This window comes from Pithys albifrons, chromosome 6 (genome assembly GCF_047495875.1).
Source record: "Pithys albifrons albifrons isolate INPA30051 chromosome 6, PitAlb_v1, whole genome shotgun sequence".
Lineage (NCBI taxonomy): Eukaryota > Metazoa > Chordata > Aves > Passeriformes > Thamnophilidae > Pithys > Pithys albifrons.
Window position 1 is genome coordinate 17,045,323 of NC_092463.1, and position 62,546 is coordinate 17,107,868.

General features: G+C 40.8%; 1 protein-coding gene across 6 annotated transcripts; it reads left to right on the forward strand.

Annotated features, from left to right (window-relative positions):
• The first annotated feature begins 16,099 nt into the window (after positions 1-16,099).
• Positions 16,100-48,853, forward strand: TC2N (tandem C2 domains, nuclear). 6 transcript variants are annotated; one of them, XM_071557659.1, is made up of 13 exons: positions 16,100-16,116; positions 21,229-21,295; positions 30,394-30,515; positions 31,130-31,363; positions 34,630-34,791; positions 37,806-37,897; positions 38,523-38,598; positions 39,704-39,804; positions 40,455-40,571; positions 41,413-41,604; positions 43,493-43,607; positions 44,079-44,278; positions 46,613-48,853. In XM_071557659.1, exons 3-13 carry the CDS (start codon positions 30,449-30,451, stop codon positions 46,721-46,723), a joined length of 1,467 nt encoding a protein of 488 aa, XP_071413760.1. In that variant the 5' UTR covers positions 16,100-16,116; positions 21,229-21,295; positions 30,394-30,448; the 3' UTR covers positions 46,724-48,853. The 6 variants fall into 6 exon arrangements, with proteins under 6 accessions (XP_071413760.1, XP_071413761.1, XP_071413758.1 ...); XM_071557660.1 differs by lacking the exon at positions 16,100-16,116 and adding an exon at positions 16,156-16,273 and having other exon boundaries at positions 21,229-21,306; XM_071557657.1 differs by lacking the exon at positions 16,100-16,116 and adding an exon at positions 16,156-16,273.
• Positions 48,854-62,546: the final 13,693 nt, after the last annotated feature.

Consider the following 62,546-nt stretch of genomic DNA (forward strand, 5'->3'; position numbering starts at 1 on the left):
CTGGTTTATGTGCTCTCCAGCATTGCTAGGGCAGGAAAGATAACAGTTGTTTTGTCTTTTTGAGGCCTGGAAGTGCTCAGTGCTACTTGGGAGAAGGAGTTTATGAAGATTATGATGTGAGCAGGCAGGAGCAGAGTAGCAGCATTATGTTAGGTCTTTGCTGGTGGAGTACTAAATGGGAGAATATAGACTTGGAAAGTTATCACAACACAGACTGCATGACACAATCATAAATTTGAGTCTTGTCCAGTAAGCTTTGTGAGTTAGTCTGGAGTTGCTTTTCCCTAGCTTTAGTAGAAACTCTGCTCTTTTTCCTTGTACTCAGCTTGAAGGAAGCCCTGATGCTCTTAGCAATGAAACACTGAGTTGAGCTGCTTCCATTTCTTAATGGTTTAAAGGTTTTCTCTGTGCTGCTACAACATCCCAGGATGCTGCAGCTCAGAGCTCTGTACAAAGGCTGTCCTTTATTGTAAAAAAAAAGGGCCAGAGTCTGACTCCAGGGTTTAGTGGGCCAAGCTGAGGGTAGGAAGCCAATTTGTTTTGTGAGTAGCCGACTTGGAGAAGATAAATGCAAAGGAAATGAGCAGAGAAATACCAGAAAAAAGAATTTGTTTCCTGAGTGTGTTATGGCTCATCAAATACCACAGTCTTGGAGGGAAAAGTAGAGATGACCAGGAAGGAGGAATGCTGGTTTATAACCATGGCACTAAAAGTGCTCATGTGTCCCAGACGATGGAAATGAAACATGGGAAACACGCAGGCTCTGGTGTACCAGAGAACAGACAAAGGACAGGCAGGGTCTTCCACTGAAGATGTCAAACTCCTAACATGCTGGAAGTTTTCCCAGTGTTTAAAAGCCCCTTTCTCCCCCATTTTGTGCCCCTATGTTGTGGCTTCTTCATGCCCAGTTGAGAAGTCATCTCTTCCTGCCGTCGCATCACCCCCTGGAGAGGAAGCACGCCCTGTTAGGTATCAGACAGTTTCTCACTTCTGGGCTGTTCTCCCATGGCCCCCACATACCAACCCGATTTAACCCTAATTTAGAAACATCAAAACCCAGAGGAATTCCATAACAAAACACTTTGTTAAAAGAGTAAAGCTTGAATGCTTGGTTTTAGCAGGGTCCAGCAAATACTCATAAAACAATATTACACTTTCTATATAAACATTCTGCGCCTTAAAAAAAAGTGAAAAGTCTGGAAACAAAGGAATTCAGCCACTTCTCAACCACCATAACATCTTTCATCACTCACTATCACTCCAGCCAACTTAAACTTTGCCAAAATGTATGCTAATCTCAAAATAATAAATTACCAGCAGTTTATACCATCTAAACTCTTCATTTCAGTCAGGGGTCTGTTTCCAATAGACCATCCCAGGCTTGTATGTTACAACAATTCTCACCAAATAAAAAAAGACTATACATGCCCGGGTTTTAGAGCATGAAAGTTAAAAGTGCACACTTGTAACTGCTACACATATTCATGTTCTCCTTTGAGGCCAGGACTCTGTAAAAGCAGACAGAATTCCAGGTCTGTTCAGAAAATGATTCTTCATTCTAACCCACTGCAGAGGATTTTCTAATACAAGGAATTTTACCATATGGTTAATAGACATATCTATTTAAATGTAGGTCCTCAGGAGAAAGACTGCCCCTCACTATATGTTTGTAAGCAGCTATTGCCAGTGCAATAACTGGGAAAAAGGTAAAGCAGAAATGGCAGTAACCTTTGATACAGATTATCATAATTGGGAAGGATAAACTATTCTGATAAATGAACCAAATGATTCATGCTAGTTGGGTTAGGTGCCAAAGGGAGAAGAATGGCAAGAGATTAATAATCCAGTGTTATAGTGCTGAGTGGGTCCTATCATCTGGTTTATTTGGCTTTGAGATATTTTTAGGGGATTGACTTTTTTCACACAGGCAACAAAATGTTATCTCACCTAAGAGTTTGCTGGATCCCACAGAATCACTTTTCAACTGATGATTCTCTGACTACAATAACTTTGTAGAAAATAACTAAGCTTCTTTGAGGACCTGGTTACCCACCATCCCTGAGTGTGGTGTCCAGGGCCATCCACACAGAGCTCTCTCCTTTTCAGCTGGGGGCCTGTACTCATATTTACCTTTTTTGACTTAGCTTTTAGAAGACTCAGCTTTTCTTGTCGCATAAACATGGTATCAGCATCAGCAGAACTTACATATTGAGCAAACAGAGCAATGTAATCAGTAGAGTTTGTGGTCATGCAAATTCTCCAGTCTGGCTTATTCACAGAATATGCTACTGAATATCTTCTGTAGTATGTAGTGCATTAGAACACAATGGAAATGTCATAGCACAAAGATGTTTAAAAAACAAAGGAGTAAAAATATGCCCTAATGTTACTCAAGTCTGACAGGCATTGTTGTTAAAATAAATCTCTATCCTGGATGGACAAACCGGTCAGCTGGTGTTAATTTGCATGACTGATGCTCTTCAGTGGAAAGATAACAGGTGTCCTTAGACTCTTCAATGCTGTGTGAAGCACTGCACACGTACCTCTGGGCAAGGAGAATTCACAGGAGCTGCAGAAGTGGTAGTGTGGCTCTGCATTTGGAAGTCAAAGAGCTGTAAGATCACATGGCACAAGCAAGTTCTGTTTCCTTATCTGACATGAGTGCAGACAAATTATTTACACCTATCATACTGTGTGCTTTAAGTCTTTGAACCAATTTTGAATAGCTCAACCCCAAAGCAGGTGCTATGCATGCAGCCTGAGGCTGATGGTCATAACTAGGAGATTTTTGGAGATTCCACAGAAACCCTACCCCAGAAAGGTGACATGTGCTGAAGGGTGAGTGCCACAGAGAGTGTAATGGTCCAGAGATTCTTGTGTGGGGATGTCTGTGATACTGCACCTGTCTCTTTCCTCACGTGTTTCAGTGCAGCGTGAACTGAAGTTTGTAAGTGAGCACATCGGATGTGGAAATCTCACCTACTCATGTTCTTAGCTCAAATCTCTGAGATCCCTCTAGTGGTTTGCATGGGCCAAACTGATCCTCCTGTGTAACTCAGCTAATACTGATGAAGCCTCGTGAGGGAGAATTTGGGTACAAGGCAGATACACTTTTACAGCAGCAAGTAAATAATGATGCAATCACCTCAATGTAGGAATTAGGGAATGTATCTGATTAACAAAGGGATCTTTAGGAAACACTTCAGCAACCAAGGACTCCTGAAATACTCACTCTCTTTCAATTCCCTTTCCTGTATCCCAGAAGTCACTCATTTTCCCTCTGGGGTTTGTCCTGGACAAAGGAGCTCCTTATGAGCTCCTTATGGTCATCCACTGCAAGCACATGCTGAATGAGCTCCACTTCTCTTGCACTGCTTAACGTTTTTCATTTTGCTTTTTGGATATCAGTTGTAGTCTACTTGTCTTTTCTAAGGTCTGACCAACCTCAGTTGCTTTGCTCACAGCCAAGGCAGATCCATTATTTCCCAGTCAGGTTCCTCTACACCCACCAAGTGTGCAACCTCTTTGTGTACTTCACTGGAGAGGCACCACTGCCATGTTGGTGGGCACCCCTACAACTAAGTATTGGATGTGAATGGCTGAAGGGATTGCCCGGCCTGCTGGCAGAGCCTGGCTTCATGAATAGGATTTAAAAAACCCACAACTCCTCAGTTTTGAAGATGAGAGATGTTCTTTTAGGTCCTAATTGACCACTTTTCTCCTGAAACTGCATCTGTATCATGTTGGCTTGATAATCTCAACACTTTTTAATAAGTCTGATAAGGACATGCTTATGCAATACATCCTTAGGCTTTACAGAACTTGGATGAGGTTTTCCAATTTGCAAACTGAGTATGTGACCCCAGTCAGAGAGAGTTCAATCATCACTATGCTGAAGTCAGTGATCACTAAACACCTCACATCACGTAGGTTTAGCCCAGCTTTATTTTAAGCCTCAAATCTCAGTGTCAGAGGTATAAGTATAAGCAGATATGTATTATTTTTGCATATTTCAGTAGAGCTGAAAGATTGTTTCCAGTAAATACATAGTAGTATGATTGCAGTATCTCTTTCTCTTTGGGTACTACCTTTGGTTACTTGGAAATTTCCTGAGATAACCTTTCACTCTTCAACACTCCCTCTGGTATTTCAAGACATTCACTGATGTATTTCCATGAATGATTTCTCACTCTTCTTCTTCAAAGGCCAACACAGGCACTTGACTCTGTATTTTGTTAAAACATGAAGGTATGCCCAAGCCTTTGCATAGTCACAGCTCATGCATCATTCACTGAAATTGTTCCTCTCTGTAACCTATCAGGGATTATGTTCACTTCCTTGAGAATCTGCAGCATGCTGAGTAATGCATGTGCATGTGTTTGTAAAGACTGAGACCTTCCCCTGGAGATGTGCAACTTGCTGCACATGTTCTGCAACCAACATGTAAAATCATAGCTACAAAGGTTAGTTTTGACAAAAATTCTCAAAACGTGGTGTTTCTTGGCTGCCTACATATAATGCAAACACAATTCAAAAATCCAAGACCAGATTTCTCCAGTATTCATGAGAAATGCCTATCTTTTAGAAAAGTTTGGTCAGTAAACTTGAATCTAGTTCATCATTTAAAAATGCTCCTTTGGATTCTAACATCTGATGCCACTCAAGTGGAGCAGGGAGCAGGAAAACCAACTGCTTCCAAAACAAGAGCAGTGGCTCAACAGAGATCTCTGGGCTCCTACAGTGATGAGAAACACTTGTTAACCCAGGCCTGCACCCCAGGTCAGTGAGGAAGGCACAAAGGTCTTAAAGACATGTCCTCAGATGAAGGAGAGGTAACATCACTGACTTCTGAATGATGTCAAGTGCAGATTTACATCATAGTGTATATCAAATTTCTCACTGTGTTTACACATCCATGGAAAATGTAAAATTACCAAAATTAAAAGGACTGAGCTGTTGCCTACCACACATATACTACATGAAGGAAGCTTTAGTGTATCCCTCTGCCATTTCCCAGGGTTGTGCTCACTTAGAATTACCCAGTCTGATCTGGTGTGAGTTGACAATGGCATAAGTGACAGCATTCGGTTCACAGCAGTGTAAAGTCACCATGGATGAGAAAACTAAAACTGAACCAGAAAAGCAATAAAAAAGAGCTTGCTGATTAATAAACCTTCAATGCTTTGGCTATGGTATCATTGCCATGGACAAAAATAATCATCCAGAAACACAAAATATTAAAAAGAAGATTATCTCCTTAGAAAGATAAGTGCCTATGTAGCCTATAAATAGCTCTGAAATTAAGACATTCCACACAACATCTGGAAAAGGAAGAATTCGTTCCTTGACCTCCAGCATCACTGTCCCCCACGGCAGGATTTAAGGGTTGATCCTTATCATGATACAGACACAATGGCTGTTTGATGGTCAAGCCAAGAAGGAGGCAGGCATGGCCAAGGGCAAGGGGAGGACACACCACGATAATGTAAAAGCACTAAGGAACGCTCTCAAGTGCAGGATCTCGGAGACAAATCTTTTGCTGTATGAAGCAGTTTAACTTTGCTTAGGAAATGCTAACAGTCACTTCAATAAAAATAGGGAGGCATTTATGTGTTTGAATGCAGCATCAGTTTTCAAAAACCATGATGCCTTGGTCAATCTATCACCTAATAAGATGCACTGAACACCAGAAACCCAGAAATAAAATTTTAGGTGTAGCCCATATATCATTGCCTTATACCAACAGTTTATCCTGCAGCCTGTAGAGGTGCAAGGAGGAGGATGCACTGCCCAGCTCAGTGGGTGCTCCACAGAACTTCTGTTTCTTCTTAAACACTCATTTCCCTAGCTCTTACTTGTAAGCTGTTGAGATTAATAAACTTGTTATATTCTGTAGTCCTCTTTTTATTTTTAAAAACAGGTTTTTTTACTGTAATTTAAAATGGATGTTTCAATGTCCCTCATCCTGCCCCTTTACCCTATAACCATTACTTCATTCATTGCAGAAAATGAGCTTTTAATTCTTGCACTGTTTTACAGCTTGTGAACAATTTGCATTAAATATGACAGTAGGGACTATTTTAAAGCTTTTTAAATAATAAATATGTTGCTCCCAAAAGTTATAATTGAATTCTAGCTTATTTTGATAGTTGCCTGGTTTAGTGGGATTCATATAGAATCATTGCAAATATTCATGCCAGAATTACGTAACATCTTTGCAAAGCAAGTTGGATGAGGAGCAGTGATACTGGTAACATCTACTGGTCATAAATGCTGGTAATGTACAGACAGTAGAAGAGAAAACTTCAAAGCAAAATACAATTAGTTCTCAAGAAGCTAATTTTCCTTCACAGTTTTTATGTTACACAATTGCCCATACTTGGAGTTATGTGTGTATTTTACCTTCATTTCCTGGTGGATTTATGTGTGATAAAGCTCAGATTAACATTTTGTGTAATACTGCTTTATCTGTACCAGGAGCTTGATGTATTTGAGGCAATTCTTTCCCCTGCAACTCCAGTGAAGGTTGGAGCAGATCACTGGTTCTGATGGTGGGGACGGCTTCCTTACCCAGTTCCCCCCAAGCAACAGCCATGTTTTATTCCACACATTTGGAGAGTATATTGGGAGGCTGCACAGGGTACATGCTGCAACATGCTGCTGTACTTTGAGGTTTCCAGAGGATCCCAGAGGATGAGCTCTTCTCCCAGCCTGACATGGTGCCGCTTTCCTCTCCCAGTTGTCCTGGGTCTTTGGAGCCTGTGAAGGCAAGGGTTTGTCCAGTGATCGTGAGTCTATGGTCAGAATTTGGCTTACATTTGGTAGAATAAACTTGTCTCCATAGAAGATAATTTAGATTGAACTGGTTTCCTCAGATATAAATCATTAACTAGTGGCTAGTTCTCACTCCCACCTGCACTACATATCTTGTGACTTTAGCAAAAGAAAGGCTTTTCCACCCACACCATACTCAATGACCCATGCTTAATGGGGTTTGAGTGTTTGTTGGTTGGGTTTGTGTTTTGCACATGGAATGTTCTTATTTCATCAAATTGCAAGGACAGCCAAGACTGGCTCTGGTTTGCTTTGTGGAAAGTGAATGAACTTAGGTCACACAGTTACACTCTCACATTCTTATCACTCAAATAACTCGCTGCAGAAGTGAGGTAGGTAATATGCCATTCCCTGGGCTTGTGATGATTTACAAGGCACTCAGAAAGCTGATATGAACTCAAAGGAACTGCTGCTGCTCATTTGCAGTATCACGAGGACACGTCATTTCCCTTCACTACACTTCACACACATTAATTCTGAATCACATGCTCAAGAAAAATTACACTGAAATGGGCACACGTGCAAACTGAAAGGGGAGGCTGAGTGCAGGAATACTGAGCTGCAAAATTTCAGGAGAAGAAAACTCTAGAACTGCTTAAAGAAAATGAGAAAATATGTCTGTGACCCATGATTAAAGACTTCTGGTTCTACAGTCCAGAGTGAGGTGTCCTGGTAGAAGAGGCCTGATCCATGAAGGTACTGAAGGGCTGGGCTTTCCACTCAATGTGGTAGAGAACAGACACTTCAAGAAAACAAAGTTGCTCTGACTTTGCTGTTGGCATAGAGCTCAAGCAGCCTAATCTGAGATTTCCAGACCTGAGCCACTTTATCCCTCTTTCTCTAGCTGCCTACAGTCTGCTTTTTAGGTTTACTATACATGCTGCCATGTTTAACTTAGATGGGGTTGCACATGGGACTGAATAGTGTGACCCCCTTCCCTTTTATTGCTCTTTTCACATTGCAAGACCAGTCTGCTCTGACATTATCCTCCCAGCCAAGGGACTCTGTTCATCAGAGCTCTGTGGGTAACGCAATGGTATCTCCGAAGCTGACTCACAAGAGTGGACAAACCTGAAATAGGCTGTTCTTTCTCTTCTGTCAGTGCTGTCCAGCCAGTTGGTAAAGGAAGGACACTGTGCTGCTGGAGAGATGGGGTTTGGCTGGGCTGTAAAACTGATACCCTGCAGGGATTTAACCTCCTGCTGCACTTCCTTAAGGGTAAGATATGAATCCTACTTCCTTGAGAAATCCCATGGGCTGTATTCTGTGTACCAGAACTCCTGACTTCTCCTCTCTCTCTGTTTTTTGTGGCACCAGTTCCTCCTCAGGCCCGTGGGTGCTGCTGAATGTTGTTAAACTCGATGTGAGCCTGCACACAGCCAAATCAGTGGTGGAAAAAATGAGCCCTACGTGTTTGTTCCAGGAAGCCAGACAGCAGTTTCCCATCTAATACAGGTGAACACTTTCTCACACCAATAACTCATTAGGACAACACATGTGACCTCATCTCTTTCACAACGATGTTTATAGTCTGTGCCACTGTTTGTAAGGACTGTCCAGAATGGCAGCTGATTGCTGATCTTTAAAGAGCACTTATGCATTCCTATTTTTTCTCTTTTTAGCCTGTTTTATTTCTCCTTTCTTGGACTCTTGCATAAGTCAGTCACTATACCATTCCAAAATCATCATGAAGGCCCCCTAAAACCCAGGACTGAAACACATTCTCCATCTGCCTGCTAATGAAAATCCCTGTGGATCCTTGGTATCACCACATCAGTTTAAGAGGGAGAACAGCCACAGCTTTGGCTGAGAAAGGTTAAGTTAGGTTTTCTAAGATCATGGACATCTAATTTAATAAATCCTTTCTTGCTTGAATGACTGCATTGTTGTTACAGTAAAATCAAAAGTGAGTAATTCAGATCTATAGAAAGCCCTGTGAGACTCAGCTATCAGCCAGAAGCAGCAAAGAGCTCAGCTGCTGCTGGCTGATAGGGAAGAGGTTTACTCCCCGAGAATTCACATAGTAAGAATTCACAAGACTCTGCAGGTGTATGAAAACAGCCAGGATGAAATAATATAAACATGAGACTTGTGAGAGATAGGTCCTAACCAATGGAAGTATCTAGCGTGGTGGTGTGTAACTCTTTTAGCCAATAAGCTATAGTTCTAACCCTGTATAAACCGTGTGCTATGTGTAATAAAATGTCTTCACTATGAATCTCATAGATTGTGTGAAGTACAGTTCCTCCATCATTTATTTTTAGTTTACTTTACTGCATCATCCATTTTCCACCACATTTTTCATTATGTCACTTGGATACAAATGCACATGGGTTTAATGTGAAGTTAATCTCCAAGCTGCAGTGAAATGATTAACCCTTCACTCTTGAATTCCTTGATACCATATGATCTCAGTTTTATGGAGCTAAGAGTTAAAGCAATGGTGACAACTGAAAATACTTGAGGCAAGTGAGTATTTCCTCACCATAGCACGCCAGCCTTAGTAATACATGTATAAATTTTTTTGGCTTGGAGACTACAGGTAAATAACAGAGCAAAGATACTGTATCCTGCAAATAAATATTTGTACCTACAGTTATTAGTGCTGACTCAGGATTCTTGAAAATAATCTCCCAAGAAAATAGTGTCAAGAATAAATAACCTGCAGTTTGCAGCTGTTAAACTTCATGGTAAAACACTGTTCTGTAACACCTGCACCCATCCACTTGGTTGGATGATTGAGTTGCACCAAGATGTAACCCAGTTCAGTCTGTTTGGCAGAGCAGTGTCTGAAGGGCCTTACGTTCTCTCCTCTCTAAATACTCTTGTGTATAACCAAAGACAAGTTAAATATGCATAACCCCCTGCTCTGGGGTGAGAGTGCATCCTTATTTCTACCCTAAAATCCCTAGTGATGCCGGAAAGCGTTGTGGCTACAGCACACTTATCTCCCAGTGATTCTGGGAGCAAGGGCAAGGAGCAGCCAGTGGTGCTGGCAGGCCTGCACAGTGAGGGCTGGGAGCATGGGAAGCAGGTTGGCTTTCCTTTATTTCATGTACCTTAGGAGTATAGTGGTGTGTTTTCCTGAGAACAGAGCAGAACAACCTGCAGCTGGGTTAAAGCATTAAAATTAGAGTGGGCTGGCAATATCTGTCATTTCTTAAATGGCTTTATGTATCTTGCCTTTCCTTGAGGGATGTGCCCAAAGCTCCAGCCTGGAGGTCAGCATGTGTTCTCTTTTTGAACCCAGCAATTTCTGATGGAAGAATAGCATTCCAGCTTCTGTGGGCGACCAGTCACCGGCCTCCATGGATCTTCTTCCCAGCTCCTTCACTTCCGTGGATCCAAAGTGCAGTGATTTCTGGAATGGCTTTTTGATGTCATCCCCTTTCAGCAAGGTAAGTTAAGTTTGCTTTACCTGAAAACAGAAGACAAAATACAGTTTTTTACAACTGAAAACAATAAATTATTTTCATGCTTTACAAGCTGGAGCTGTTTCTTGACTCGGTCCCTTTCAGGAAGGACCTTTTGTGTGCTCCCTTTGCTGTGCTGGGTGACACCTGGCTGGCCCCTGCTTCCCAGGGAGAGGCACATCTGCTTGTCCTCGAGCAGGGCTGTGTCTGCTTTTGGGACACAGCCCAGCTCTGAGGCCCTGAGCAGGCTCCAGGGAGATGATGGTGTAAAAACACAGGGCAGGGCAGCAGCACTGGCCCGGAGCTTCCAAAAAAGACAGCGGATGAAAAGGGGCCAGGCAGGTGTTTGGACATGTCCTGTCCATGAGTCAGCTGCCTGCTCTGCCCTTTGCTTAGGCTGGCAGGTGCCCAGGTCCTGAGGAGACTGGGAAGACATGGAGAACTGCCTCTCATCTCCTCTTCCACATTGAAAGAGGCACTTCTGGGCAGCAGCACAGGCAAGTGTTTGGGAAGACACCCCAGAGGAACCCCAGGAGGTGGGACCATCCCATCCTCGTGGGAGAGCCCATCCCGGGGAGACTGGGCTTCACACACAGCCAGGACAGCACCTCCAGCAGCGAAAGGGCTGCACCTACGAGCTTTTCCCCGGCAGGGGTAAGAGAGGGGAGATGCACTGCAGGAGCATCAACCCGCAGGTCCTCACACCCCAGCCCAGCCCCAGCTCCATAAGGGTCTGATGCCTGGGGATGCCCAGCTCCCAGGATGGGGGTGTGCAGGAAGGGCCCAGCTTCCCGCTCAGCCCTCGGCTTCCCCAGCTCCCGAGGCTCCCTGCCAATTCCCACCTCGCTCTCTTCACTCAGCGGGGGCGTAGTGAAAACACAGATGTGTGTTGAAGCCATTGCCTGCATTGGGACCTCTCCTTCCAGCCCGTTTCTAATTGCAGCACTTAAACCCCACAGATTTTCACTGCTACCTGCTCACAGTTAGCATTCCTTGATGTGCTTTTGAATCAGATGAACTGAAATAATTCTGTGAGATCTATTATCTCTCTGGCTTGTAAATTACAATAATTTCTTACTAGGTTACACTAATATTTCGTAATTCATTCTTAATATTATTCTTCAATAAAGCTCTGTGCAAACAATCTATCCCACAGGAGGAACTTCTGCCAGTTCCCAGATGTCAAACACATTTGCTTCAAATACAGAAGTTCGTGACCTTTTATGTTTGTTAATGTGACGCCATGGAAATTATTTATAATAAATAAGTATATTTCAGAGTCAGGTGCTCCATGGGCCTTTTTCAGTGATACAACAACCTTTCCTGAAACAGGTCTTTCCTGTTTTGTTATGGGCTTTTTTCCCCCAACAATGAAGGTTTGGGAACTTGAAACCTTGGTATTGAACCGAGTCCAACTATTTCACAGAAAGGAAGACAGAAACTCTTCAGATAACTCATTTTTCAAATTTTCATGATATCAGTGACAGATAAGCTTCTACCTTTCTCTTTTACCCTTTATCATGAAAATGCAATTTTCAAACTCCAGACTGTATGGATCCAGACAAACACTAAATATATTGCCTTACAGGACTGAAATAAAGATGAAAGTATGGGAATTTTTTGGATCCAAATGACACATCTGATATGCCACATCTGATTTTTGCAGGTAGCAAGATCATTTTAAAGCTGGGGTAGCACCACGTACCCACAATCTTGCAGGTAAAAGAGTTCTAGAAAATTGCAGAAGGTGTCAATATGTTAACATTTAATCTTATCTTTTTTCAGCAGGTGTGACAATGTCTTCCCAAACTTGTGCCAGATTAAGAGCATTGGGCTCTTAATGAAGCCAGGCAAGAAAAGGATGCAATTGAAAAACATTGGACAGCATGCCTTGGCTCTGTTTCATCCTTTTCTCTACAGTACATAAAGGTTTATAATTCCTCCTGAATTTACTGGATTCATCATCTTGGATTCCTAGACACTAGCAGCAGCAAGAAATGCCTCCTGAGGACAAAATGGCACTGTTTGCTCCTGCTTGAGAATGGACCCACAGTCACTCCTGCAGGCTGAACCTGATGGCCTGCCCAGAACAGCACCCTTGTGTCTCAGTCATTACCCACCCTGGAACCTCTCCTTGCCTTCACCCAGTCTGGGGCTGGCAGCCATTTACAACACTGAAGACCACTACGTAGCTCAGAAGCAACTGTTGCAGGTCACACAGATGTGTGGCTGGCTGTGGAGAGACAGGACCAAAGTGCTGTGGTGCTTGAAGGATGAGCACGCCTTGGATTTATTATCAGACTGTGTTCATACTGTGTGTGTACAAAGAAAATCTGCGTATGGCAAGACATAACAAGCCAGCAAATCTGTTTTCAAATTCACAGTCCATCAAATCTGAATGAGATAAAGAGAGAGTCTAATTTGATCAGCAAAGTATTTCCATGCAATTGCTCCTCTAGGCATTGCAGGAACATTTTCAAACAGTGCCGGACATTGTGCAACAAAACTGTCCTTCTGCAGCTTCGTGGGAGGAGACAACTGGCTTCAGTCTCAGATGGTGAACAGAATTACAACAGATTATGTCAAGAAAACATGATATTAAACATTCATTTGATAAAAGGAGAAAATAAAAAATAACAGTCATGAACTGCATTATAGCAGCTTTCTATAATGAAGTGTGTGAACCCCACCCAGCATCTGTGGCAGAGGAGGGAAGGTGTCTGCTAAACCCAAAAGCTCTGATGGGAATGGAAAAAACCCAGGCTCCAGTAGGACAGGGAGGATGAGGAAACAGTTTCACATTTCTCCTAGCAAAACCTCAGGGGGATAAAGATTTCTGCTGCAAAAACTTTCATAGTAGTAAAATCCTCTGGCTGCAGAAGTTGTTTGTGATGAAGGTGTATTAACCTCTTAAAGACTTCAGCTGAAAAGTACCCTGCTGTTTAACTGAAATCTAAGTTGAAAAATCCTTTTTTTTTCTCAAAAAGCCTCTGACTCAGAAAACTTCATTTAGTGGCTACATATGGAGTTTGGCCATGAGACATCATAGTTTGTGTGCTGGACTTGTCCTGATAACACCCTGGCTTTTAGGTCCTGATAGCTGACCATCACTTGTTGCAACATATACTGGATTTTAACTCTGATCATAAGTACATAACTCGATGTTAGTCTCTGAAACTAAAATATTTCATAAGCAGTTGTGTTAGATGCTTCCTTGCCCTGAAAGTTTCTCAGCAGAGCTGGGAAAGCTTTGCAATTATCGACTGACTAATTTCATATAATCCTTCATAAACTAGGCAAGAACTACTAAGCAATGATGTTTTCTATTTTTGTGCTTGAAAGATTTCAGTGTGCTCTGTGCAAACACTGCTTCAACCTCTGAACCTCTTGATTTTTAACATGGAAGATGGCATGATTCAGTAAGTGTGTACAAGTGGTGGGATCAGGTTTCTGATACAAAGGATTGTAAGGGAGAATTCAGGCTGGATTTATGCAAAGCTGTAGCCTCCATCAGCATTCCTGCTGAAAATTTTGCTCACTGGAGAATTTGCCCAAAGTGAAGAAAAAGGGTCTTAATCAATTTGAAAGTGTTTACAGATGTAAATAATTACTCAAGAACATTTGTGTCAGTACTTATACATGGGGGATTTACTGCTTCAGGTCTAGTTCCTAAAGGTTTGAGGCCCAGAGATGATAATATGCACTCCTGCTTTTAGCTTCTTTCTACAGTCTTCTGGCTACTCCTCTTTCACCAAGAAAGCACTAGCAAGTTTTGATCCAATAGCATAAACAGCTTCAGCAACAAGTGAAAAGTCTGCTGTGCAGAGGTTCAAAACAGATGAGACAGGCCTCACTGGGGAATATGAGAGGTGAACCATAGCCCAGACTCATAAATTCTCCTCTACTGGCCCTGCATGGGTCTGCTCAAGTATCTCAGCCCTGCATTTCTGGAGCTGAGACCATTGTGGTTTGGCAGAGCCAGCCAAAACCAGCTCAATTTATTAGCTTGGTCTTACTACCAGGTGTGCCCTGGGTGGAGGCAGCATGAGGAGCAAGAGCAGCTGCAGAGCACCAGGAACTGGTGAGAATGATTGCAATGAGAGTTTGGGATGGGCACAAAGAAGAGTGGGGCTGAGAGCAGGCATGGGAACATCAGGTTTCTCAAGAAAGATTTAGTTACAGAAAGATTAGCAAGTGCTGGAGCAGAGCATGAGGCACTCCCAGTGCTGCCAGGAGGCAGGAAGTTCATATTGGCAGCTGGCAGAGAGGTTAGTCTCCCATCCCAGCTAAAAAAATCACAACCTGGTAATGCTCTCCCCCTCTCTCCAAGATGGGGTTGTCAACATCCCTTACCATGCACAGCTGCATTTTTTGCCTATTGAAATAAACTTCTCAATTTTCAAGCACTGAAAGCAGACTGAAAGGTGTGTCCCAAACCATCACAAAAGAGCCACAGGAATGTGAGAAAGGGACCCCTTCAAATTACAGAGCAGAGACTTGCCTCGATTAAGAAGGAAGCTAAACTGTTTTTTCCTTTAACGGCCTTGACAAAAATACTGTTTTTAACGTCCTGTCCTTCATCAGAGAGGCAGCCTCTGATGAGGTTGCATTCCCAAAGTCTGGCTGCTACCACACTGCTGAGTCCAACAGCTGGAGAGCTGCTCAGGCAAGGCAGGACTGGAAGTTGCTGAGAGCCTGAAAAACCCTTGAGCATGAAAATGCTGACGTCATTTGATAGCAGCACTGCATACAGGGACCTTATCAGTAGTTAAACAACACACTTTTATGAACACTGAAAATAAAGCTGTTTGACCATGTAAATTAATTCAGTGACATGCCTTGAAATGTGTGCCCAATGTGCAATTCAGGAGTACGCAGATAATTCTAGAAGCATAGCAGCTTACTGGTATTTCTTTAAAACAGTGGCCACACATAATCTTAGGAGCTCCATTAACAGGAATCAGAGCTGCTCAGCTACATGATACCCAGTAGTTGCAACTGGCTCTGTGCAGATATGAACAGAGATGCTTTGTTAGCTCAAATATTGTGAGTTTGTGCTTTTGGCAGAGGGTCTCCCCTTGCAATGGCTCTGGAGCTTGAAGTAGCTGTGTTATACTACATGATGACAGGCATGAAATTCTTAGTTAGCAGCAGGTCTGTGGTGCTATTAAATTAAAAATGAAAAATACTGTAATAGAAAAACTAGTCTTGGTGGATGGGGAAATCCACCAAAGACCACAAATCAAGAGCTATTAGAGCAACAGTGCAAAACTTCACTGACGGGAAACGTTCACCTTCTCAGAGTGTTAACAGCATTTCTTTGGGGAAATACACTCTTTTTCCTACTAATGCAGCCCAACCTTTACTTGTCTTTGCTTCCTGGGGTATTGTAGCACTTCTAGTTATCAAAAACTAGGATTGAGGGGAGACCACCTTGAGCCTCAAAGAACCTTTCCTGCCTGAAAAGAAATGTCCAAACCAGAATTCCCTGCTGAAATTTCTGAACCAATCCACTGTGTGTGATCCCTAAATCACCCTACAGATTGTGCGCTCTTGTGGCAGGGGCTTTCTCATGTGTCCAGGTAAAGCCTAACTTGACAGGGATCTATATTCCAACTAGACAAGCCATTTTCTAAGAACATTGTAAACCATGACAAATTTGTTTTTCCTCTCTAAAACAGATGCCTGGCTGTGCTCCTAGCAAAGCGAGGGGAAGATCTGGCACCGACTTCGCAGGTGTCACGGTCCAGCGAGCGATAAAGAAGAGTTCCTGGCAGGCATTCGGAGGCAAGTCTGCCCCAGCGAGCAGCTCTGGCGAGGCGGGACAGTCCCAGGCCGGCGGGGAAACTCCCCCTCCCGATAGGGATCGGTGAGTAAGCGCTGTGGGAGCGCACCTGGCGGGCCGAGCGCGGCGGGGCGGGCAGTGCCGGCAGCGACGGGCAGGCGACAGCAGAGCCCGGGGCACGGCAGCGGGACCGCCGCGGCTCCGCCAGCGGCACAGGGGCGGCAGGGAGCCCTCCCAGCAGGTACTGGGCTGGGGGAGCTGGAATGGGAGCGGGAACAGCACCGGGCGGCGGAGCAGGGACCGGCAGCGGCCGCAGGAGCTGCCCCGGCGGGAGCGACCGCGTGTGGCGCGGGTGTCTGTCATTCCTCTATCAAGTGACAGACTTCGAGAAATGAAAGCAGGTAGAAAAATAGTGACTGTTTTGAAGGACTGTGGAATTAACTCTTCATATAAATTAGGTCCGAGATTAAACTTCGCTCTTAGAACAGTTTCAAACCGGCATTGCTGTTTGAAATTGTACTTGTAAAATCCAAATACTCTGTGTGAAATAACAGCTATGTATTGCCAGGCGCCAGCAATAGCTGATTAGGTCACCACCTCTAAGAACACTCGAGGTAGAGAGTGGTTTAGCCAAAACTCAGAAAAAAGCTGTGGATATAGCTAGACAGACCTCCCTTTTGTATGGAATGAAGTGTCAGAAAATACATGATATTTACTGAAGTTAAAACATGCTGTAGCCAAGAGCACTGCTAAAGCAGCAGTTGTGAGTATAAGCAGTTTCAAACAGTCCTGTTCACAGTGTACTTTTTGCATGCATACCGTAAAGCTGGATTCCTGAGTGTTTCAGATCACCCTGGTTATTTAAACAGCAGTCTGAAATAAGTATCATCTTCAATTAAGCTGGTCTTGTAACTTTCCTTCATTGTGGAAACATGCCCAGAGTCTCATGTGGTGCATTTCTCCAGATAAGAATGGAAAGATTGATATTGTGACCATTCCTGCCATGTACACTTCAGTCAGTGCCACTGTAACTGTGCAGAAAGAGAAGACCACGAGGGACTTCTGCTGAACCACAGCTGTCAAGTGCCTGGGCATCTTAATGATCCTTTTAAGCACCTGTGCCTCGGAGCTAGATCCTTGCAGTCCTAACCCTCAGCCTCTGATTTGTGCAGGCTCAGGTTTTTCCCGGTGGTGTTTGCTGAATGCATTGAGGTGTGCTGCTTGATGTGCCTTTAGCTTTTACAGGGATGGTTACTTAGGTGACCAAGCTGTCCAGGCATGCAGAAGCAAAGTGTTCCTTTACAAGTTGTTCTTGGAGAGCCCCAGTGTCTTTAGATTACACATAAATGATTAGGACCACTTATAAAATATGCAAGGGAATACATTGCCAGGACTTTTTCCCCCCCTTTTTACTCACTCTGTGTTTTGTCTATAGCTTTTAGACCAATGTGAAGAGTCATGTTCTGAATTTGCCTCTCATTTCTAAGGAGAGTGCTAGAACCATAAACCTGTGTGCTGTTCTGGGCTGGTGGTCTCTGGCTCCTTACTTATGAAACTGGTTTTGCCTTACTTTCAGTACAGAAATATTCATTAGGCGAGCTGTGATCTTACAACTCAGTGGCTAGGGAATGAATCCAGCAGTGGGAAAGTTTGATTTCTAGTCTTTTTCCCAACTATACGTTAAATATTAAAATATATATTTGCAGAATACATGTGGTTAAGCAATATTTAATTTCAAAAAAAGTATATTTATTACTGAAGTGTCCCTTGATTCTTGCAAATATTTATAAAACTGACACCTACTAAAAATGCTGCACCCAGAAGGTATGCTGGACTCCACAGACATCCCATCAGTTCCACAGTCCTTCCCTACATTTATTTAGGTGATGGATCCCCAGGTGATTAATTCCTCTTTCTTCCTATGCATGGAAAGAATGAATGTGAGCAGGATTGTTCAGTCAGACGTGTGTGTGTAGGCTCTTCATTTACAGGGTTGGAAAAAAAGCTTTGGCACTGGTTTCTTTTTCTTTGTCATAATCGTTAGGCTTAGCTGTTTTACTTGCTTATTCTGTCACTTATTTAGCATCAGCTGGTTTGCTTTTCACTCAGCCTCTGTTCTTTGTACTCGGAGGTGGTTTATTCTCAGTGGTATGTTACTCTAAAGCACTCCCCAGGGTTGTGGACTGGCTATGAAAAGGGCAGTCCCACTCTGGCCTCCCTCTTTTCCCTACTGCATTCTAACCTCACCTTGTGCAGTCAGCCACAGGGAGAGTTGGAAAAGTGCTTTTTTTATAAAGAAAAAAAGTTGTTTATTCTGGTCATTTAATTTTGCATCTAATCAGTGAGCTGGGCCAATTCACTGTGCAGCTGCATGGTTATTGGATCCTACAGGAATGGCTGTTGGCAAGGGAGAGCTGAACTGCCCCACTGGTAGCAGCCAGCCCTTTAAGCAAGCTCAGGACTGGCAGATGCAGCCCCCACGTGTGGTGGGCAGAGCCAGAGGACCTGATTTTACCAAAGACAACCTCAGTTAGGAAGCCAGACTTAGGCTAGCTCAGGTCTCCTGTATGCCTGTGAATACTGCCTGCTGTGGTTCATACCAGAAGTACCCTTTGACTTTGGTGGAATAATTATTGAACTTGTTTGCTTGATTGAGATGTTATTTACTTCATTTAGTGAATTTAATGTGAAGTGTATCCTGACCTATTGTTCCTCTCTTCAGATTCCTGTTTAATTTTATAAAAGAATGGTTTTGTTTACTCTGAATTGCTCTCTCCCAAGATACCTTAAATCTGGTAAATACTCTCTCTCTAATCTAAGTCGGGCAACACCCAATCTCTGTCACCAGAGAATTTAAGATGTCATCTCTTTAAAGTTAAAGGCAAAGCAAACTCTGACTTTAAGCAGGACAGGCTCTGTTTGGGTTAAGTCATGTTGTCATTCCAGTTAGTAATGCTGTTCAGGCTCTATCAGAAAGAGTGCTTATGCCAAGAAAAATTAGGTTGATAGCATTTTGCAGCCGGGATGAATCTTCCAACCTAAACTGTGGAGCCTCATGTGGGAAGAGGTTCAAAACCTGGGTTTGGTTGAGCTCATCTGTGTTGCATCATATCCCTTACTGATCTTAATACATCAAACCACGCAGAATTAGTGAGGATGCTTTTCTTAAGCTTAGCATGAGTATTTGTTTGCCTGTCATTGCAGCTGAAGCTTACCCTAATTCAGTGCCAAAAAATACTATGTCAGCAATCTGATGCTTATCTTTCCTGTAAATTGTACCCTAGTGATTTTGTTTTGAATCTTTGTTTTTCAGTGATCTAATAGCCACATTTCAATTGGAGAGAACAGATAATTAAGTCCCAAATGAAGGCCTTTGATGTTTGGGGGGTTCTTGATATCATTGCAATGAGCTTTGGGTCTGGTCTGAAGAGTAAGTTCTGGAGATGCTCTTTTGGCAATTAAACCAGGCTTGAAGTCCAAAAAACACCATGTCCCAGTGACCTCAAAACTTGTGAAGCACTCAATTAATTTAGCATCTAAGCTTTGAATGCTGATGCAGTGTGCTGCAGCCTGGGAAAGGGGTACCTGGCTCCCTGCCCATCTTCCCATGGCACCTTGCTGGGCCCCAGAGTGGTGGAGCAGCCTCACCTTGGGATACATCAATGCACATGTGTAACACCTCAGCTATGCTCCTTGGCTTTTGTGTGACAGCCTCATCATCAGAGCTGTGGAAGGGTTCCTTCTGCCTCCAGGAATGCAGCCCCTCCCTCCCACAGCATTCTCATACCTCTGGGCTCAGGAGCTGCATGTGGCTTTGTCCACCCTGCTTGGTGAAGCTGGGCCAGGTGGTTCATGTGGCCAGGAATGGCCCAGCCCTTGAGCAGGGCTTGGCAGGGGTTGAGGGGGCAGATAAAAAGGGAGCTAAGGATGAGTTCTCTTTACAAAGTTCAGGCATCCAGCCTGCTGTGTGTGCATGTCTTCCAACAAGGAAAGCACCTGCCATGCAGAGAGGAGGGTTAGTCAGAACAAGGTTTGAAAGTTGCTTGAGCTAGAAGTGTCTTTGTGGTTAGTAGTGAACTGATGCAAAAACAAGTTGTGTTTCCTGTTTCTGAGATAAATTATGTTGTTTAGCACTCCTAAGTGACAACAAAACATTCTCAAGACCAGTTTCATTTTGCAGGAGAGGAAAATTCTAAAACTTTTAATTCTGGTCGGATTCTGGGGTTTTTTCTTCCATGATTTACTTTCAAAAAAGGGGTTTGTTGGCTTCTAGATTGGGAACTCTGTGAGTTTCCCATTCAGGTTCTCTGTCTGCTCAGCAGTGACTAGAGTAGCTAAAAATTTTCTTCCATGAAGTCTTGATTAAACACAGAACATCTCCCTGAATTATCCTGGCTTTTGTTCAGTTCAGTGGTACATGTACTTCCAGATCTGGCTTCACCAATGTGTGAAATCATGGGTCTAAAATCTCTTGTGAGGAGTGTTGATTTAAACTCAATAGGATTAAAAAACACCATACATTCATAGTGTAGCTATTGTTCATTGTGTTGTTAAGCAAATCTATCCTAAGGGAAAAAAGGGAATGGTAAGTTCATGCTGCCAACTTCTGCTCTCATGACCTCTGTCTTTTCAGGAGGGAACAGAGACCCACCAACATGTCCCACAGTTGTAGCAGCATTTGGCCAACGATTGGGATGTTAGACACTGCCACTAAATTGAGACAGTTCTGATTTCTGCTGGTTTTCTTAATGTCTGTACAAACTCCTTTAAAAAGCCTCTTTTATTGCAGTGCCCGGTTACCATTCATCTGCCTGAGCAGCTGCCAACTACTCCAGCCAGTACAGCTCTCTGAGAGGCACTGCTGGGGCTGTTAAAAGTGGTTCTCAGTCACTGGTTTGGGTGGATTGAATGTAAAAAGTAATAAATAGTGGTACCTTATAAGATAGGATCCTTCTGGACTTTTATTTCAAAGTGTGTTTAGGCAGCTTCCTGAGCTCAGTACACATGTCATGCAAAGCCACACTCCCTATATGTTTTGGATTTGAATTAATTAAGATCACTTCCCATTTCCTGTTCGTGATTCGTTCATTTAATCTGTTTAAGATGCACTGCAGTAACCTGTTTCCTTTCTTAATGTCAGTCACAGTCTTTTAGGTGCATCTATGCAACTTTTATGTTTCCTTTCTCTCACCACAGTGCTGTTCTACGGTGACAGTGTGGAGCAGAACTGCTGAACAGAGAATCCTCATCCACTGAAAACTCCGTAATTGACAGGTTTTTTTGTTTTCATCATGAAAAAGAGCAATAATTATACATAAAATAACAATTATAAAACTTGCTTCACCTAAAACAAAGCAGTAGATGCATGTGTGCCTGTATGTCTAACAAAATATTCCATCTTGACCCTTGTAGGTCAGCAGTTTTAATGGTAAATGAAAATGTTTTTCCATGCAAAACTTCTTGGTTTGTTTTGTTTTTTGGGTTTTTTCTCCCCCAAATATACAGGAAGAGCTATTTGCATTACCTGTCTGGATGTTATCTGTGTATTCATATGTTTTCTGCATGGCTCTGTGGTCATGGCAGCAGCTGATGAGTCCTGGATGCCATTCAGTGCTCTTTTACAGTGTTGCATTGAGTTGGTTTCCAAGGGCCATCTTTTCAAAACTAGATACATTTAGCCATGTTAGGGAACTCCACAGGCAGATGCTTTGCCTAAAATACCTTCTTCTTGGCTATCCTGTTGAAAAAATGAATCCAGATGTTTCCAGTTTTCTTTGGTATCAGAACTATAGAGGGACTGCTGACAGTTCTATTTTTGTGCCTTTCTGGCATTATGGCAGAAGGACAAAAAAATGGATTAAACCTTGACACAGAATACATAAAGAAAGTCTTGAGTTTTAAGTTAGATTTAAAGTAACCATCAGTGATTGTCATGATTTGTTCCTAATCTGCTTAGAGCAAAGAACTTATCTTATGTTGAATTCTTTCCATGTTCTCATCAAAAGCCAAGTTCTTTTAACAGATATTACAGTCTCTTCAGCTTTCTTTTCTGGTGTCCTGACTTCAACTCCTGCTTTGCCGTTTTCCATCTGATTCCAGAATGGTCTGCAGTCCAACATAATGGAGTTATTCTTTTGTGTTTACTGCCCCAGTACATACCATATTGTACATCCTTGTCCAAGTCAGTGAATTTATCTTCAGTTCACAGGAACAGTGTTGTCAGCTCAGTAATTGGACAAATTGGTTACTTGCCTAATGCAGCATTAGGAAGAAACATTATATCAACTTTTACAGCCCAGAGCATAGGGGATTCAGCATATTAAAATCCCAAGTTTTAAGCCTTACCATGGGATAGATTTATAATGTTTCCTTCTTAATTCACATATAAATCTCACACGAGAAAAACTGGTTCAGATTTATGGAAATTGTTCTTTTGGCCCTTGTAAATGGTATTATTAATCTTTTGCATACTAGGGTAGGATTGGAGTAAGTCTGCATTTAAGGGCTGCAGGTGCAAGGCTGTAATGCTGAGCCAGAGTCAGGGTGTCCCTGGGGGGCTCTGTCAGAGGACAGCTTTGGATCGTGTACTGTGCCAGTGCTTGTTCCCCTTCTCCAAGGGGTGCCTTGAAAGCAGAAGCAGTTGTTCCTGTAGCACAATAGCTCAAGCACACACACCTGCTCAGCTTTATTTTTCTTCAGGGAAGTAGGCAAGAGCAATTAGTTCTTCTTTGTGAAGTTCTCAGTTTGGTGCTCTGTGCCTGGGCTGCAAGTGCAGATGCGCTGAAAGCCACTTGGCCTCCTCCAGGCCGGAGCCCTGGGAAGAAGCAGCTGCTGAGCTGAAAGAGACCACAGCTAGATTGCACAAGTGATCTTTCTTTAGGGTTCAGCTCAGGGCCTGCACGAAGACAGACATACATCAGATCATCTTTGTCTGGGCAGAGAAGCTGGAAGGGGAAGGGAAAGTTGCAGTGGGACACGGCGTGGTCTCTCACAACTGCATGTAGGAAGATGTGCCTGCTCCAGGGAAAGCTTCTACTCTGGTATAGATAGAACTAGACCTCCTGGGTAGGAGAGCATACAAAGCAGCTTGTGGGGTCACAGTGAGTTCTGCTTTTCCTGCTGTGACAACACCTGAGATAAGAATTGACATCCTCAGGAGATCTTGCCAAAGTTGAGTAATAATTTTGTACAGTTGACACATCCTGACTGATAACAGTGACTTATTGAATGCTCCCTCTGATTACAAGGGTTTTAAACTTTACCTGCAACTGTTATCTGTAGGAGAGCCCAACAAACCATATGGCAGTCATCAGAGGGAGTGTGGACATGCTGTCTGCAGGCTCCCATCCTTCTCCTCTTCTCCACATGCTCAAAATATAGTCATGAGGAAGCAGAGCCAGTGGTGGACCAGTAACAATTTGGGATGTCAATACAGTGCTGTAGGAATGAGAACAATCTTGCCCATTCAAGTGTTAATTAATGAAATATTTTCTCACCATAGATTATCCTGTGACACTGTTGAGTCTGGGGTGCATAGTTCAGTTCTGGTATCAGCTTGAATGAAAGTGGTCAGAGAAGCAGGATAATGTTGTGAGAAGAACTATACAAAATAGACTTAAATGGTGTAAAAGCTACAGGTTTATACTTATCTTACACCCTAACCCTAACGGCTTGCTTTGGTCAACTCAGCTTACTGAAGAGAAATACAAGAGAAGGTTAAATCCTAATATTTTAAGATCTGAATGAAGAGAGACTATAATTAATGCTCAATATAACAAAGATATAAAAACTGGGGACAAAATTAAGCTGGAGGTAGACTTAAAATATTAATAGTGATGGAAATTAGCTATTGGAATATTTTCTGAAAAAAACCCCAAGTGTCTTCCTGCTTAAGTTGCTTAGTGTAGTGCAGGAGTAACTGGTTGAAATTCAGCGTTGTCAGAAGTTGAGAAGGGTGGGACAAGGATGCACCATGGGCCTTCTGGTCTTCAAAAGAAAGATTCTGCTTTAGCAAACTGTAAGTGAATGAGAGGAGATTGCAGGACAGAATCATGCCAGTTCGGAGCAGTGGTCCATTCCGTTCAGTTTCCTGTTCCTGTGATCAGTGAGAGAAACCCATAAAACTTCCCCCAGTGGGCTGCTGTGCCATTTACCAGTGTGGGAAGGTGCTTCCTGTGCCTAGGCAGTTAGTGGTTTGTTTGCATCATGAAGCGTGACACTCTCCCCAGCAACTTTTTACCATCTATTTTGTTGCCTGATTCAGTTGCGTAACTACTGAACTCCACAAGGCTCTTTGCCCAAGGGAAGCAACAGTCTGTCAGAAAATCCCCATAAGCTAAACTAGGTTAATGGCACATAGTCTTCTCTTCAGTTTTAAATATGTAACTACAGGGTTTTTTCTTATTTATTTGCTGAACTGGCAGAGTTTTGTGTCTCTTCATTGTGTTTCTGTTGAGCTGTTTCTAAGATGTCTCTCACAAGAATGCCTTTCTGCTTGTCTCCTTCAGAAGCCTTTTCCTTTCCTGTTGTGTCGTTTCAACATCTCTTTTGCATTCCACTGCCTTCAGGGTGAAATCCATGTCTCTTTCCAGGCACAAAAAGAGGAATAGCCCTACATTTTCCTAATTTCCTTATAAAACAGAAGAAGTGGAATAATCTCTGCATGCAAATTTCCAGAGCACTTTTCCCAGAGTTGCTGCTACAATCAGAGTAGGAAGGCCTGTGTACACACACATCCACACCTACCAGTACTGCAGATAATATCACTGTTGTGGGGTTCTTCCAGAAATAGGTATAGATTGGAACCTTTTATCATGCACCTGGTAGGCGTGTGTTGGCATGACATTTTTTCTTTTCTTTTTTTATTCCTCTTCCTCCAGACAGCCTGCTGCTGCTGAGGTTTATAATGAATAGGAAATGCTTGTGTTCTTTCTTTTCACATGCTGAGACCCACTTGAAATACCTCTCTCTCCTGTGGGGGTGGTACAAATCAGACCTACCTAAAGTCCCTCAAAAAACTAAGGTTTTTTGTAAACTGTGGCTTTTATGTGGGTGGTAAGTGTATGCCCTTGGGTCTATGGCCCTCTGCATGGCCCTATGTCTCTGTGTGGGTTCATGTGCTCTCCTTGCTGCTACAGTAGCAAAGTACCTGGAGGCAAATTTCTCAAAGTCATTTAAGCTGTTTTAATCATGTTGGCCAGTTCTGAGATGCAGCGGTCACAAGCCACCCCTCTTCAGATGAAGAGCTGTGTCAGAGAAGTGCCCAGGGGCTCTCCCCAAGAAACAAAACCACAGAACAGCTGGCTGTGGAAGTTAAACCTTTGGCATCATCTGCACCATCAAAAGATAATCCATCTGACCTGCATCAGAAGCAGCTTTTGCTGTGCTGTGTTTCTGTTAAACACCTGGAGACCTGACACAGTACTGTTATGCTCTCTGAAGGATTTATGTAACTGGGATTGACTGCACCCTCTGGATCCGAAGGGCAGAAAGGCACAGGGGTAGCACAAACGTGGTTGGCTGAGGTGTGAACTGGCAAGCTTGAGCTCGCTTTCTCCACAGGGCAGATCTCAGATGCTGCAGTGTCCTGGCTCCAGTGGGGCCCCTGGAGTTGTAGACACTTATGTCATTCAAGGTCTGTCCCAAATGCTTAATAACAACCAATCATCCCCATTTCCGGATATTTCCTTTCACACATCCTGCTACTAGAATTTTGCCATGATGTGTCTGAAGTGCAGATCCGAGAATGCATTTTGCATGTGTCTGACTGGCAATAAATCTCAAATGTTTGTAACCACTGGTTTAGCCAGCTCTCCCTGTTTGAGGACAGCTATTTCACCTTTGTTTCTGTTGTGTAGTTTTCAACGTGTTACCTGTTCCACTCCTATGGAGCAGTGCTGTGACTAAATGCAGCAAAATCCATTAGCAGCCTACAGACTTGTTGCAAAACACACCCTTTCCTCATAAGGCAGCAAAGACCTGACATTTCTTTTCAGACTGCTTTCAGCTTTTAATATTTAATATTGTGATCACCCATTTTCTATCATGTTCTTTTTATTTAATGAGTTGTTGAAAATATTTACTTTCTTCTCCAAACATCTCTGTCTTGCAATCGTTGTGGAGGCATCTGGAACTAAAGTCTTTGATACTCTGTTTATCTGATTTTAGCTCAGTCGAAATTTCTATCAGAGAAGTCTGGAAATCATTAAGATAATTTATGTTTTCCATCTAAATCCATTAAAGTAATAGTGATTCTAATTCTCTAGGCTCAGTGTATGTGTGTGGTTGCTTTCTAAACTTTGGCATTTCTAGGATGTTCTAATAAGCTTGGCTCTTTTTGTCTTAGCATGGAAGCACCATTCCTGAGTTATGATTGGTTATCTTACTTTGGCTTGATATTCAGAAGAGAGAAATGAAAACAGTTACTGAAGTTGGTGAAAAACACCAAGAAAGGGAGAATTTGAGACAGTGACAGAATCTGGGTTCAGTTGTCGCTTCTGCAAATTGATTTCTCTACCTCATTTTTTGTCTGAAAATGAGGGATAATTCTCCTTTCCCCTCATCCTTTTCTCAGTCTAGTATCTTCAAAATGGAATATGTCCTTGATAGTTGTATATTGCCAAACAAAAACTGATCCCAGAATGCAGAGATAGTGTCAAGGTGTCCTAACTTCTTGTTAAGATGGATGATACTGCTGGGAAGTCAGCACTTCTTTGGAATGTGGTGGTGCATCTAAGAAATGTCTCTATGGTTCAGATTTTTTTCATAAATGCTTTCCCAGACAAATTCATGTTGTATGTATGTATGGCCAAACTTCGCGAATGAAGATTTGGGAAGGGCTTTCCCCACGTAGGGGTGTGCCCTTCGAGCCTGCACAGTGGATTTTTTTTTTTATTTTTTTTTTAGGCGAGGCACAGCGTGCGCAGAACTGGACCCACTGTTTAAGTCCCAAGGTCCATCTGCCACGGCCAAGCGAGTTTGGACGGTGACAGTGAAGTCCTCAGGACTGTCACAGCACCCGGTACTAACCGGGGCTGACCTTGCTGAGCATCCGAGATCTGACGGGATCGGATGGCAGGGAGGCATTGAACTGCCCAGTACAGTCTCCACTGAGACTCAAACTCACGACCTTGTGATCAGAGTCCGGAGTGCTCACCATTACACCACGGGACCGCCCCAAACAAATTCATGTTAGTGCAACATTTAATAACTGATAAATAATATACTGAGGATTTTGGGATAGTCGACACCAGCCAAAAGTTCTGGCATGTGGGATAAGTTTAACCTTTGATAGAAATATCAACTTCTGTCAAAATCATTAAATACTTGCTTAGAGTTCTACAGTATTTTTGTTCATTTTCAGTTAACAAAATATGCATCAGAACCTGCTACATATCATTCTTTCCCACATGGTTAAGAGAAAACTTTTGCATGCAGTAAAAATTGTATAACTAACTGTAGGCAGTTTGGAAAATACAGGTATGAGAAAATATATTAACTGGGAGCCAAGCCATATAATTTCCTGCCAGAACTGCTCTTCTGAACTAAACCAAAACCCAACTATATTTATCACTGTAGCTTGTTAAGTGAATTAAAATGTTTAAAAGTGTCTGAGACCATCCATGTTGTGCTTTCATGAACAAAGCAAAGTGCTCTAAGCAGAATGAGGGAGCACTGTATCTAGATGGAGATAGTCTGTCCCTCAGCAAATGCTGTCTTTTTTTTTTTTTATAATGCAGCTGTGGTGTAAGTCTGGGAACCCAAGTACAATATTTGCCACTGAAACCACTAAATTTTTAAGCTTAAAGAAAGTGTAAGCAGTGCTCTAGTCTCTTGTTCTTGGAACTTCCTTTTCAAAATTCTATATTTAAGCTGAAACTCTAAGTTATGTGTCTATAGACTTTGGCATTGGCTACTGATACAGCCATGCCTACAAAACAGTAATCTGAAAATAGTGTACTCTCTCTGTACAGTAGGCAGTGATGAATTGCTTTATGTTTGTCTTCTGATAGAAAGAAAATGTATGAATGTTTACGTATTGATAAATGGGGGGAAAAGATAATGGTTAAAGTCTATCCCAGGTGACTTGGTGTTACCATGAAAAACATGGTCTTTTTCAATGACAGAAGTGCAGAAGATGTAGAATTGCATTGTTACTATTGTACCCTCAATACTCATATGTAGCCCTTTCTTTCTAGTTAAGGCACTCAGGCCTGTGATGCCAAGGCAACTGTTTGTGACAGATGATTAATATTTGTTTGTTTGCTCACATTAATGGTTCCAGCTAAGCAATTCACTATCGTGAACTGAATCTTCTCTGATGCAGCAAAACTAATTTTTCCAATTTATGTAGCTGGAAAGTAGGGTGGTAATTAACATTTTGGTTTCTTCACCAGCAGTAGCGAATAAATTCAATCTGGCCATTTTGAGATAAAAGTCTGTTTTCCCTATGCAAACTGCCACTGAGGCTTAGATACCATTGTTGCAAAGCTTAGAGCAAACAGAGCAGCTGTTTCAGCCCAGTTTAAACATGGTGAACAAGAGTGAAGTGTATTAACTCCAGCTGTGTACTGATAACAGCGGGGAAGGAAAAGCACTGCAAGGGAATCCTAAGTAAACCAGCAGGCTTAGCTATCGTGAGCGTGCCTCCAAGGGAGGAGCAGCAATGAAAACTTGACCCTTCAAACCATGGGAAATTTAATTTGAAAATTAAATTCTTTCTGTGCTTCTGTGAAGATGCAGAGCAAGTTCTGGAGGTGGTGGCATTGCCCCTGACAATTGGTGATGCAGATCTCATGCTCTGCTTCCACTCATGGGCAATTTTGAGAACAAGGCAAGTACTGAGTGAGGGATTCTGTGCAGAGTAATGGTGTGCCTTTTAAAGCAGAATATTGCCCTGCCCTGTCTCATTAGAGACTATGCTGTAATCTCTTCAGTAGCCTACATTATTCCAGAACAATATTTACCAGTATTCAGGCTACCTCTGAGGTTTTTATATTTGGGTCACTTATATTTTGCCCTGTTGAGTACAAAATGTAGTATAAAATTAGAGGAAATTGTAGATATCACTCAATGGTAAACCCATCAAAAATTATTCAGAGAAATTGTATTAAATCAAATATTCCCTTGCATCCTTGTTGCAATAGAATAATGGTTTGCTTAGGTTTAGGTTTAATATTTTGAGAATTTCCTTTTAGTCAATACTTTGTGATAGCTTGTGATTAAGAATAATTCTCGAACAGTTACGTAGTTTTAATACTAAACCTGCATTATATTTCACACTACTACTTTAAAGATAACAGGTTAATTTAGGGCTTCCTTGTGAAGATCTCAGTGTCTGCAAAACCCCAAAACATAAATAGCAGTACTGGAGGTACTTCATGTTCTCCCCCTTTATCTTACTTGTTTCTTCTCTATCTCTTCAATTTATGTTCATGTTCTGTTTGGTTTCTTTGAAACTCCATGGAGTTAGAATCGTGTCTTGGGTATGTTCTACTAAGAACCTTGTGTACTTTAGGTGGATGTGAAAGGACTAGACTTAGACAGCTAAAGTTTTGGACAGGAGGCAACACAGCTGTCTGTGTTCCTCTGAAAAGAGAACATAAGGATATGAATAAAGACATTTAAATGAGGCCAGTTAGCATTGTCATAAAGTTCTTTTAATGTTAACCAGCTGTTAGAGACTTGTTCTCATTCTTTAGTAGATTACACGCCTCGTATTTTGCTGAAAGTCAGTGTGCTCTATTTCTGTATGCACAGCAGACAATTATATAATAAACCAGGTCTTCAGTTTCATGTGTATACAATTAGGAGAAAGCAGTAGTTCCTCAAAGAAGGCAATTTTGGCATCACTCATAAAGAGTGTTTTCAAGTTAAAAGCATGGAGTATGTTGAGTGAAAAATGTAAACACGTATAGATGTATGTGAAAATAGTAGAGGAGTGAAAGAGGATAGGAGAAACATGAACAAGGGAAATGGAATAAAAAACACATCCTGCAAATGACTTAACATGACCATGTCTAAACATCTGTAAAGCTGAGTAAACTCTAAAGCCCAGTGGCACACAGAAATATGAGGAGAATTTTAGCATTCCCAAAAGACAGGGACCTGTCTCAGTGGATCACTGAAAGTGTTTGGATGCTATATAGTAAAATTATTATCTCTTTTCTTGTGCTTTTATATAAAAATAATTTGTTTCAGTGAGAGAAATCTGATGGCTCTGATCCTTTTATGACTGAAGGAACTTTCTCATTTACTCTGGGACTGTTTCCAATGAGCAATTGCATATTAAATAACTGATAATATTGCATTCTGATGTCAACTGTTCCCATCTACTATGGTTTATTTTATTGTGTTTTGCAGGTTTGAAAGCTGGATCTTTGATTGTGGTCCCCTCTAAACTGCAACACTGCAAACAATGGCAACAGAATGTATAAAAACCTGCTGTAAATGGTGTTTCTGCATGGACAAGGAAAAAAATGATCGTGAGTTCTGACAAATTAACAGGAACTAAGGGTTTCGTTATTCTCTTTTTGTTAATGGTGAAATTTCCCATTAATAAAATGACTGTGTCACCCTTGATAAACTTGATTTCTTTTACAACATTCAAAATTCTTTCCATACCTCCACTTGAAGACTGAACACATGCTTTTTAGTGTTATGAATTGGAACTGAGAAATAACACTTGTCTGAAGTCTGCCCTTTGCAGTCTGGAATAGTGTCCAAAAAACTCTCAGAATTTGAATGCTTTTTCTTTTTTTTCTTTTAACTCTGTGAATTTGCTGTCAGGATTTTCTGTGGTGTCTTACTTGTTTGAAGAACTCTTCAGTAATACAAGTGTAGCTTTTATGATAATTCACTCAATGAATATAGAAACTTGGGCAACAAAGAGTTTGGACCAGTACAGGTGTCATGAGGATGAATATCACTTCCAGGTGCTAGTCCAGGTGCTAGTCCTAAATGCTGTAAAACTGAATACTAGCAGCTGTTAAGTAACGTATCAAGCACAGATACTATTAATAAAAGAGATCTGTTCATAGTATTGTTCAAAAATTAATGCACATGTGGACCATCTGTTTTCTTTGCTCTTTATTTTTAGCAGTTTCCATGGTGCAGGAATCTGAAGCAGTAGCAGCAAGCAAGCCAACTATTGTAGAGAAGCCTCCATTGTCTTCTGTGTCAATGAAGCGTCAAGTTGGCTGTTCAGAAGATTATTTGCTTTCTAAACTTCCCTTGGATGGTCAGGAGGTTCCATTTGTGGTCCCTCCATTCAAACTGACTTATGTACAGCCGAAGAACCTTCCTAGTATCTCACATGCTGGAGGAATTAAAGGTAAAACACAAACAGCGTTGCTGAAATAGTTCCTTAGTTTCTGCTACTCCTTGAAAGTGATCAAGTATTCCTACTGAAAACATATGTTTGCAGAACTTTTCTAGAAGCCTGCCTTGTTTCACAGAATTGGACAATATCCTGAGTTGGAAGGGACCCCCAGAGATCATCCAAGTCCACCTCCTGGCCCTTCACAGGGCACCCCAAGAATCACACCATGTGCCTGAGGGTATTGTCTGAATACTTCTTGAACTCTGGCAGGCTTGGTGCCATGACCACTTGCTGAGGAGCCTGGGGACTTTGTTCCTTTTCTCTCTGGACACCCAGAGAGGTTTTGGGAAGTATATCATCCCATTATGAATCTCTGTGATGTCACATGAATAACAGTGAAAGGGAGGATTGCACATCAGTGCTCATACTCAGAAGTAATGGAAGACAATTTAAAGAAGTGGAATCCTTAGTAAGGAATTTATCTGAGGCAAGAAAAGACCTAACAGCTTCCCAGCATCCAGATCACTCAAGTAAAAAGAGGAGGGTGATCTGGTTTCATGGTTAATATGCTGGTATTTTTTACCATACTAACACATCTTTTTTTTCAAATCACCAATAGATGGCATGTGCTACTACTTGGCAGAATTTTTTGTCCCTACTATTTCCTGCTCTTTTTGCTGCTTTTTTGGAGGTTGGGGACAGAGATCTCCTTGGTGTGAGGTTACAGATGATACTATGATTCTTTGCTTCACAACAATCTTCTGCTTCAAACTGCCAGAAATATGTACGTGCAGTTTAGACACAGTGGCATTTTAAATGAACAGGATCCTGCCCCAGTAACATGAGTTACAGGGCACATGCTGTCATTAGGCTTTTAGTCCCACCAGAAGATGCCTAGAATTGGGTAAGGGAAATCCTTAGCCCAGGAACTTGCCTGAACAGTTGTTTTCTCCAGCATTGCCTTGCCTCAAGGACTTGATAGGCTGATAATACGCTTTTAGTTCCATGTGACTATATTTCTTTTCTGAAGGCAGAAACTTTAGTAACTGAAAGAAGTCAACCACATGTTGCATAATAACTAATGCAATTGCCACCTAACTTTTTTGTGTTTGTGTGGTTTTATTCCCACCCTTCTCTCTCCCTAGGTCCTTGACATTGCTTTTTTTCTCCTCCTGTGGGCCTGTTACCAAACTTCCTTCTCATCAGCACTGCTGCTAACACTGGCACCAGAGCCAAGCTCATCAGCCCAGCAGAGCTATTTGGTATAGATTGGCCATTCTGTGCCTGATCTTTTGAGTGGGCTCTTCTTGTCATGTCTCACCAGACATGAACAGGCAACCAAATAGCTGGAGGTAGAACATGTGAGGCCCCCCACATCTGCCCATTGCCTGCTCTTTTGGTAGCTAGTTCTTGTAAGTCCATAATTGGACAAGCTCCTGATAATCCCCTTTCTTACTAGCTATGGATTTAGGCTCTGCCTTGCTTTGTCTTATCTTGTCCTCAAGATACTGTACAGAAAAGTCCATCAAGGACTCTGAGGCATGGGGTGTCCTCCAGAGAGAAGGAGGATGTGCTTAACAGGCTTTAAATGAATGTTTTCTTAGTTCATGCTGTTCTACACAATCTTATCAGTCAGTGACTTGTCTACATTGGAAATTCTGCTTCCTGATCATTTCTGAAGGACCAGGTATACAGAGTGGCCCTTAGGCTATAAGCTGGTAGATCTTCTGGCAAGATGACCTGACTCTTCATAATTGTCTCTCTTGAGGAAATATTTTAAATTCTTGAACAAATATTTGGAAAGTGGCTCTTATGTCAAGTAGACAACTTTCATTTCCATTCCCAAATATAAATACTTATTTTTTTTAAGTACAGCTTTCTAAGCCTCTTTACAGTTGTGTTTTAAAATGCAGCATTTATTTTTTAGGCAGATTTACTCAATACAGTGAAGTGTGCTGACATTCCTACTTCACATTAGCCAAAGCACCAGCATACTCAAAAAATGTATTTAGAATGTTTCTTTCTTAGACCATTGTTAAATATCTGAAGAAGTCCAAGTTTTGCTCTCAGTTCCACTCCATTTTCTGTGCATGTCTGGCCATTTTCCTTTAGTGAAACAAGACACTCTCGGTGTTAGCTCTTGGCACCCCTTCTGAAAGTAATTAAGTTCTGGCAGCCTTTCTCTTCAGTACTCGCTGCAGTGTGTCTCATGCTCTCACAGAAGTAAGCTAGCAGGAAGGAGCATGCTCCTGGTCTGGAACACTGTCTTTGCCATCATCTGCTGGTAGCAATTCCTTAGGGCCTCACTTCTAGTGTTCATCTTGATTTACGTCATGCTCAAACCCATTATGCTTGAATTCTTGCTTTATCGTTGTTCATGTTCCACCTCAATGTTTTAGTTATTCTTTTTTACTTTACTAGCAGCTGAGGATTTTACACTAGTGACAGTTTGCCTCTTATGGTGCAACACACTTGCAGAACTGAAGGCACTTTATTGTGGGGTAAAGAACTTTCTAAGAGATAGTTTGAAGCCCAGGGAGGTGAAGTGAGCAAAGCAAATGTCAGAGTTTGGCAGAATCCAGGTCAGCCCATTCTCTAATGTACTGTTACATGTGGCTTCTTTTCACCCCAGACAGTAAAGAACACTACAGCAGTGTTCTTCACTCCTTTGCTGACCAAGATGGACATGCTTTTATCTGAAAGGGCTGAGATTCAAGAATTCTCAGATACGTCTACTTGTGCCTCAGCCAACAATTTTAGTCATTTTATATCAATGGTTTTACCATGGAAAGACTTGCCATGGAGACTAGATAACAAGGATACTGCAGTCACAAGCTGCATTATCTTTCCATACAAGAGCTTCCTGAAGGTCTGGGGATCCATTAGCTGAGTAGGAATATCCTGGGGATAGGTAGCCAAATAAATTGAAGTTTTTCTGTACACATGGCCATATTTTTCCTGTTAATTTTTGTCCTGATGTCTGCCTGTGGAGCCCTCTGTATTTTAAGTACTTGGGCATTTACTGCAAAACTCCAAGACAGGGTATGCATACTTTTTTATGGCTAATTTAATTTCAGTGTTTGCTCACACACTGTGGAAACCTGACATAATCTGAATGTGTGTTTTCTTTTTCTTTTATTTTTTTTAACTTTACCCAAAGTAGATAATATTGAAATATTTTGTCCTTTGCCCCGAAGGCACTCTGCCTGCCTTATGAAGCCAGGCAGCATGTGTTATGTCTGGAACTCTTGCATTTGATGTTTACTTGTGCTCCCCAGAATCTGCCAGGGCCTCATTTGGTGACCGGAAGGCAGAGCTGCACGGCGTGTACCAGTGGCCCTGCTATGACGTGTACAACCCCTTCTATTTGGAGCACCGCGTCTCGCCAGATCTGATTAGGCGCTTCCAAGCAAAACCAAATAGGAAATTATATGGATCAGGTAAGGAGGGCCACACCCTTACTCTTCTGTCTTCCTCCCTTCTTGCGGTTTTATAGGTAAGAGAAAAAAAAGCCATTGGTCTGTAAAAGACTTGTTTGATTGCAGCAGTTCCCAAGCCAGTCTGTACACTATGGACACTTCTTGAATGGTGAATTAATCTGCAGTGCCAGCTCTGCTTGGTTTTCAGCTGTACTGTTACTTTTTGTATTTTGGGGCCTTAAAAAGGCTTGCATGCATCACACAAAGGTAGAGAAATTGGCAAAACGAGCTACTGTAGCTGCCTCTGATCCAAAACAGGGGGCAGTACTGGAGATTTCAGTTCCCAGTGACAGGAGTGAGGGAGATGATAAAAGGAAGACAGGCAGTATGTTGAGTGGAGGCATGCCTGAGGAGTAGGTATACAGGGAGAGAAACAAGCACCAAAAAACATTCAGGAGCAGATGATAAGAGCAGGTGCAAAATGGGACATGATGCCAGATTTTTTGTAGTTTGCTTTTGAAGCTACCAAAATGTCCCCACTTCTCATTGTATGTAAGAACAGGGGAGGACTGCGTGATAGTAAAAGTTTAGATAAAAAGTGTTTGGCTGCCAGGTAAAAATTGTCTTCTGTGCTGTTCATTGGTACGTGTATCCTCTAATGAATGCTGTTTACACTGAAGTAGGTGTTGCTTGGGACTGGTAAGGCAAATGCATTCAGAAAACTCATACACTTGAAGAAATGCACAAGACTCTCCAGTAAATCAGAAGGTGGCAACAGCATGCATTTTTAACCATGTTTTATTTAGAATTGTATATCATGCTTATTTTACAGCTGGGGGAAAATGTCACAGTCTTTGTCCTGTTTCAAAATAATTCTGAATCACCATAGAGACTACATGAAAAGGCTACTCCATATATTTTTTTAAGAGAACAAAACACATGTAGACTTCTAGCAGCCTTTAACACATGTGGTTTTACTAGGCTCTGGAAGCACCTGTGCTGGGAGCCAAATGGGTTTTGTAAAACTGTCTTGAGCATCTTCCCTTCAGTTCATCATCTCTTTTTCCATTTTTCTTCAAGTTAAGTAAACACTTTACTAATTTTGTCTTCATGAGTTTAAGCATAGAAAGGTTACTCTCATGTGTCTAGAGTACAATTTTAAAATGCAGTCTTCCTCCAGAGTTTTTTGACAGCTGTTTCAGAAGTTACATGATTCTCTTCATGTACAGCTATAGACTATTTAAGCAAAACTCTAAGCCTAGTTTGTTGCAGCAAGTGCTATGATACTTTTCATGTGTGTGGGTTTAGAATTATGGGATTTGTTTATTTCGAAGTATGAAGTGAAATTCTAGAATTTCAATATGAAGTCCCCTCCTCTTCATCTTAAGAAAACCCCCACATAAACAAACTGAAAAATAAATTCATTAATGTTTTCCCAAAATTCTAGTTATTACTGGTACACAGCATATTTTTATGGTTAAAATTTTTCTGCTTTTTTAAAAGTATTTTACAGACAACTTTGTCAGTCTAAAAATTGTAATTTTTTTTCCATGAAAAATCTAATTTTTTGCAAAAGGCACCGTCTCTTCCCTCCCACCCCATTTGAAACTGTTAACCAGCTTTACTAGAAAAAGCAGATTATACTGTCTTTAAAGCATTTATAACCTGTAAGCTTGAGCAGATCATTTCCAATAGTTTGTGAAAGTTATGAGTACTGAATATGGAATTATTTTCCATAACCATAGTCAATTTGAAATCAAGTAATGGTTTGGCCTCTCCTATTTGCTCTCACTATATCAAAAAAAGTTTTCTAGTCTTCCTATGATATTAAAATGCTTTTTCCACACCTAACTCAGTGAAAACTTAGCCCATTTGTGTCATGCACAAGAGAGAATTTGGAACTTGTGCCAGATATACAGACCTTCATTAAATTTTATCTAAATAATATCATTAATATCCTTTTCCTTCCATGGGTTGTCAAAACTTTCTTTATCTTTTGTTCTCCTTTTCTTTCTTGGGAAAAGAATTATTCTCCATTATGACATCTTAGCAATAAGCATAATTAGTTATTTCTTCAGATAGCAAGAAAACGGAAATACATTTTCAGTAATGAAAGATGTAATTCTGTTAAGATAATGATCGATGGATTTCAGGGGAAGTCTTCTGCAATACCATAACACAGCATTGCAGCAACAAGCAATTAATTGCATCAGATAGTCCTAGAAGTTAAACTATGCTGCTTTCATTCATTTCCATATGGGCCAGTTTTGAGCTGGGAGGCTTTAAAAACCTCTTGACCATTGCTGGAGTCAGCAGAGATTCCTGAAAAAGTGGCATTAGTTCAGATTTCATCTACTGTTGCTACATAATTATGCATAAAAAATGTCCTTTAGCTCTGCATTGCATTGAGGTCAAAAGAGAACTGATAGTATCTACTTAACCACCAACTGCTGAGGAAACCACCCTTCTATAAAATAAAGATCTTTGCTTTTGTGCTATAGCAGGTATGTGTCAGAGTTAAGACTTGCTTTGTCTGAGATCTAGTAAGGGTGTGGAGTGTGGTGCTTTGACACAGTGACCAGTAAAGCCCAGGACATGAGGCCAAGTTTAGCAGGCAGCAGGTTTTTGCCACTGGAATCTTTACTGTGGATAAATTTGAAAAAGGAGACCAGGCTTAACCCTAGTTTAAGCTGACTAGATTTCAAGACAAGGCTCTTCTGTTTTGTTAAAGCATCTACTAAACAAAACATTTCTCTTGAGGAGACAACTTTGAGGCAGGCAGCTCATCCTGTTAGTGCTACCAATGTGACCGAGTAAGTCTGAACTATTTCAAAGATGGAATTGAGATATTTTAATGGCTTGCTCTCTTCATTTTGCCATTTCAGAAGAGCATTTGGAAAAGGGAAGTGAGAAAAGGTGCTGATGTCCTTCATTGGACATTAGTTAGCTAGGTTTCAATTCTATCATAGGCCTACTTAAATTTTTTTCTAGCAATGATGCTTACATGATTTGTATTGTTCTCTTTGCCTTTTTAGTTAGTGATTTAAGACCTAGTGCTTTGCCTGGATCACTTGATGTAAGTCGTTCAATGTTTGATCTCAGAAGTCCACCTCATCGATCCATGAAGGTGAGTCCCTTTATATATATATACATATATATCTAGAAAATTGAGGTTATATTGAAAACTCAGCTTACTCGTTGTATCGGTTCCTGTTGCATTGTGTTTTCAAAGTAAATACTGAAGGGCATTGCACTGTGCACTGGGAGGACCCGAGGGGAAAGTTCAACATCCTGATCAACCTCAAGAGGCCTTTTCCTGATGGCTGCTCTGACAGGCTGTTCTTGCCCAGCAGGGCTGTTGAGAAACCCAAGCAGGCTGTCAGGCAGGACGAGACACACAACAGGTCATGGGTCATCATCTTGGGATTTCTCCCAACAGTGGAAAAGTAGAACTCTAGAAGTTTCCATTGACACAAAACACTGCATTTTTTTTTAAATAATCTTCTTTTACATAGCAATGAAACTGTGTGTATATATACATGAACAAAAGAAATCTGTGCTGGTCAAATGGTTCTTGTATTAGCTCCTTGCATCAAAATACCAATTGATGCTGGTGAATAAAGAGACTAGTAAGGAATGAGGTGATTATTTGAAATTTAGTGTTTTATTTTTATCATGTCTTGTCTAATGGTATAATCTCTCTGGTTTTTGCATCTGTTGCTCTGAATTAAATGATTTTCTTTTTCCCCCAGAGATACGATTCAGTATCCAGTGTACCCAGCAGTACCTCTTCCAGGAAGGATTCACAAGGCAGTAATAGAAGTCTGGGTAATGTTTTGTTTGTTTACTTTGTAATAAAATATTTCTCTTTGCACATGAAATATTAGGCTGTTTCTACTGATTTTTTTTTTGAGATCAATCTGACTAGCAGACCAGTTTAGAGATTACTTTGCAATTTGAAATTAAGAATCTTGGACTTGCACCTTCCTGTTGTTAGGAAACTGAGCCAATGAGACTTTGAGGAGTTCTCATGCTGTTGAAAAATTCACCCCTGGATTTACTGCCCTTGTGAGCTAAGAAATTACAGCCATTCTCTTAGGGTAAATTACAGCACTAGGTCACATTTCTATCCCTTTTTCATGTATCAGTATTCTCCTGTGGGAAGTGCCTGAAGGCCAGTACCCATGTTACACTGCTAATTAGACAAGAATATTGCATGCAAACCCAGTATCCTTCTTTATGAAAGAATGCTGAAGAAGTGGAGATACTGTAAAACAAACCTTCAAAATTTAATCAAGTCCCCACAAAAGTCACTCTGCTGGAAGTCAGAATTTCACCCAGTCTCCTCAAAAAGAAGTCTGGGGGCAATGACCTAGTTTCAGTCAGGACAGAAATGCTGGATATTAAATGGCTCTTCTGAGGTCAAGAAGGCATAATAGTAAAATGTTTACTAGACTGGAATTGAAATCTGAGAAAGATAAACAGGAGGCCAATTTATAAATTTAACAGTGAAAGAGATTAAGGGAAGTGATAGAATATATACGTGTTCTGGGTGTCTCAGGCACGTGCTTTTTTTCTTTCTGAAAGTTGTTTAAGTACAACACAAGTTATTAAATTCAGTAGAGATAACTCAGGCACATGGTGTGATTCTTGGGGTGGTCCTCTGAAGGGCCAGAAGTTGGACTTCAACAATCCTTGGGGGTGCCTTCCAATTCAAGATATTTTGTGATTCTGTTCTGTGAAATGTGAAGGCTTTTAGCTATGCAGGTCAAGCTACAGGACTTGGTGAATATTTTGTCCTTAAAATATAGGTGTTACAATATTTTAAACTTATTTTGAGAGGAGTTTGCAAATATAAGCAGTCCACCTACTAATGAGTTCCCCTGTTCCTGGATACTGCATTACCTCTAAAAACACTGTCTTCCTTCCATAGATACTATTACATTATCAGGTGATGAACGAGACTTTGGAAGACTGAATGTGAAGTTGTGTTATATTTCTTCTGTTGAACAGATTTGGATCACAGTTTTACATGTAAGCAAAATTAAATAAGTTGTTTATTTATTCAGATTACTATTTTACTATACTTAGTGTAAATTCTCATTAAATTAGGCCCTTCTTTAATGAATACTTTTAGGAGAAGAATATAATTACGTCTAAGTATCAATATAGAGAAAGTTCAGCTAAATGTAATGCTGGGCTTCAAAGCATCCTCCTTCTCCTTAATTTCTTGTTTTATTTTCCTGTTGCAATGTCTGTTCTGCTACAGTCAATAGTAAGACTCCTTATATTACTGTACATATGTTAACATGTTCTGGTTGTGAAGGACTGTTCAGCTGAGCTGGTCATAGGCTGATCCTGCTGTAGATATTTTCCTGTGGAAATTTGAAGGCAGTAAATGGGAGCAGCTTTGGAGGCAGCATTTAAGTGGCTCCTGTGATCCTATGACTTTAAATCTAACAGTTCCTTCAGGGCAGAACCTTAATTGCACTTTGAGGACACGTAGCTTCTTGTGGCTTTTTTGTTAGCAAATGTGATACTGTTATGCTGATTGTTTTATATACTTCCAGGAACTGGGAATAATTTTCAGGCAATGGAATGAATAGTCAGAAACCTCATAACTACATCAAATGGTAAAAAACAGTCTTGCATTATCTAAACTGACTGTGTTTTCCATGTTGCAGTGCAAAGACCTGAGCTGGCCTTCCAGCTGTGGAGAGAATCCTCGTATCTGTGTCAAGGGAATTCTCACACTGCCCAAACCTGTGCATTTCAAATCTTCTGCCAAGGAGGGCTCCAATGTAAGTATGGGCAGGGAAAATGCTGAGAAATCTTTTTCCCAAAATAAATAAATGTGAAATATAAATGGATTTTTAAAACAAAACAAACATCCACTCCTATGCCATATTTGCTGCGGTAGTCACCGAGATGTGGGTTACTTCCCCCAACTCCTCAAAATCCTGTTAAAGGTCTCATTCCACTTCCTCCCTCTGTGTCCTCTCTTGCACTGAGCTTTTGCCCTCCTTCTCTCACAAGTCTGCAGGACAGATTCTCGCAGGGGACTGAACCATGAGCTTCTGGCCTTGGCAGCTCCATGGTGGGGCACGAGAGGAAGACTGAGCATACCTGTAGGTTCACACTCTTCCCAGAGGAGGTAGCTGATATACTGCCTCTCATATGGCAGGAGACAGTATTCACACTTTGTCTCTACAGAAAATAGTAAGAAATGACTGTATGGGACAAGACTCCTGATAGTGGCAGTAAAGGAATATTAACAAGGTGGAAGGGAAAGCAACATAAGCCTCCCACAATGTGAGCCAGAGATGAAAGAATTTAAAATTAGCTGGAGAGACTGTGGCAAAAGGCCGCAGAATCTGTTCCAACAATGTGTGTGTGCTGTTGTAAAGCTTCATGAGAGATAGCGACAACTCATTATAGTAGTGACAAATAATCCAGAGCTTTGCCCCTGCCCGGGTGCAACAATGAGGAGGTGTTACCACTATCAAGGCACACTTTTCCATGTCAGCCTAAAATGGTAGTTGTGAGCAGTGGCTGTAGAACCAAGACATCTTGGCTTCTAGGGTATGGGCTAAGTGGCACTCTCTTAAAATGGTGATGTTACTCCTCTGTTTTTCTTTCTAGGACATTGAATTTATGGAAACCTTTGTTTTTGCTATTAAACTACAAAGCCTGCAGTCTGTCAGATTGGTATTTAAAATCCAGACACAGACTCCCAGGAAAAAAACAATTGGAGAATGTTCCTTGGCACTGCAGGAGCTGAGCTCGCAGGAGTCAAGTCATTGGCTGGATATATCTCCTCCTTCCAAAGCACCTGTAAGTGCCAATAATATGCAAGTGTGTTATTATCTCACCTACAAAGAGCTGCTGGAATTGAAAGTAAAATAATTCAGTAGTAAAAACGAGGGGGGGATTCTTTGTTTTCCTTTTCCCCACATCCTTGGGGAAAGGCATTTTGATGGAGAAAAAATGCAGACTTTTGAACTCTGCACATAGCTGTTCTGGTCATAAACTGCAGCTGTTTCTAGGAAAATAGCTAGAGCAAGCTCTTCCACACTGTGGCCCACAGCCTGAGGGAGGGGCATTCTGGGGAAATGTTCAACAAAGGACATCGGCTAATTGTCTTTTCCGACCAAAAAAGCATCACTCCTTAGCACTCACAGCAAGAGCTCAGAGCAAATGGAATCTGCTTTTGTTCTGGAAGAAAAGTGCTAAGATCTTCAGTGGCTTGAAACTGCAGAGACAGCCATATATTTAATGTTCAGATTGCATGCTGTGAAGTAATAATTCATACAGTTCATTTCCATTAGTGTAATAAGAAACAGGTGGGTTTCACGGTGGGATTTCCTTTCCCCCTACCCTTACTTTGTTTGTTTCTTTTATAGATTGTGTCTAGACATTTGTATTTTCAACAAATTAAACTTGAATTAGCAATTCAAAAGCAAACATTATTTAAGTGTGTCTGAGTAAAATGAATGATACTCTTGATTTCTAATGTAAGTTACACTTGACATTTTTTGGTTCTAACAAGAATAACCATATTGCTTCAAAAGCAGTAAGATTAAATGACAGAGGAAGCTGTTTTAGAAAACATTTCATCTCAATGTAAATTTCTGAATCATCTCATAGTATCTCTCCCTGTGTTGGCATTCCTCACCATTTTAACCAAAGCCGTCCAGACACTGCTGGGATCCATCCCTGCACTACCCTGTGAGGCAGAAAACACTACCCTCCCTGCCAACAGAAACTAAAGCTGAGTCCAGTAAGTGGCTTCCTCTCAGGGTTGCACAGAAATTCTGCGGCTGAGCTGTAAAGAGAATTTGGGTCTCTTTGATGAACTGAGACCTGACTTCTCTTTATCCAGCTTGTTGCTCTCTTCCTTGGTTCATTTTGTTCCACTGAAGTGCATTAAAACATGAGGAGAACCAAGACTAACAGAGTCCATTTAAATGGAGGCTGTCAGGAAAGATGGGCTTCCATTGGCCTTTTCCTGCTGCTCTTGCAGTGTTCTGAGCACGTTAGAGTCTGACAGGAGAGCGATGAGGATGACTCAGTGCAACTTTGCCACTAACAAAAATTGTAAAACAAAAAGTCAGACTGGAGATCTCAGTTCCTTCAGGGTATGTGTGGCAGGAGTGTATGAGTGTAGGCATGTCAAACACAAGGATTTCCATAACAAAGGAAACTCCACAGTGTGCAGTCACCCTAAGCATTCATGATGTTCATTGACAGGACCTTGTATCTCTGGGAAACATTGCTTGCATCTGCGTATTGCAAAATTCAAAATGTGGGAGGAGAACTCTGAAGGTTTCTGTGTCAATGGAGCACACCTTGTCTCTCACATCCAGGGTTGGTAGAGCTGCAGCAGCATGTCTGTTTTCCCCTGCATGTGTCTGGTGTTACCAACGCAGAACCTTTCCCAGGTGAAAACTGAGGACTGCTGTGTTTGCCCAGCCCCCGTGGCTGCAGCCCACGAGGCCATCTGTGTGCCGCACAGCTCCATCAGCAGAGCACATGCAGCAAGGACAAGTGCAAGAGGCACTCACTGTGCATCTGCAGGCTGTGTATACAGCACATGCTTATATTTCTCTCCAGGAAATCCCAGATAGAAACGCGAGAGCCCGATATATGACAGAATTCCTGTGTTTCCTGAGTTTATAAGCAATTTAATCCAGATGTTATGGCAACATTCTTCTGCTTGTAGGTGCGCCGTGCAGAACTTCAAATAGGAACTTGTTTTCAAGCAATAAACAGGAGGATACAGTTACAGATTCTTGAAGCACAAAACCTTCCTGTTTCATCTACGCCACTATCGTCAAGTAAGTTACATCAGCTGTTTCATTCCTCCTGTCTAAAAGCATTTGTAGCAGGTAAATTGCTGATTAAATGGGTTGACAATTCATAATATTCTTTACAAACCTCAGACTAACATATTGTGCAGTAGATTTCCATTGCCAAGGCTTATTTCCCCAGATGTCTTACTTGATTACTTCTTGTTTGGTTTGAAGCTTTGTGTTCATGTATTTTGGAAGATTTTTATCCTGGTATTAATCCTGACATACAAGAGCATTAGCTTGCACTTGCTGTTTGGATACTGTGTTAATCAGTTCAATATTACTGAACATACTCTGTGTGACTGGTCAGGAAAGCTTTTGTACAGTTCTTTTGGCCAGACTTTTGAGAAATTGTTGCAAGTTGAACCATACATATGGACCTTGTTGGTTCCTGTTTGGGTGTGTTTGTGAGTAACCCTTTGTGTGCCATGCCTTTTTCCCTTCCTTCTGTGCCAGACTTCTTTGTGAAAGTCGGAATGTTTACTACAGAAGGGATGATCTATAAGAAGAAGACTCGTCTTCTGAAGTCCACTAACGGCCAAGTGAAGTGGGGAGAAATGATGGTTTTCCCAGTTAGCCAAGCAGAACAAGGAATTAGCTTTCTCATCAAGCTCTACAGCAGAAGTTCAGTGAGAAGAAAACAATTCCTAGGACAGGTTGGTTTCTACTAAAAAGCTTCATATGCTTTACTTAAAATCCAGTTCCACAGGTTTCTTGGTATGAGCTTTAAAATACTTTAAATGAGGTGGCACATAGCAAAATAGCAAATTCTAGTAAACTCTTCTGAACATAACCCAAGCAGGAATGGTACTAGACTCTTAAACATGCCCTAACATCAGAATGGGAGTTGACATTTGATTTTTCTTTTAAGAAGAAGTCCTAATTCAGTTTTGTGTGAAGTATTACTATGTGAAAGATTCCTTCCAAGAGACACACGATCTCCTCCTTGCCTCCAGGCTTTGTAAAGAAAACAAACCGCACTCACAGAAGCTCCACAGCCTACAATGTGCTGTACAGCAGGGGGAGTGTTGGTTACCACACCAATACACTTCCAAACAGGTGTATGTAAAAGGAAGTATCAACAGTTACAATATGAGACTGCCTTCCTGGGTAAAACCACGCTGAAATCAGTAGAATATTCTAAGTATGTCTGATCAAGTAATAATGTAGGTGTCCAAACACAAAATATTTTTAGGCTTACTTCTGGGGTTTTTTTAACAGACAGAACTTCTGTAGTTTCTCTTTGAAAGCATTTGTGGAATCATATTTATTTAACCACTATAAAACTTGGGAGTCGAGTCTCTGTTCTCTGTCTCTTCCCCTGGTTGTTCTGATTTACCATCATTCTGTCCCTTTTTTCTCTCCTTTTTTCTTGGCGTAGTGACCCATAGCATAGCTCTTCTTAGTACTCTGTGCTTTCCCTGACCCAGAGGCAGTAGCAGAACTTTAATATATCCATAAATGAATAAAGTAGATTTATTTTGAGACCCCCACTGTAGCATCCCATGTCAGGGGGAGGACTGTGCTGTCCTTAGGTGCAAAAAATGGTACTGTCCCATTCTGGTGATACTTCTTGTGCCTGCTGAAGACATGCAGTTTTAGGAGATGTTGATTTGCTATATGCTGTAGAAATGATATGCCAGCAAGAGTTATGTCAAGCTCCTCCATTTTTTTGGAGCCTTATGTCACACATGTCCCATCTTTCTGCAATTCCTGTTGGTGGAATTGGATTTGAAATAGAAAAAGAAAAAAAATTATTCTTTTTACTTAGGCTACCTTGGGGAGAAAATAACCAGATACAGTTTTGCAGTCCCTTAGCAATATGTGAGGTCATCTCAATCTGATGAGTTACATTTAATTGTGAATCTTATTTATAGGGGGAGGAAATGAACTACTTGTGCTCCTCAGAGATTATTTGGAAAAGGTTGTTTCAGCTCATGAAGGCAGACATTGCCACATAGCACACGAAGACATAAAATATGGCTCAGGGAAAAATGTACTTTGAGCAATTGGCTCGATAGCTGGAAAAAAAATGAATATAGCTGGATCTATTAACTTTTGTTCTTCAGAGAATGATGTTTAATTGGATGCTGTTCTAAGTAGACAATGCTTAGATTAGGTTGCTTTCACAGGCATGTCTTTAATCATGAGCAAGATGTACGTTGAATCTCTGTGGATGAAACGTCAGCTGTCTGTGGTATTCTGGAAGACATTATTCTCACTTCTTGAGAACTCATGCACCAGCAGCATAGGCTAAATGTACATCATGGTCAAGGTTTCTGAGAAGTCTTAAAAAGACTCATTCTTGGAAGACATAAGGAAATAGAGTCCTGTAAATAACGATACCTACTTGCATAAGCAGAATTCTTTTGGCAGTGGAGGGTGGTGATAATGTTAAGGGTGAAAATTTCTACTTGTACTTCAGTTCCTCATTTAATGGCCACTGCCCATTAACTGAGTGCTGAGAAGAAACGGGCTCTTACTACGTGACTATGTGTGGTATGGGCATGTTAGTAACCTCTGTGGAATGCAGGTTTGGCCCTGTCTGTGGGAGTGTACAAGTTTAAATGCTCATGGACATGCTGGACAGCTCGAGTGGGGATGCCAGATGGCTTGTGGCCAGCTGCCTTCGAATGCACGGAGCCGCCAGTGGCCCTGATGAGCCCCTGACCCCAGCACGTGCATTTGCATAGAGCAAGGAATGCTTGACTTAAAACATCTTATTAAGTACAGAAACATTATTATGTGGTGGCTTCTCTAAACTATTTTAGAAGCTAAATTTAAACACAGACTCCCTGTGTTCCCAGCTGAAAGCCAAAATATGTTAGGACTAGCAGAACTGTGTTTGTTGCTGTTATGCTTTAGTCACAGTCTATACACTATATCTTGTTCTACACTTACATGGTATTTATTTGGAACTACTAAAGGCTGGACCTCTGTGTTTTATCAGGTAAACTCAATTTTGTTTTTGTTTTTGTTTCTTAATGCAGATCTGGTTAAGTTCTGATAGCAGTAACAGTGAAGCAGTAGAGCAGTGGAAAGATACCATTGCCAACCCTGAAAAAGTTGTTGTTAAATGGTACAGCCTTGGTCCATCTTGAAGACTGGAGATGAAATTTGGAACTGATTTTTCTACAATAATTCCTATGCTGTCTAAAATAATCTAAATAAGAAGAAAAATATTGTCTGCACAAGTTCAGAAATTCTTTACTGCATCATGCCTCCGTGGAAACTGGGAAAATACTGGCTAAATACTATTAAGAAGAAGACTTTAGAAACTGGGAAAAGTGCTCATTTGATTTCAAAAAATTCACCTTGAAAAAAAAGATTTTTGCCCCTTTCAGGCTTCATAAAAACACAGAAATTCAATCTTGGAGAGAAGAACCTTGAATCAACTGTTTCACTAGTCACTGACATCCTCCTCATCTGCAGTCTTGTTTTTGGCAGACTCCAAAGTCCATGGTATCAGTCGGGTCAGTGGCTTGATCCTAGATACCTGTGAGCCCCTGGAGTTGTTGACACCATTTGATGAGAGAAATGTGTTTGAGCAAGTGGGAAAGCTCTGTCAGTAGGAGAAGGCATAAAGGGAACTACACAATAAGGCAGTACCCAAAGGCTTTTCTAATTTCTATTTTTGATGAAGGGCTGTTCAGTATCCTGACATGCCTGTACCTTGGGTTTGCCACCATCCTTTTCTCAAAACAGTGAGATGGAAAGATAAGAGTTTCTTTGTCTTAGTGATCTTTGCAAGCGGGGCCCTTCAGACTTGCTCTGTTTGGAATCAATAGAATAAAACAGAGGCAGTGACCCTGCCTAGCATCAGAGCCAGTATTTTTAGATAAATTACTTTCTTATATAGAGTACTTATCTGTAAACCACTTCCTATCTAATCAACAGTGCTGTAGCATTTGCTTACATTGCCAAAACCCAGACATGTATGAAGGAGCAAAGATTTACTGACATAAGTGCTTTTTGATATTCATTAAAATGTAACACTGTAAGGAACTCAGACTTTGTTTAAAGGATGGGCGACTACTGCAGAAGTACTTGTTCCATGTCTAGAATACTGAAAAGTTGTGTGGGAGTATATTTTTACTTGTTTCTAGTAGGAAGAAATTACCGTATTTTTATTGCAAATTATATTTTCCCTGCAAAATCCCAAGATTATTTTTTCTATTAGTTCCCATATTTTCAGGAGTTTATTCACAGTTATTTTTAAGGGGGAAAAATGTCCTATATATAACTGATAAGATATAAATCTAAAAGCACAGACCTCTTTGCACTATTTTACCTACCAGATTGAAAAAATTCATCTATATTCCATTAAATACTTTGCTTACACATTTACTGTTGGCTGTCTGGACTGTACAAATAAGTATGTTCATAGACATACTGAATAATTCCACCTTTCTTTGTAACTCTGATCCAGTTCCAACATCTGACAGGAACTACAGTGGCAATAAGAGCACTCACTGCTGGAAGGCAAAGGAACACGGTAAGCAGGAAAGCACATCCTCTTGAAGCATGTAACTCAGAGCATCTTTATTTCAACCTTTTTGTCTTTGAGTAAGTGTCAAGAAAAAATGGAATCTCTTCAATTCCTCCCCCCAGCTGATAAATGAAGCTTCAACCATCCAAGTTTTGTTGTTAAAATTTAATATTGTGGAAACATAAGGATTTTCACAAGATCTTACATGTTCTGCTTTTTGACCAGTCTTCACAAAAGAACTGAAAAAAAGTTTTGCCTGAACAAACATCGGTTCTAGCTCTTACTGACACTCTTTGCAAAGCTCCCAGTAGGCCCAGAGGTTCTCGACTGCCAGTTTTAACTTCCAGCCACTTACAACACTCAAGAGGAGCCTAGCTTGGTGGGTACAATGACCAAAGGAACTGGACCAAACTGATATTTTTGGAGTATCTTTACTTGAATACGTGGATCTTTTTTATTCATTGAGGCGGAACATTTTATTCATTGTGGCAGTACACAAAAGTGCAAATTAACTGTTTCCGTATGCAGAATGCTCTTCTGTTTAAAAGAGAGGACAGGGAATATCCCAGTGTTTCATAACTTCAATCACCACAGCAGTGGTTCTACAGAGATTGCCAACTCAGTGAATACTGTGTAAATGGACTTTTGGGACTGTTCTGGGGCACCTAGCCTTCTAAAGACCTAACTAGTGTCTTTATTCCTACATCAATATTTAATCTTTGTGTTTATAATAAAAGTTATGAAAATATTCCTTTTTTTCTCCCAGTTCTTTACTCTAATGTTTACCAGCATCTTAAACTGAAGTCCTACTTTTGTCTCTGAGAAAATGCCAGCTAATGAACTCTGTTTCACTTAGTGTTGCCTGTAGGGTAGTTAACTGCTGACACACTGGGAAGATACAAGACACCCACAGATAGTAGAGCACCCTGAAGAACATCCTCAGAGACACTGAGTCATCCTATGCTCTTCCCCATGCTATGGGTTTTCTGCATTTGTGTGCATTCATGTAAGAATTTAAGGAGTTCTTAATAGAAGACTACTGTCGACAGTTGTGCATTTTTCCTGTCACATAAAGCATTTTTCATTGGTCTAGAGCTTCTCAGTATGGTTGTTACATTAGACAACAACCCTGAAGAAAAAGATGAGACCAGAGGGTACACACATGTTTCTTGCACCAGTCCCAGGGCAGGTGTTATTTCAGTTTGTCTTAACATGCCAGCTAGAAATCACGTGGGATGTCTTGCCTTTGAAGTGCAGAATATTTTGGTTTACTGCTTAGTGACTGCCTCACTATAAATCCATGTCAGACTTTAGCTCTTCCTAATTCAACTCTTGGCTTGTTTGAGACTAAGGCAGTTTTCCAGAGAAGGGAAATGATGCATCATCTGAAGACCAATCTACAATATAAATTACCAAGGAACTTTATGTACTCCAGAATACATACAACTAGAAGGAAAAAGAGGTGTCTTAGAGCACTTCTAATGGTCACAGCTGTATGTGGTACCTCTAATACATGTTCAGCCACTATTTTGATTGTTAGATCCAAGTTTACTGTCATTGAAAATACTGTTAGGAAAGCTGTTTTGTCAGTTCACTTAATTTTGTACATATAAGGCACACATGGGTTTATAGTTGCTTTTGCTGTTGCTTCTAGTTATTGACTCACTCAGCTTCCTAACTTAAAAGAATTCTGATGAAAGCAGCAGAGGTTCAGAAGCTGCATCACTTTTATTTCGGTCAAGTCCCACATGGATGTGGATGAAATGGAAGAACAGTTAGGATCTTATATTAGATGATATTCATACAGAGGTCTGTGCCTGCATAGTTAGAAACCAACCATAGATTAACTTAATCAGATTTTCCAAAATGTGTGTGTATAATTTCACTGGTTAAGCAAACAATCCTGGTTTATTTATGACTAATAGCATTCTGTATGTAAACAAGGTAAACAAATTTATTTTTCAAGTTTTTAAATCTCAATGGCATGGCATTGCATTCCTTTTAAGGAAAAAAAAAAAGTGAGATTCCACGTCAGAAGATGAGTGGGTGTAACAGTTTGTAAACCACATTATCCTAAAATATTACTTGGAAAATAATTGTATTTGAACATCCGATCTTTTATGATCGCAACATAAATAGTGTCATATTGCTAAATCCATTAGGCATCCCTGGTTTTTCCTTTTGTTGGCAGGACATTTGTATAAAACAAAAGGTATTTTTCTAAGTATTCAATTAGGCACATATGCTGTTTGACTTGAAAACTGTCTGCCTGATGGAGGTTCGTTTTAGAGTTATGAGTTGATTTTGCAGCCAAAACATAAGGTTGTCTAGAAATCTGGGGCAGGGTTGTCCCAGTTCTTATTTTCGTTCTGCCAACATATGTATGACATGGGAGGGAGGCTGCATAGTTATGGAAAGCTTGGCATAAATCATACTGGACATGATATACCCTCCTTGTTTTTCCAGCTTCTGCTGCAAAATTACATCACCATGTAAATACAGCCCTGTACATGATCTCATGCTTGGTGCATGGAAAGAGCCGTCACTAAAATCAGCACCATGTTTCACAAACACTGCTGCAGCACATGTACATTCTTTTCTCTCACTTGTGCTGAAGAACAGGCCATTGTCTCTCAATCTCTGGCGAAGCTCACACTGTGTTTGGCAGAAGCAACCAGTCTTCAAAGCTGGTCTAGTTATTTCAGCCTTGAGATGGTATGATTTATCTCAAAGGTTACACATAGCTTAATTTTTTAATTAGATAGAAATCTCTTCCCAGTGATTTTTCTGTAGAATCTGAATTTCATTGAAAGTGGATCTGCATCTCTTAACCAATTCTTCCGATAGATCTCAGTCTTTGAAATAAATCCTCTATGCTGATTCTTCCCCCATATCTCTCAGTGTAGTTCTTTCCTTTTATTTGAGCATCGACTGCTCTTCTGCTTCAGCATGAAACAAGTCTTTAAAAGGTCTCTGCTTTCTGCAATTAACTTTCTGCTTTTCTAGTAATGTTCCTTCCTTCTTTAGCTAGTGCTGGGACCAGCATTATACATGTCTGACCTGCTGTTCAAAGAACTATCTACAGGCAGAAGGCTTTCATCCTGAGGCTTGGCTCAGACCCGATGCTCTGCATTTCTGAGGTGCTTTTACTTGCTTCTTTGTGGGTGTGGTTCTTCTGGAGCTTCCCAAGTTTCTGTGTTGTCTACCACCACTGAACACAACGATGGGACAAATCAGTTGTCACTTCTTATGTGTATCTGGGGACTTCACTTACCTCTCTCCTCCTCCAAAAATTACCTTAGGAAACAGTTTGGGTGATGAGAAGGAGCAAGCTGTTTGTGCTTCTGACCTTTGGGGACAGGAGGGTTGTTTGACTGCCACTGCAGTGCTCTGAGACAAGGAGAAGGGCTACAGGAAGAGTCATGAAAAGCTGCACCTCCAGGTGGAGGGAGGCCTCTACCTCCTGCATATATGACCTAGGAAACACTTACTAGCCTGGGAACTGGGGTCCCTTGTCAGATGCCCAAAGAGAAGAATCGTCATATTGTACTTTTTATCCTTATCTTGCATAACCTTCTGGAGCTATGGAGCAGCTAAATAGGGAAATTTTCCGTAGCAGAAATGGTATGGTTCACAGATTTCTATAAAGCAGAGAAATTACTTAAAGACCTTGGGAGTATTTGAAAAAAACAGTTGAAGAAATGCACTTGCTGTTAGTTTTAAATATAGCCAAGCTTTTTCATTTGTCCCAGGAGAGGAGTGAATTCTTCCTTTGTAATAATACATAGCAGAAGAAAGTGGCATGTACACCCAAACCAGGACTGGGTCTCCTCTGCATTGGTATCATTGACCCTCCCAACACTGAGGCCTAACCATACACACAACTGCCCCTTTTCCTGCAGCGAGGGCAGGTTGGGTGGGAAATGGTTAAAGAGGGGTAGTGAAGGAGGCAAAATAAAAGCAGCACTTTTGTTTTGAAAAACACTGGTTTTGAAAGCAGCATAGCATGCCTGTAACTATTGACAAAGCTTTTATTTGACATGACTAAAGATAGATGATTACGCACTTAGGTATTTGCTTAGGTTCTTTCAGTACTTCCTGGCATGAGACTGGATTCATCCTCTTTGTATTTATATATTGCTTCATTCTGCTGTGTTCATTGACCTTTGAGCTCTAGACCAAATTATGCCTGATTTCCTATGGATTCGTCCCTCATTGCTGATTGACTTCAGTGTTCAGATCAGGGTAGACCTCCGCAGTCCTTTTGCAGCACATTAGGTAGTTACAGATGGATTCTCTCACTTCTAATCAGAGGTGAGCTCATGACAGCTATTCCCTTCCTGGGAAACTGGGAGCTGGCTCTCCCTTTTTTACCTGAATGTTCTTGGGTTTTCTTAAAACCTTTGAAAACAGAATCAGCTGTGACATCTCTGCCATCAGTCAAATTTGCCTGCAATGAATAATGAGCTCCAAAATTATTGTGGACCATGGGAGAGAAATGAGAGGAAACAAGCTCTGCTGATTCAGGACCCTGGGTTCAGCCATGTTTTCCTCTGTTTTGCCACAGGCCAGGGAAGCTTTTCAGATCACTGCTGATCATGATTCCTGCAATACTAGTTCTCAAGGCAGCTCAAGCAGTTTCTCTAAAGACACATTTATTAAAGCATGGATATTTTGAAGCAGTGTGCTAAGGAGCTGCCCACTTGCTGGGGTTTCACAGTAATGCAAGTTTAAAGATGTGGGTGAAGAGATTTTTGATCTTGAAATTATCATTGACTTAAAGCAGAAGCAGAGGTTTAATGAAGGTTAGTATTAAGAAATGCTTTAAAAGCTTAATTTTTATATAATAAAATAACCAGTAGCAGCAGATTCCAAGTCCCCTTCTAATCTCCAGCATTCACATCTAATTAGGACTCCATTAATGCCTGCAGGCAATAATAATGCCTTTTCTAAAACATTAACCTTACTATATTTTAGTCGGCACTGAGCTTGAAAGGCTCAGTGTTCTACTGACAGAGTGCTGGCTCTGGCAGCTACAAACTGTCCTGAACCTTGGGAGCAGGATCTGAGTCTTCTGAGCACTACTTTGAGATCTACTTTTAGAACATTTAAAAAAATAACGAATGGAATCAGCTTAGATTTGGGTAGTCTTAGTTGCCTTCAGAGCACATAGCCTGCTGAGAGCTGTGAGTCTTTGGATCTCGATTTACTGCACAAATATCCCCAAAGAACTGGATAATGAATCAATGCAAAGCCTTTGCATTTGGGTTTTTTTTAAGAGCAGGACAGATGAGCCCAAGGAATTCTGGATAAAACTGTGACAATCAAGTCTGCAATCAAATCTACATGATTGGCTCATGCTAATAAGCCTTTGTGGGGAAAAAAAAGTGAGTAAGAATGCCCATGAAAAAAATTAGGGAAAACTGGGTAAGCATAGAAAGGGCTGCAAAAATCAGGATTAATACACTCATTTAATTTCAAAGGCAAGGAAGTAAAGTCTAGGTGATGTTAGAGGCACTTTAACAAAGCTCTTGTGCTAAGGTGAAGCAATAGAAGAGGATCTCTGAGACTCTGGTCCTTTGCTGTGATTTGTTAGACTTTGCTGTCTTTCCATATTACAGATTTTACAGACCAAAAGCAACCCTGGTGATTACCATTTATTAGAGTGGACAAATTGCATTGTATGTATAAATTAAAGCCTTAAGTGTGACGGATTAAAAAATGTACCACAATTGGATTTCTAGTAGTAACTCTCCACATAATGCTAAAATTCACAGAGAAGGAAACATAACATCAGTGTGAATTTGGTATTCTCTGCCCAGCAATACTGTTCCTTGCTGTGGGAGTCAAAACCCTACAAATACCCTTCCTGAAAAATACAGCAGTTGCTGATGTTCTAGTCAAACTGAGTGGTATTTATGACATCCACTTGTTCTGAGCTACTTAATTTCATCCCTTTCCCTGCCTGCACCTCTCTTAGTTGCCTAAGAGACAAAGCACAGTCAAACACATCCAGCTGCTTTACTTCCTTTAATCAGCCCCTGCAAGGTCATTGGAGTGACAAGTTTCTCCTGTGCATTAGAAATGTATGTCAAATCTGTTTGCACATGTCCCTCTGTATGAACAGATCAAAGCAGAAGTCTGGTCAACAAAATCAATGAGCATATCAGCCAGGCCAACTGCATCAAAACTTCAGGAGGAATGAATCCAATATCCAGGTGAAGATCCTCAGTTGGGGCAACGTAAACTGGACTGTATTGGTAGGTCTGAGCCAGCTCATCTTAGCTGGGCATCTGGACATGCAAGCCACAGAGACTACAATCCCCTGACAAAGAAGTAAGAAGATAGTGACTGTTGATGTTCATCTCTTGGAAAGCTTCAGTAGGCTCCACCAGGGTCTCTGAAACAAGTGTTCAGGGCTGGAAATACACTTTTAGCAGCTCACGTGAAAATGGGAAAGAGAAACCCTCACCTATAGCCTGGACTGACACAGAGTTGCTCTGCATGGCCTTTCATATCCCTAGAGATCCATGATTTGCATTCTCAGTTTTGGTGTTCCTGATTAAAATACAGTTTCATGATCAACAAGCCTGGTCCATTTGTATCTAACTAGAAAGGATTTCTTAATATGGCAGGGAAGAAGGAGGTGGAAGGAAAGAATATTTATTGTGATTCTTGTCAGCACTCCAGTAAGATGTTTTAATATTTCTTTGAACTATTTGTCTGAGCTGCAAGTGGGAAGCCACTTTTACCCTCACAAGAAAAGGGTAAAAGATACTGAAGAAAAAAGAAGATTCAAGCCTTTCACACACACCAAATCTGTTTCTTCATGTGATGCAACAAAGATAATTCTCCCTTCTCTTACAGAAGTGACCTAAATCAATAATTACATAAAATGTAGTGCTTAATAATTAAAATATGGTTTCTTAATCATTAAAATCTAGTATTATATATCCTTATCTATGTTATTAAATACCTTGGAGAGTTAAACCAGCAATGATTTTTCCAAATATTTTGTTTTTCTTCATTTGAGCTCCTGCATTTCTGACTTTGGGCAATGCAAACAAATTGTCCATATTACGTCTGAAACTGAACTTCTCTCATGCAGTATTCATGTTTTCTGTAGAGAATGTGTAAAAAATTCTTTTATCGACTGAATTGGATCTAAAATCTGAATTTTGGTTCCATATAATTTACATTACATTGTCTGTTTGTCTGCAGTACACCAAATAAAAATTATATAGGTTGTCAGAAGGAAGGGTGGCAAAACATCTACAGGAAAGGTAGGCTCATGAAGGATGCAGAACTGACTTGTTCCAACACGTGCAAATATATCTCCAGTTGATTGTCCCTGCAAGCAAAGTGTTTGAGGCTGTTCAACAGTCTTTGCAAAACAATGCAATGCTTTCACTCCAAGGATGTCTTCTCTCATAAGATGTCTGCAGGTGTTAAAAGAAACAATGGGAAAGACAAGAAGTGTTCAAGGGAACTGCTTTTGTGCAGATTTCTAGTCTCTGTGACTCTCAGCTTTTACAGAGGAGCCAACACACATGCTTAGGAAATGCATCTGCTAAACCCTTAACCCAGCAACCTTCCTCCTGAGATTTAAATAGTTCTGTAGTGCTGTCTCACAGGTGACTACAGGCACCTAGAAAAGGAGAGCTACGCAGCAAATCCTAGTTCCAAGGATAAAAAATTAAGAACTGGGGACATTAAGAAAATATTTCACTAACAAGAACCTGAAATGTTCTGAATCTTCAACACATAAAGATTGCAGTCATTTCAAAGCATGCCCAGAGAAGTAGGAGACTGGAAAGGGAGAAGCTTGGCATTTGGATGACATGGCCTTCTGAGAGCAAACTTGACAACATGGTGCTTGAGGCTTTTATCACTTCTTAGCAGAGATCTATTTTCTAATTAATGAGATTAACTTAGATCATCTATGGAACCATCTTAGAGAAATACAAGGACTGCACTACATGAAAAAGGGGAAATTACTAAATGCACATTTTGAGAAAGTCAGGGTAAAGTATGTTATAATCTTTGAATTTGGAGGAGTTCACTGAGGCCCCAAGAAGAGACCATATCATACCTGGAAACTGAGATAAGAAACTCTGACACTACATACCCTAAAATTAATCTGTCATAATACCATTGGACTTTGCAAAGCAGTGGCAGTCCTCCAGCTCACAGAAGCTCCTGGCAGCAGCATCATAAGAGATGGTCCTGCTGTTGAGTCATCATTTTACTGTGAATAGAAATAAACTAGCCAAAAAAGAAGGTGACACTTTCTTCAAATCCTGCACAGCCAAACAGCACAATCTGCCCAGGGGGCCAGAATTCATATGATCTCTCGCCGTGAAGTTGGCATCCTTCTCTATAAATATCAACCTGGCAGTCATTCAGTTCCAGACACAGAGTCCCCACAAGCCTATACTGACTATTTCCATAGGAGACAGCTGTTGAGCACTTTGGCAGCAAACCTTTACGGTTTATTGGTTGTAAATGTAGAAAAAGTGTGCAATACAATGGGAAGTACAAAGGGGGCATAGCTAAGTATCACATTTGTCAGGTCAGGTATGGAGACACTATAGACTCAGCCAACTATGAGACAGAAAGACACATCTTGGAACCACCCCCACAGCCACTGGGTAGGACAGGATCACACTGATTCTTTATACTGCATTCAGTTTTGAGTGTGCAATCACATCAGGGGTAATATTCTAGGTTACTGAGGTTAATTACCTAATTTCTGTTTATCCAAGGTGATTGCAAGCCTCCCAAATTACATATACTCTAAAAATATTGAAACATTCCCTGACGTCTGCAGTAAATTAGCCGCTGTTGGAATTTACAGGAAGGAGGCAGTAAGGGCAAAACTATAGTGCAGTAATTTCTGGAGGTTGATGCTGAAAACACAAATAAGCACAGCACACTTTTTCAGAGGGTGAAACTGGTATTTTATGCTTCAGAATAACCATAGTCAAGAACTGGCAACATAGTACTGTTGTAAAAGAAGGGGAATACCATCCTCAGATCGTAGTTCAGAGATTTGTACAGATGACACAGAACTATGCATTGCTTCACTGTCTGCTGGGAAAGCCCCAAATGGAGAATAGTTTTGAGCTATAGTCATCATCTTTCAAGATACAACACAGTATGGAGAGAGTTTGGAGGAAATGATGAGATCAAGAACAAGAAAATCTGAGCTGTCAGTAAGGAGTAAAGGTACTGGGTTGTTGAAGATGGAAAAGAGAAAGCATTTAGATAAAAATCTAATGTCCTAATATTGCAAATGTTTTTGCAAAAGGAAGACAAAGATTGACTGTTCTCCATGTCACTAGGGATGAACTGAATACTCTTTTCATAACAGATGGCAAGGAAGTTTCAGCTAGAAAATATCTGCTTTGATTTTTTTAAACTGTCAACAATATTTTACCATCTCTGTAAAATACTGAAGCAAGAATGTGCTCAGATACAACCTGTGTATCTTAAAAGTCTGATTATTGATGAAGATGAATGAGAGGGTGGTTTTCTTTACTTCTTTAGTTGGCTGTCCTGTGGAAGAGTCTTTAAAAAACAGTTCTTAGCAGCAGTTCAAAAATTATATATGGGAAGTTTTTAGTGACATCAAAATAATATCTCTTTTTGACCAGCTTTTCAATTCTTTCATGAAAGTTCTGGTAAAGTAAACTAAAAATAAACGGCGGAGGAACTGGACTTCACACCAATCTATGAGATTCATAGTGAAGAAATATTATTACACAAAGCACACAGTTTATATAGGGTTAGGACTACAGCTTATTGGCTAAAAGAGTTACACACCACCACGCTAGATACTTCCATTGGTTAGGACCTATCTCTCACAAGTCCCATGTTTATATTATTTCATCCTGGCTGTTTTCATGCCCCTGCAGAGTCCTGTGAATTCCTACTATGTGAATTCTTGGGGAGTAAACCACCTCCCTATCAGCCAGCAGCAGCTGAGCTCTTTGCTGCTTCTGGCTGATAGCTAAGTCTCACAGGGTTTTCTATAGATCTGAATTGCTCACTTCTGATTTTACTGTAACAACATTCTGAAGTTCTCAAAATTAAAACTGAAAAAAAGTTAATTTTACAAAGGGAATGTGAGGTTCTCACCTCACCGCAGATGAAATAACCTTAAATAATATACACATTGGGTAGATATTTGTTTCTGATACAGTAATGGTCCATGTGGTCAATGTAATGTTACTTTACCATAGAGCACAACTTTCAGCAAACACAGCATCTCTAGCTTTTGTTTAATCCATTAATTCCTTACTGTCTGTTCAGTCCCACAAACATTGCTCTGTAAAACCTTTCCATTACATCAGGTATGAGCAAAACGCTAAAACAAACGTACATTGACTTTCTCAGTCAGGGGCCTCATCACACATTGCTTGGGCACCTTTCATTGCAGGGGTGTGACCAGCGCACACGGGGCTCCCGCTCAGGCCACCAGCCAGAAATAGGAGTTTATAAAGTACTACTGAAAAAGTTTAGCAAGTGGTTTTTTCTGATCTCATTTTGGAAGCTCCCTTAATGATTTTCACTGTCCCAGCCCACTTTCTTCAGTTTAGTTATTGACAGTGACATTTAATGAAACAAGATGAAGATACCTGCAATAAAATCATGGTGGTATACACAACCAGGGTGGAATTTGTCCCAGTTCCCTCTCCCAGAAACACTGAAATCAGTAAAAATGCCTTAAATTTTGGCTTTTTTTTTTTTCCTTTTGAAGTCTCAACCCATGGTACCATCAGTTTCCTTTTGGCTTCCATGCTGGAATCTGGTATTTCTGTCTATAGGGATGGCAAGGATTTAGTCAGAGAGAAGAGCTATGCTAATGATGTGGAACAGAACACTGGCAGCAAGAAAATATAGTCTGTTCTTGGTTTAAAGTGAGTTTGCCTTACCTTGGTGAACTATTGGCTGCTTTGAACTTCGTTATGTTTTGACTTAGTAACAAGTAGAAGGTAATCATTAAAACCCCTGACATTCTATATTAACAGGACACATTCATGAGGTGAAGTTTAAGAAGGTAGCTTGTGCTAATATTGCTGTAATGCATAGCTGGAAACTCCAGCAGCACCACTGGAGACTTTTAAAATTAATTTGTTTGCATTTCACTCCCAACCTATTCACATTTATAGTATAGTCTGTAGTTCCAGACAAAATTGATTAAGCACATTTTCAACTCCAAAGCCCTGCTGTGTCCACTCATATTTGTCAAGAGTTTGACGCACAAGCAGCTCTGCTAATTCCCGAACAAGTCCAGGTATAACAGGACTGGGCCTACCATGTCTTATGTTGATTTTCTGATTATGATACTTTATTACAGTTAATTTACACATTGAAACCACTTTTTTTCCTTCTACAAAGTTTCCTGTTGGCAATGGGACACTGTGTGAATGGCATATAATCTTGATTCCTTTTGCAATATCGTGTGGTCTAATGCCAACTTTTTGTTTAGAAAGGGTGTGAAAGGATTTGATCTATAAGTAAATCATGCTAAACATTAACTGTGACATCATTTGAGCACCTGCCTCATGAATAACCCCGGATACTCTCATAGATGCAGAGTAGAACAGAAACTTTTAAAAATTAATTTCAGCAAGAATTCTGTCATAAAATCCCATGTGTCCTTTCTGTCTTTAGTTTCAAGCTTAAGTAAATGTTTTGTTCTTGTTTCATGAACAAAGAATTTTTAGCTGATATTGAACACCCAATTACTATAAACTGTATGCTCTGGACAGAGGCCAACTATGATAACCACACTTGGCCTTAGAAAGTGTCAAATTAATTTCTAAAGCTGTTTAAAGGGGTTATCAATTTCCCATCTCCACTTGTTGTGCAGCGTTGCTAAGTGCTCTTACAACACCTGTGATACAGTCACTGCTCAGGTGATTTGTGAGTTTTCCTCCAGACACAGAAAGCTTTTAAAATGCATAGGTTGCGTTTCAGCAATAAAAACATGACAACAGAAATGAATGGATGTTTTTACACAGGAAAATGAATATCCAGATGATCTAGTTTATTTTCTAGTTACCTAGACCTTCTGCCTTGGAATGAGTTTTTATTTAAATTAAAAAGTCAGTGGCCATAAGTGGTTCCAAGATTTGCATGTGAAGCTCTGCATGAAATACAGAACAGAATTAAGTGACTTAATTGAGTACTTACTGTCATGTTTTCTTGTGGAACAGACAATTTATTATGTTGCTATTGCTGTTGTTGTTGTTACTAATTTTCTGTTAAAAGTTTAGGTCTCATGGTAAGGTCTTAAGCAATTTGAAACCAGTGGAGTTACTTTTGAAAAGTAATTTCTAATGCTGTACTGTTCTTAAGGAGAATATATCTTGTATTATGAAATTACAGAATCATCATTAATTTTATGAATTTTCTTGATAAATTCATTACACCAGGCACATTCCATGAGGACAGAACAATAAAGAAACAGAAGACTTAAGGAATAAGCCATGCCCAAGGGACTGTGGGGTGGCAAGAAGCTGCTCTGTGCTTCTCTGTCTGTGTGAGTTCACATGTTTGGTTTGTGTGCATCCATATCTATAGAGAGGAACCTGCAGAAAGAACTGTAGAAGACACTAGTAGAAGGACCACAAGTTAGTTGTGTGCAGTCAGGCCCAGAGAAGAACAGAGAAGCCCAAAAGGTAGCAGGCAGCTGACACACGAGCAGTAGAGCTGAGCTTGGCTAAACACTTGTGCTGCTCTGGCAATACCAACTAATTCTGAAAAGTACTTGATTATTCAGTGCACTCTGGCCACTTTAAGATGCTCTGGACTAAATCAAACCAAATAAACTTTTTTTCATAACTATCAAGTTAAAGCATGAGATGGCAGATTGAAGTAATTTTCATGCTCCAATGATGCATTTTCCATATCTTTAATGTGCTAGATTTTCATTAACTTAAATTACAAGTTTCCTAGGTTTATCATGTTTAGTTTCGGAGTAATAACAACACCATTCTAAAGTCATCTGGAAAAAATTGTCTGGATTTTACTCTACATTATGAAATACATTTTCAAGTAGTTTTGTCAGGGAATATAATTCCCAGCATTGGTTGAATCAGTTTTGGCGGAAAATTAGATCTTTATTAAATGCACATTTTTAAACAAAAAGACTGATTCCTGGGGAAAAACTTGTTTTCTTTTAAATTAACTAATTAAATACTCAGTCTTTTAGCCAAAAACTGAAAAGCCTCACTTTGGAAATACTCCCATGTCTTCCCATGGGAGCTGTAGCCTCGTTGTCATCTGTTAGGAGTTGCTCTCTCTAAGGAAACTGCAACTCCAAGGAAGCTCTGCAGGCACTCGACACAACAGGAGACTGACAGACGTAGTCACAAGCCAAACCTGCAACCTTACTTACAGCTCCAAGGACCCAGCAGGACACATTTTCTAGACAGGCTTTTGAACTCTCAGGGAATAGCTGGAAATGTAGCTTCCTCTTGTAGTCCAGGATTCTACATGTTTTCCTGAAACATAAAATTTCCAAGAGCAGAGGAATGAAAATTACGATTATCAACTTGTCTTCCTCCTTGCTCCTTCAAAACTAGCATTGTTCACATATCTGAACGTGGAAACTATGGAAGGTTTTGATATGGTGGGAGTTTGGCACCTCGTAGTACTGGTCCCACTGTCTTCCAGAACTGTCATCTGACAGTTAACTTAAATCATGTCATACCCAGTGTCTGTACATTTGTTTGGATGTACCAATTAGAATTTATATAACCCTTAACTATATTGCAAAAGAAAGTTCATCCACAAAATATCCATCAGCATAGCTTTATAAACAGTCTTATCTTACATTAGGCTTCCCCTCCTTCCCATTGAACATATGGTTTCACTTTGGAAGAGCAGACTTACAATAAACTGTATCTTCAGTAGGCTGATAAATGCTGTAATTCATAACAGGATGTCTGTTTGAGGAAGATTTCCCATGCTGAGTGAATGCTTAATTGCTTTCTAAAATACTAACTTTTGTTATATATTTCAACACTGAGTATTGTATATAGGAAAAGAAATTATGGTTCTTGCCCATCTCTCCAACAATTTTAGCTTTTCTTTTATTTTACATGTATAAGCTGGTGTTTAGATACTTAACAGAGATGCTAACCTCAAGATTCTTTGCACTTTATAGACAACTGGGATCTTAGTTCTACCTCAGTGCCCCAGGGTTTGCTGCTGTTGTAATGTGGCACATTAGAAGTTCTGAATAGTCTAATTTAACTTTCACAGAGCAAGTGTGGTGGGATCATCAGGTTCCACGCAGGGTGCTGGAAGGTTCCTGGAAACCTACTGGCCCAGATGAAGACTGGGGCCCGCCTGTATGAAACATTTTGCTTGGAGGTCAGCTGAGTGCAGAGGTGACAGAGGCCCTCGATGTTGTTGAGGTT

What these genes read in the sequence shown, in the direction of transcription:
- TC2N (XM_071557659.1), top strand. Translation starts at nt 30,449, where the DNA reads ATGGCAACAGAATGTATAAAAACCTGCTGTAAATGGTGTTTCTGCATG. An exon ending in ACATGCTGGAGGAATTAAAG is followed by an intron (nt 31,364 to 34,629) that starts GTAAAACACAAA and finishes TGTGCTCCCCAG; the next exon opens with AATCTGCCAGGGCCTCATTT. An exon ending in ATCTACGCCACTATCGTCAA is followed by an intron (nt 43,608 to 44,078) that starts GTAAGTTACATC and finishes CTTCTGTGCCAG; the next exon opens with ACTTCTTTGTGAAAGTCGGA.